The 67,019-nt window shown below is 42.5% G+C and overlaps 3 protein-coding genes across 9 annotated transcripts; 2 read left to right on the forward strand and 1 right to left on the reverse strand.

Moving 5' to 3' along the window:
- Window positions 1-223: 223 nt before the first annotated feature.
- Zbtb25 (zinc finger and BTB domain containing 25) lies at window positions 224-22,779 on the reverse strand. 4 transcript variants are annotated; one of them, XM_048362071.1, is made up of 4 exons: window positions 22,609-22,779; window positions 20,251-20,283; window positions 3,978-4,157; window positions 224-1,915 (listed from the first exon to the last, which is right to left on the reverse strand). In XM_048362071.1, the coding sequence occupies exons 3-4, from the start codon at window positions 4,148-4,150 to the stop codon at window positions 778-780; spliced, it is 1,311 nt and encodes a 436-aa protein (XP_048218028.1). In that variant the 5' UTR covers window positions 4,151-4,157; window positions 20,251-20,283; window positions 22,609-22,779; the 3' UTR covers window positions 224-777. The 4 variants fall into 4 exon arrangements, with proteins under 4 accessions (XP_048218028.1, XP_048218027.1, XP_048218026.1 ...); XM_048362070.1 differs by lacking the exon at window positions 22,609-22,779 and adding an exon at window positions 21,641-22,498; XM_048362069.1 differs by lacking the exon at window positions 20,251-20,283.
- A 75-nt stretch (window positions 22,780-22,854) lies between these two features.
- Zbtb1 (zinc finger and BTB domain containing 1) lies at window positions 22,855-54,272 on the forward strand. Of its 4 annotated transcripts, XM_048362066.1 has the most exons (4): window positions 23,209-23,821; window positions 38,590-38,647; window positions 40,432-42,347; window positions 52,463-54,272. In XM_048362066.1, the coding sequence occupies exons 3-4, from the start codon at window positions 40,450-40,452 to the stop codon at window positions 52,497-52,499; spliced, it is 1,935 nt and encodes a 644-aa protein (XP_048218023.1). In that variant the 5' UTR covers window positions 23,209-23,821; window positions 38,590-38,647; window positions 40,432-40,449; the 3' UTR covers window positions 52,500-54,272. The 4 variants fall into 4 exon arrangements, with proteins under 4 accessions (XP_048218021.1, XP_048218023.1, XP_048218019.1 ...); XM_048362064.1 differs by lacking the exons at window positions 23,209-23,821; window positions 52,463-54,272 and adding an exon at window positions 22,855-23,062 and having other exon boundaries at window positions 40,432-43,578; XM_048362062.1 differs by lacking the exon at window positions 52,463-54,272 and having other exon boundaries at window positions 23,211-23,821; window positions 40,432-43,578.
- A 7,413-nt stretch (window positions 54,273-61,685) lies between these two features.
- On the forward strand, window positions 61,686-64,736 carry Hspa2 (heat shock protein family A (Hsp70) member 2). Its single transcript, XM_048362067.1, has one exon. It carries the CDS (start codon window positions 61,836-61,838, stop codon window positions 63,741-63,743), a length of 1,908 nt encoding a protein of 635 aa, XP_048218024.1. The 5' UTR covers window positions 61,686-61,835; the 3' UTR covers window positions 63,744-64,736.
- Window positions 64,737-67,019: the final 2,283 nt, after the last annotated feature.

Consider the following 67,019-nt stretch of genomic DNA (forward strand, 5'->3'; position numbering starts at 1 on the left):
CTGTCTAAAAGTGTTTTTTTTTTTTGGCCAGTCCTGGGCCTTGGACTCAGGGCCTGAGCACTGTCCCTGGTTTCTTTTTGCTCAAGGCTAGCACTCTGCCACTTGAGCCTCAGCACTACTTCTGGCCATTTTCTGTATATGTGGTGCTGGGGAATCGAACCCAGGGCCTCATGTATATGAGGCAAGCTCTCTTGCCACTAGGCCATATCCCCAGCCCCTGTCTAAAAGTTTTTTCATATATTTCATCAGATTCAAATTTATATGACTGATTCTGCAATGTGGCAAAGTTTAGAGATTCTATAAATTTAATTACTCTCAAGTTTCCATATTTCTATTACTTCTGATTTTTTTTTTTTTTTGGTCATTCCATCAGCCCCTTTTCAAGATAGGATCCCTTTATGCCTGGACTGTGATCTTCTTATTTGTACTTTCTTTTGATGCTGGGATGACAGGTGTGTTCTGTGGTGTCACGGCAGCCAACTATTGATTGAAATGAGAAATATGCCCAGACTGGCAATGAACCACCATCCCCCAATCTCTACCTCCCAAACTGTTAGGATTAAGTAAGGCTTCAGTCATTAGGCCCAGCTAGAACTTCTGATTTCTAACATATGATTTAATTGTAAGAAGTTTGTAAGACTAGACTAACTGAAAGTTAATTTAATATCCATAGACTAATACTTAAAACCATGGATACATTGTTCTTAAAAGTCAACAGAATTTGAAGAAAATAATTTATGAATAAAAAAATGCCTTGGTATAAAAATTATGAAGCTGCTACTCAACTAGGATAGTGTCCACATTTTCTTGTGTGAGTTCTGACTCTAAGGCACAAGGCAAATCTAAATGTTCCTGTGACAAGCGAGCACTTTTCAGGGGGACATCAGACCAGTTGTCCCAATATGGTTGAAATCTCTGAGCCAATGTGTTACCCAACCTTTGGCATCGGTTGTAACGGTAAGATTTACCTTTGTGTATATACATGTGTTCTAGTAACTGACTCTTTCGAAGAAATTTATGACCACAGATGGTACAGCTGATTTTTCTTTTCCTTGAAAAGGAAAAATTACAGTTCAACTCTACTGGCTCTGTGTCCTTGGAGATCAAAGACACCTGACTGATCTGCAAAGGCTCTGCAGTACCTCGATTTGAGTGATCAGGCTGATGTTCATTCTCCTTGACAATGAAGGAGCTGAGCCTGCGGCATTCTAGAGCCTCACTGTTTTCATTAAGTGGATGGACTTCACCAAGGTCATTACTTTCCAAAATGGAAGCAGGAACACCGAATGGGAGTGATCCAGACACGTGGGTATGGAGATGTTGTCTAAGGTTATTACGGGACTCAAAACGCTCCCCACAGTAATGACATACGTGCACTTTGATACCATTTTCTGTAAAAGAAGGGCCTGTTACCTCTGGTGAGGGGGAGGGGCGGCCCTGGGAGATCAGAGACTCTGGGTCACACCTCTCCTGCTTGATTGACACTGGGGGCTTCTGGGGCTCCTCCAAGGCCTGCGTGGAAGGATGGGTCCTCTGCTGGTCTGCAGTACCATCATCCAGCCCAATAGCAAGAGAGAGCTGCAGCTGGGGGTGGTCACCCTGGACAGAACCTCTGTTTCCACTGTTGCTGGCAGGAGGAGTGTCTTTGACCTCCAGCCCTTGTTTGACAGCTGTTTTATGGGTTGTTGAGATCTGAATGCCATACAGATTTGAAGACTGCACAGTCTCTGGTGAGAACACTTGATTCATTTCAGTTGCAATATGAGAAAGGTAGTCTGCGTGAAGAAATCGAATCCCTTCTTCCAAACGACTATGATCCACAATCTGTTTTGGCCCTTTCCCCGTGTACATAATATGTAACAAATAGCTGAATATGTCAGGTTGGATGTCAGTTGGTTGTATTTTTATGCATTCACTGTTAAAAACAAAAACAGACCCACACAATATAAATCACAACCGATTGGCCTTTTAGTTAACAGCAGAATATTAAGTAAAAGCAATTTCTTGGAACACGATAACAAAAGCATACTGTTTCATTTCATTTTGTGGTCTACCAAAAAGCCTTCATGTATTTATTCAATTCACTGCCTACAGAAAGAAACTCAGGTTCCAATAAGGCATATGCTCTATACTAGGTAACTGGTGCTGAAAAATTATGATAAAAATAGATGCCCGGGCTGGGAATATGGCCTAGTGGTAAAGTGCTCACCTCATATACATGAAGTTCTGGGTTCGATTCCTTAGTACCACATATATATAGAAAAAGCCGGAAGTGGCGCTTTGGCTCAAGTGGCACAGTGCCAGCCTTGAGCAAAAAGAAGCCAGGGACAGTGCTCAGGCCCTGAGTTCAAGCCCCAGGACTGGCAAAAAGAAAAAAAAATGGTGCCCTGTTCTTAAAGAATTTAACAATCTATTTTTTTTTTTTTTTGCCAGTCCTGGGCCTTGGACTCAGGGCCTGAGCACTGTCCCTGGCTTCTTTTTGCTCAAGGCTAGCACTCTGCCACTTGAGTCACAGCGCCACTTCTGGCCATTTTCTGTATATGTGGTACTGGGGAATCGAACCCAGGGCTTCAAGTATACGAGGCAAGCGCTCTTGCCACTAGGCCATATCCCCAGCCCCTTAACAATCTATTAAGTACATAATTAAAAGAATTGATCACAGGGACTCCAACAGATGCCAGTGTTCAATGAAGTATTATTACTATAGCCAACAGGTGGAAACAATCTAAATTCCATCAAAAGATGAATGGGTAAACTAAATGTGGCTTATATATACAATAGACTATTATTCAGCCACCAACAAGAATGAAGTTCTGTTGGTGCTGGTGGCGCATGCCTATAATCTTAGCTACTCAGGAGGCTGAGATCTGAGCATCAGGGTTCAGAGCCAGCCTGGGAAGGAAAGTCCATGAGACTCTTATCTTATCTCTAACCAACCACCAGGAAATCAGAAGTGGAGTTGTTTCTCAAAGTGGTAGGGCACTAGCCTTGAGCAAAAAAGCTCAGGGACAGCACCTAGGCCCCAAGTCCAAGCCCCATCATGATCAAGAACAACAACAAAAAAGATTCTACTTATGTGAACTATCTAGAATACAGAAATTCTAAGAGATAGGAATTAGATTATAGGTTACTCAGGGAGAGCCCTGCTTAATGGATACAGAGTTTCTCAAAAGTGTGAATGTAATTACTGCCATTTAATTTTATTGTTAAAAATGGTTGATTCAGGTGGTGGTGGCTCATACTTGCAATCAGGCAGCTGAGATCTGAGGATCATGGTTCAAAGCTAGCCTGGACAGAAAAGACTGTGTAAAAAGCCGGATATGGCTCAACTGGTAGATTGTCAGCCTTGAGCAAGAAATTCCAGGCCTTTGTGTTCAAACTCCAGTACTGGCACCAAAAAGGGGGTGGTGGTGGCTGAAGTGGGGTGTGTATGTGCTGTAATCCTAACTACTTTGGAAATGGAGATGAAAGGATTGTGGTTCCAGGCCAGCCTAGGCATAAATAAAAGATCCTGGATACAGTAGCATGTGCCTGTCATCCTAGCTACATGAGAAGTGTAAATAGATGAATTGTAGTCCAGACTAGCTAGGGCATACATGTGAGACCCTATTCAAAAAATTATGAAGGATCTGCGTGCTGGTAGCTCATACCTGTAATCTTAGCTACTTCGGAGGCTAAGATGTGAGAACTGAGGTTCAAAGCCAGACTGGCCAGGAAAGTCCATGAGACTCATCTCCAATTAATTACCCCAAAAAGCCAGAAATAGATCTGTGACTCAAGTGGTAGACTGCTAGCCTTGAGCACAAGAGCTTAGAGACAGCATGTAGGCCAGAAGTACAAGCCCCAGGAGCAGTGGAAAAAAAGAGGAAAAAGACTGGGAGTGTGATTCAAGAAGTATAAAAATATATGCACATGTGTACACACACACACATATTGCAAAATTAAAAAAAATCTTACCTACAAAAATATATCCTTACCTTGTTTGGTGAATAAATATCATCTTAAAATAGTTAGAAAAAGCAGCGAGCACAGCTCTGTGGGCTTTGAAGTACACATCTCCAATAGCAACTGTGCAATCACATAGAAAACCAAATTCTCGCTGCATGTTCAACTGCTGCAGAAGGACAAGGCTATGGCTTGTAGTATCCATTGTGACTCTGAGAAAAAGAGCAACATAAACATATGTATGTTTGGATATGTATGCATATTTTATATAAAATTCATATAAACCAAGGATACCTAAGCATCATAAATAAGTAGACCCAAACTTAAATGAAATTATTCAATAATTTCAATATGGTTAATTTACCTCAAACCTAGCTAACATTATGTTTTTCCCCTTATGACAACTGATACAAACTGCTAAGCAGTAAATTACGGACTGCTTCAGCATAGTAAGAAGATATTTCTTTTTTTTTTTGGCCAGTCCTGGGCCTTGGACTCAGGGCCTGAGCACTGTCCCTGGCTTCTTTTTGCTCAAGGCTAGCACTCTGCCGCTTGAGCCACAGCGCCACTTCTGGCTGATTTCTGTATATGTGGTGCTGGGGAATTGAACCCAGGGCAAGCACTCTACCACTAGGCTATATCCCCAGCCCCTATTTCTTTTTTTTTAATCTACATAATAATGTTTCTTTTTCTTTTCCTTCCTCCTCCTCTTCTTCCTTCTCCTTCTTTGTTGGGATCAAACCCAGAGCTTTGTACACACCAGGCAAGCATTCTACCACTGAGTTACAGCCCCCAGTCCAGGACCAGGCTTTTAATAATGTTTTGTAGTTTAAAAATGAAAATGAGATGATGATCCCTGCCTGAGAGTCAAATGAGATAACTCTGATGGAAATCATGTTGTAATGGAAACTGTGATTGAAATGTTAGCTACATGTAAGTGTGAGTCCTGCTGGGCTAGAGCTGCCACTGGTCTTAGGGAATCCTGTTGCCTGGAGGACAGACTTCCCAACTATTATCAAGTGTTTGTGGGAACGTATTACAGTAAGTTCGGAACTCTTAATATATAAGGCTTAGGAACCCCATAGGAAGAACCTAAACCCTAATTTCAACTCACCTATAAGCATACAGGTTTCTGAAAGAAAAGAAGAGGAGGCATATAGGGGAGGACAGGGAGGAATCTTGCAGAAGGATTCTGGCCAAGAGGCCTGTTGTGAACAGCAAGGGTATTCAGGCATTCCAGGCAGGTGAGAGGCCGCACTGTACCACCTCTATTACCCTAGTTACAGAGAACCCTGGATGGTTGGGAGAAGAGCCCTTGGAGGGGTGAAGCTTTACAAAGGGAATGAGGTTTCTCAATTAGCCAGACAGATCAAAGTCTAAGCATGGCACAGGGTAGGGTTCGATGTCTGGAGACAGAAGCATGTGCAGCAGACAGATTAGCAATGGTATAATAAAAGTAACTAACATTTAATAAAACTTTTCGCTTAGTTTTTAAACTCAGCTTCCTCCCACCCCCATTTGCTAAGCAAATACTCTACCACTTGGTCCATGCCCCCCCCCCCACCCGCCCCCGGCTCACTCATTTAATTCCACAAACAACAAGAAAGGGAATACTAAATGTCTCTTACAGCTCTCTTACAGGAGCTGAATGGACAGTTATAAGTAATTTGCTTTCTGCTGATTAAGTGGAAGAGGCCAAACTTGCTTCCTCTTTGGTGCTTCCAGTTCGCAATGGCATAGAGAGCATAAGGTTACCTACAAAAACACTCCTTGTGAAGCTCTCAGTTAAACAAATGTGACACAACAAAACCAATATGCATGCTCACTAGCAAAGCCCAGAGTATTACCAGTAAAGACAGTAGTTTTACTGAAAAAGTAGAATATATTTTTATTAAACTACATATTTAAGATATATTATCAAGTAAAAAGCATAGTGTAAAATTATACAGGGAATACTCTATATAAAAGGAATATTTAGTGTTGGTACTGGGGCTTGAACTCAGGGCCTGAGTGCTGTTCTTTAGCTATTTTGCTCAAGGCTGGCACTCTGCCACCTGAACTACACCTCCACTTTGGGGTTTTTGGTGGTTAATTGGAGTTAAGAGTCTCATGTGCTTTTATGCCTGGGCTGGCTTTGAACTGAGAACTTCAGATCTCAGTTTCGCGAGTAGTTAGGATTACAGGATTACAGGTTGCTGATAAGCAACAGGCTGGTTATTTTATTTACATTTATCTATTCTTATTAAATAGTTGTACAAAGGAGTTTCAATTTCAGGAGCCAAGATATGACCATAATGCATCTTGATCAATGTTACTCCCTTCCTCATTCTCTCCCATCTCTCCTTATCCCATCCACACCTTCACCATGGTTCAATTTTTACATGATAATGACTGCATTTGTTCACCCTTTCTCCCTCCATTCATATTCTTCCTCTTAGCTCCCAGAACATGTTTCAACTTCTGGTATTGTGTTACACAGTTCATTAGTTTAACTGAGCAGTTACATCATTGGATTCCTACCTTAAGTAGAACATGTTTCAGTCAATTTGTGTATATATGCCTATGATGACATATATGTTATCATGCGTGTTTGTATTCCACACATGAGAGAAAATGTGCTGTTTTGTTTCTCAGAACCTGACTTATTTCATTTAATTTTTTCTAGGTCCATCCATTTCCCTGCAAATGACATGTTATTTTTTTTCTGATAGATGAGTAAAATTCTATGTGTTCCACATTTTGATGACCTTGCTTTTATAGTTGTTGTTTGTTTTTTTTTTCCCCCCCAGAGCTGAGGACTGAGCTTGGGGCCTTGTGCTCCCCCAGGCAGGCACTCTTCCGCTGAGCCAAATCCCCAGCATGACCTTGCTTTAAAAGTGGGAGAATTTATAAATAAATATATTCCTATTTAAGTATATATCTCTAGAAGGTTCATAGAAACCAGTAAAATGTTCACTTCTGGGAAGGAAGCTAAGGAATAGGTCACAGGTAGGTAGGGAATAACACTGTTAGAACTTGAAATAAAACAGGCTTGATATTTGTGGCTCACATTTATAGTCTTAACTAATCAGAAGGCTGAGATCTAAGGATTGCAGATCAAAGCTAGACTGACCAGGAAAGTCAGTGAGACTCTTTAACTCCAATTAGCTACCAGAAAGAAGTAGTAGAGCTGTGGGCTCAAGTAGTAGAGTACTAGACTTGAACAGGAAAAACTAAAGGTAAAGCCAAGTCACTCTGAGTTCAAGTCCTATAAATACTGGCACAAAAAAATTAGAAATACTGAGAACAATGAAAAATCCCCAAATACCACTACTTGAGCAGAACACAAACATTACGAACTTGGTGGTTACTCCTTAGCATTTTTCCTTTATTTTATTCCCTGATCTGCAGTACCTTCAAAGGTAGCCACCATGCTGAATTTGGTGTTTGATTCTCACACATTATACCATAGCATTCTTACTGTTTACTTGTATATATCTCTCAACAAGGTACAATAGTTCTTGTTTTTTATTTGCTGGTCTGGGGCTTGAAATCTGGGCTCTGTCCCTGAGTGTCTCTGTGCTCAAGGCTACTGCTCTACCACTTTAAGCCACAGTGCCATTTCCAGATTTTTCGGAGTAGTTTATTGGAGATAAGAGTCTCATGGACTTTCCTGTCCAGGCTGGCTTTGAACAGTGATCCTCCAGTCTCCCCTCCTGAGTAGCTACGATTACAAGCGTCAGCGACTGGTGCCCGGCAATATTTTAACTTTTATTAAAATATTGCATTTTATTCAAACAAAATGTTGTCCCCATTCCTCCTGAAACTCTCTCTCTCTCTCTCTCTCTCTCTCACACACACACACACACACACACACACACACACACACACACACACACACGCGTCTCTCAAGTTGGTGCTCTTCCTCTTCAGCTACACCTCCATTTTGGCTCTTTGCAGTTAGTGGTAGAATCTCCCAAATTTGTCGATTTGTCTGCCTGGGCTGGCTTTGAACTATAATCCTCAGAAACCAGATTCTTTTTTTTTTGTTGTTGTTGTTGATCATGAGGCTTGAACTCAGGGCCTGGGTGCTGTCTTTGAGCTTTTTTGCTAACACTACCACTTTGAGTCACAGTGCCACTTCCAGTTTTCTGGAGATAAGAGTCTCACAGATGGGCTGGGAATATGGCCTAGTGGCTAGAGTGCTTGCCTCATATACATGAAGCCCTGGGTTCAATTCCCCAGCACCACATATACAGAAAATGGCCAGAAGTGGCACTGTGGCTCAAGTGGCAGAGTGCTAGCCTTGAGCAAAAAGAAGCCAGGGACAGTGCTCAGGCCCTGAGTCCAAGGCCCAGGACTGGCAAAAAAAAAAAAAAAAAAAAAAAAGACTCACAGAAGTTCCTGCCCAGGCTGGCTTTGAACTGCAATCCTGAGATCTTGGCCTCCTGAATAGCCAGGATTACAGACATGAGCCATTGGCACCAGACAAGCATTTCTTTAGTGACATGGCTCAAAATGAAGTATGTTTATATGGTACTGAGAACTGAACCTAAGGCCTCAAAGCATACTAAACAGTCTACCATTGAGTTATAGCCTTAACTCTCAAATTGAAGTATTTTAACTCAGCTTTACAAATGCTTAAAAACAAACAACAATATATCATAAACACATTCACCAGTTCTTCTGTACAAATTGTGAGTTGGTATAATGAAGCATAGAATAATATGGGGAAAAGTGCCACCAAACAAAAATCTTGTAGTTAATGGTGTGAGGATAAATTACTTTCTTGTTTTTTGGTCAGTCCTGGGGCTTGAACTCTGTACTAGGTACTGTCTCTGAACTTTTGTGCTCAAGGCTATTGCTCTACCACTTGAGTCACAGCTCCACTTTTTGTGGGTAATTGGAGATAAGCACTTCATGAGTGACACTCTGACTTTTTGTGGTTAATTGAAGATAAGTATCTCATGGATTTTCCTGCCTGGGATGGCTTTGAACCTTGATCCTCAGATTTCAGCCACCTGAGTAGTAAGGATTATAGGCGTGAGCCACCGGTGCCTGACACAGTTACTTTTTGTGTGTGTGCTGGTACTGAGGACTGAACTTGAATGCTGGCTTGGCTTTGTCACTAAAGGCTGGCACTCTACCACTTGAGTCACATCTTTACTTCCAGCTTTTTGGTAGTTAATTGAAGATAAGATAAATGTCATGGATTTTTCTGCCCAGACTGATTTGGAACCGAGCTCCTCAGATCTGAGCCTAGCAGTTACTTGTCTTTTCTTTTCTTTTTAAATTTACTCAACAAACACTCCTGAAAAACAAATGTAACAAAAATATTTGAATACATAACACTGTATAAGACTTGTAGAAAGGAAAAAAATGACACCGATGCTAAAGTCAAGAAGATTACAGGTAACAAGGGAGATAAAACTTATTAAGGAAAATGAAACAATAATCAGTTTAAAATACAAGTGTTCTCTGCCACCCTTCAGAGCAGTTCATATAACATGTGAAGAAGGGGAGATAAGATAACCCAGTAGGAGAATAAGACATTCAAACTAGTCTTACTTGAACAGACAAAAATAAATAAAATGAATGGGAGGGGTTTGATTATTTAGGTAACAGAAGAATTCAGTGTGGCATAGAAAAAACAGTAAACAAAAGATAGCTTCAGCTCAAGGGGATACTTAATGAAGACTGAAATGTAGTTATGTTTGTAATGAGAACAGCAGATGTTTGCATAAAAACAGCATCAGTTACTTATTCTGTACAAAGGTGAAAAGCATAGTAGTGAAACCTCGGACCTTGAAATCTGAGCTTAAAATTTCCAGCTATGCAGCTAACTCACTGGCTCTGTGATCCAAGCAGGACACTCACTATACCGTCTGAACCAGTTTCACTTACAAAACATGGGTAGTGCCAGTATCTACCCTAAGGTATTTTAAGTTTAATCAGATGATGCATATAATAACTTAGAAACAGTGGAGCCCATATTAGTTGTAGTCAGTGTGTTACCATCCAAAAGCCTATGAATTGATATTGCTCTAGTGGCAACACATAAAAAAAGACTGGTGAAGTATGTAAAAAGAATGGTTAGAACATGTCAGAGAAGGTTAGGCACTGGTGGCTCTTGCCTATAATTCTAGCTACTAGGGAGGCTGGGACCTAGAGAGTCAAAGTTCAAAGTCAGCTAGGGGGAGAAAAATCTGCATGACTCTATCTCCAATTAACCAGGCAAAGAATCAGACTAAGGGTATAGTTCTAGTGTACAGCACAAGCTAAAAGCAAAGAAAGGTCCACTGAGGACCTTGAAGCCAAAAAAGGAATGGTTAGGAGCCTACTGCAATAGCCAAGTGATAGCATTTAGGGATGAAGGAATACACGATACAGGAGGTACACCAGACATGGGCTAATACTTGACAACAGACTAGATGTGGTCAGCCAGAGACTGCGTTGAAGGCAGGTATCAACTGGTAAATGGGAGAATTCATTCATTTCTTCAGAACATATTTGCAGAGTAGCTGCCACTTTAGAGGTGTTGATAAGGCAAGGTCCTACCAGAGCTGAAACATAGAAACTGACTTTAATAAAGGTTTCATTTTGGATAGAGTGAGTTCAAAGTGTCTACTCCAGGACATGGAAGTAGAAATATCTGGTGCTGAGTAGAGACAAAGCTCATGTGAGAAAAACTAGAGAGAAGGCCTCTGAAATGACAAGCCTGGTGTCTTCAAATGCAGACAGGACTATAACACACAATGAAATTAAAAGAGAGAGAAAAAAAAACCCTGAAGCTAAGGGCTCATGGCTCATGCCTCTAATCCTAGCTACTGAGGAGGCTGAGATCTGAAGATTGCAGTTCAAAGCTAGCCATGGCAGAAAGTCTGTGAGACTTTCTACTTAACCACCAAAAAGCTAGAAGTGGCACTGTGGCTCAATTGGTAGAGCACTACTAGCCGTGAGCATAAAGAGGCTCAGGGACAGCACCCAGACCCCGAGTTTAAGCTCCAGGACTGGAAAAAAAAAAAAGAGAGAATTGAAATATAAACCTTTGGAAAACATAGAAAAGATACAGTAAAACAGAAGGAGAAATAAGAAACCACTGTGACTAAGGGAAGGCAAAGGAAGTGAAGAAAAGGCAAGAATTTCAGAGGTGGCAAAGATACAAAAATCTAAAGAAAAATGTGGGTGAGGCCCACTAGAAACACCTTTAAGTGTGAGGACAGGGATAACTTGTAGCCTCTGACACTTTCAGGAAAGCAGCAAAGACAAACTATTTGACTTAAGAGGACTTTAGAAAACAGATAGGCTTAGATAGGACAGGATGTTGAAGAAGTTGCAGGTCTAAGGAAGACTTGTAGGTTAGTGGAAGCAGTCTAAGAGCCACAGTGAGGAGGTGCAGTGCAATAGTTATCTGTGGAAAAAAGAAGGATCTGTTCCTGACAAAAGAAAAGGACTAGGGTGAGAAGAGCATGTAACAGGAAGTCTAGGACTTGAAGGAAACCTGGAATAACAACCTTGATACCCACATAGAGCATTGATATTTCATAAAAATTTCAGATTAATTTCTATTGACCTAGCCTCAAATTCATAGACTCTTTGTCATTTATAACTGACCATAACCAATAACTAACTACAGTGATACTTTATGCTTTTTGATATTCTAATTTCAGGTCTAAAATTTTCATTTCCTTTCTGAGATTTTACTTCTCTGTTACAATTTCCTATTCATATTTCTTTGCTTTTTCTTCTTGTTCATTGCCATAATACCTGTTTTAAATCTTGTGTTAATCTTTTGGTTACCCTGGCAATATTCTCTTTTGATTAGGTGATTTTTTTTTTAGTCATGTCTAGTCATTTTTGATTAAATCCTAAAAACTGTGATTATGGACTGTGGATTCTGTAAGATTCCTCCAAAGAGTGATATTTTCATCGTTGTTAACTAACTCAGGCTGGATTTACACCTCATTATGTGCCCTCCATGTGGGGCAGCAGCTGGCATCTCTGTTCAGCTTTCTTAGCCTTAGAAGTGCTGTTTAGACACGGCTCTACAGTATACATATAGGATGTCCCATTCACTTCTTACCTGATATTCTGAATTCTGGCCCCTTTTCAAGCAAAAGGCTGTTAGCTCTATTTTAGCCATTCCATGTTACCAACTGGGACTTTCCCTCAGACTAAACACCATAGAAATGGAATATCTATGGCTAGCCAGTCCTGGAGCTTGAAGTCAGGGACTGAGCTTTTTTGCTCATAGTTAATCTACCACTTAAGGCACTGCTTCACTTCTGGCTTTTTGGTGGTTAACTGGAGAGACTCACAGACGTTCCTGCAAGGACTAGCTTTGAACCAAGATCCTCAAATCTCAGTTTCCTGAGTAGGTAGGATTACAGGCATGAGCCACCAGCACCTAGCTCATGTACTCATTTTTTACATCTTTTCTTCAAGTTTATCATTTTAGTCTATGGAACTACTTCAATAAGAATTAATCAGGGCTGGGTATATGGCCTAGTGGCAAGAGTGCTTGCCTCGTATACATGAAGCCCTGGGTTCAATTCCCCAGCACCACATATACAGAAAACAGCCAGAAGTGGCGCTGTGGCTCAAGTGGCAGAGTGCTAGCCTTGAGCAAAAAGAAGCCAGGGACAGTGCTCAGGCCCTGAGTCCAAGCCCCAGGACTGGCCAAAAAAAAAAAAAAAAAAAAAAAAAGAATTCATCAGCTATCATTCTTTATGAGATGTCCTAAAAATTTTTAGTCTCAAGATCCATTCACATTGTAGTAAAAGGTATTGCCTGGTAGATGGGAGGTAACTCAGTAGTAGAGTACTTGCCTAGCATGAGCAAGGTCCTGGGTTTGATACTAAGCATTATTAAAAAAACAAAGATTATGAAGAGCTGAGTAGCTGGGATTATAGGCTAAGTATACTGAGAAGTTGGATTTACAAAAGGGCCTAGTTAGGCACCAGCTGCTCACACCTGTAATTCTAGCTATTCAAGACTCTGGTATCTGGATTATGAACAGCCAGCCTGGGCAGGAAAGTCCATGAGACTCTTATTTCTTGCTTTTTTTTTTTCTTTTTTTTGCCAGTCCTAGGGCTTGAACTCAGGGCCTAAGTACTGTCCTTGGCTTCTCTTTGCTCAAGGCTAGCACTTGAGCCACGGCACCACTTCCAGCTTTTTCTGTTTATGTGGTGCTGAGGAATCGAACCCAGGGCTTCATGTATATGAGGAGAGCACTTTACCACTAGGCCATATTCCCAGCCTGAGACTCTTGTCTCTAATTAACCAACAAGCCAGAAATGGTAGTGTGGCTCAAGTGGTAGCACACCAGTCCTAGAGAAAAAATTAAGAAATAACTCCCAGGCCAAGTTCAACTTCCAGTAATGGCTCAACAAAAACAAAAAAAGACCTTTTGCCATTTTAAGACAATGTAACCATATTTTAATCTCAGCCAACAGTTTCAATCTACTACAAAGTGATTATAGACTTTTCTTTTTTTGTACCAGGACTTGATTTCAAAGTCTCATATTCTCACTTGGCTTGCTTGCTTGCTCAAATGGCACTCTATTACTTGAGCCATGTTTCAAACATGGCTTTTTGTTGGTTAATTAGAAATGGAATCTCTTGAACTTCTCTGCTGTAGTTGAAAACCAAGAGGCTTTGAATCTGGACACTCTAGGTCTCAGTCTGCTGAGTAGTTAGGATTATAGGCATGTGCCACTAATGCCTAGCTTAGGATATTTTCTACTAAACCTATTTTGCAAATGATTACTAAGCTTTTTCTTCCTCTCCTTTTCCTTCCTCTTCTTTCTTTCTGCTGGGGATTAATTCAAACTCTGTGCATGTACTCTATTACTGAAAACTCTAGCCCTAGCTAGGTTGCTTTTTTTTTTTTTTTTATAACCTTTGCTATCATTTGACCATTCATTTTACTTTTTGTGCTATGTGGAATACCCAAAGTTTCCCATACATATAGAAAGATCTTAAAAATTCCATTTAAGATTTTTTTGGTGGAAATTTTAAGATATGAGAAAGACTACAGGGGGCTAAGAATATGGCCTAGTAGCAAGAGCGCTTGCCTCATATACATGAAGCCCTGGGTTTGATTCCCCAGCACCACATATATAGAAAACGGCCAGAAGTGGCGCTGTGACTCAAGTGGCAGAGTGCTAGCCTTAAGCAAAAAGAAGCCAGGGACAGTGCTCAGGCCCTGAGTTCAAAGCCCAAGACTGGCAAAAAAAAAAAAAAAAAAAGGAAAAAGACTGCAGGAAAACTTACAAGAAACAAAGCTTATTCTAAAAAACTTACCTGTCATCAAAGTGACATTAATAACTACAGGCTTAGTACTAGTATTTAAAAGACAACAAAAAACTTACTTCAAAAGTTTCAAACCTTATTTCAAAAGTTTAGTTAGTAACTTGATTAGTTCAAACTAAGTAAGATGACAAAAGGTTATACTTATAGTCTTTATGTTTAATTAGTTGTTTGCTTGATAATAGCATTGGTTTTGTATAGAAAAATCCATTGCATTGGACTGTACTCTGAGATCTAAGTAGCCAGAATAATGCTCTGGATCACACTGCTCTTCATTCTTTCAGGATATTAACAATCCTTAAAAAAATTTAAAAAAGCAAAAATACAGGGATTAATATATCTCCTTTCTAGGAAAAGCACTCTTATTTCTTTGTAAGCATCACTGAGATTTGATGATTAAGAAAGTTGTCAGAGAAATATTACAGGATTTCTGACTTACTATAGCTATAAAATAAAAACTATTCAAAGTGCTACATTATGAAAGACACAACTTTTCTTTTGTTGGTTGTGGGGCTTGAACTTGGGGCCTGGGCACTGAGTTTTTGCTCAACGCTAGTACTCTACCGCCTTGGGCCGCAGGGCACTTCTGGTTTTCTGGTGGTTAATTGGAGATTTTCATGGACTTTCCTGCCTGGGCTGGCTTTGAACTGTGATCCTCAGCCTCAGGAATAGCTAGGATTACAGATGTGAGCCACTAGCACCCAACCAATTTTAACATTTTACTTTCAGATGTATAAGTGTGATAGTTATTTAGAAAATGGAAGAATGTTTACAGAAATCATTTCATCCTGAAATAGTGGTTTATATCAGGGACTACATTGTAGATCTGCACTGGTGAGTACTACCCCAGATTAACCCAAACACATTGCTCATTGCTGGGGGTCAGGCTCAGGTCTTTTTAAAAAAGCTCCCCAGGGCTGGGTAGCAGTAGCTTACATCTGATTACTCAGGAGGCTGAGATCTGATGACTGCAGTTGGAAGTCAGCCCACAATAAAAACCCTGTGAAATTCTTCTCTGATTAACTACCAAAAAAGCTGGGGGCTAAGAATATGGCCTAGTGGTAAAGTGCTCGCCTCATATACATGAAGCCCTGGGTTCGATTCTTCAGCACCACATGTATAGAAAAAGCTGGAACTAGAAGTGGCGCTGTGGCTCAAGAGCTGGAGTGCTAGCCTTGAGCAAAAGAAGCCAGGGACAGTGTGTTCAGGCCCTGAATTCAAGCCCTGGGACTGGCAAAAAAAAAAAAAAAAGCTGAAAATGGAGCTGTGGCTCAAGTGGTAGGATGTTAGCCTTAAGAAAAAAAAAAAAAAAAGCAGCTCAGGGGCAGTGCCTGGGTCCTGAGTTCAAACCCCAGGACCAGTACAAAAACGAACAAAAGCTCCTCAGGAAATTCTAAAATGTCTTAGTTAAGAAACACTACCTTCAAGGAACAGAGAACCGGGCTAGGGATATGGCCTAGTGGCAAGAGTGCTTGCCTCATATACATGAGGCCCTGGGTTCTATTCCCCAGCACCACATATACAGAAAATGGCCAGAAGTGGCGCTGTGGCTCAAGTGGCAGAGTGCTAGCCTTGAGCAAAAAGAAGCCAGGGACAGTGCTCAGGCCCTGAGTCCAAGCCCCAGGACTGGCCAAAAAAAAAAAAAAAAAAAAAAAAAAGGAACAGAGAACCAAGGAAACCCAAGAGACTATTTCACACTCTAAAATTACACTGATATTTAAGAGACTACAAAACTTATTTACTTTCTAGGTTGCAGCAGTACTGAAGTAGTGCAACAGTCTTGGGGGGGGGTGTTCTAGATTGCAGCAGTACTGAAGTAGTGCAACAGTCTTGCAGGGGGGGCTTGGCGGGGGGGGGGGAGAGGAGATGGGTCAAGTATTGCCTAGCATCCAAGAGTTCCCAGGCTAAATCCCCACTACAGGGTATGTATGGTGGTGGTGTTTGGACAGAATAATTTATTCCTGTATTTACAAAGAAATAATTTTATCACAAAAAGTGTTCAAAGTATTAGCAACTATAACTTATTAAGAAACTAAAGTAGCACTTGGGGGCCAGCTCCAATGCCTCATTATTGCAATCCTAGCTACTAAAGAGGCTCAGATCCAAAGGATTGTGGTTTAAAGCCAGTCTCAAGTCCTTGGACTCCATCTCTAAAATAACTAGCAAAAAGTAGGACTGGAGGTATGGCTCAAGTGTCTTACAAGTCTGAGGCCCCAGTTCATTCCTCAGTTCTGCCAAAATTAAAAAAAAAGGGGGGAGGCTGGGAATATGGCTTAGTGGCAAGAGTGCTTGTCTCATATACATGAAGCCCTGGGTTCAATTCCCCAGCACCACATATATAGAAAACAGCCAGAAGTGGCGCTGTGGCTCAAGTGGCAGAGTGCTAGCCTTGAGCAAAGAGAAGCCAGGGACAATGCTCAGGCCCTGAGTTTGGACAAAAAAAAAAAAGAAGAAGAAGAGGAAGAAGAAGAGAGAAGAAGAAGAAGAAGGAAGAAGAAGAAGAAGAAGAAGAAGAAGAAGAAGAAGAAGAAGAAGAAGAAGAAGAAGAAGAAGAAGAAAAAGAAGAAGAGGAGGAGGAGGAGGAGAAGGAGGAGTTGGGTGTTGGTGGCTGATGCCTATAATCCTAGCTACTCAAAAGGCTGAGATCTGAGGATCGCAGTTCAAACCCAGTCTGGGCAGGAAAGTCCATGAGACTCTTAGCTCCAATTTACCACCAGAAAACCAGAAGTGGTGCTGTGGCTCAAGTGGTAGAGTGCTAGCCTTGAGCTAAAGAGCTCAGGAACATCGTCTAGGCCCATAGTCAAGCCCCATGACTGGCCAAAAAAAACAACAACCCAAAACAGAAAAGTGCTCTTAAATTGGGTAGATAGGGATGGAGAAGAGAACACAGTCTTATCAGACTTTTTTCCCCCTCAAAGTTAGAGAAAACGAAAGGAAAAAAACCAACACAAAGGAGCTTCTAGGAGGTAAGAGTGCTTACCAAATAAGTAGTTAAAGTGTATTCAATTCCTAGTACTGCAAACGAAACAAACAACAAATACACACACACACACACACACACACATATACATATATATACTTTTTTTGGGTGCTAGTTCTAGGGCTTGAACTCAGGGACTGAGTATTGTTCCTGAGCTTGCTTGCTTTTTTTTTTTTTTTTTTTCAAGACTAGCTCTCTTAGCCTTGAGCAAAAAGAAGCCAGGGACAGTGCTCAGGCCCTGAGTCCAAGCCCCAGGACTGGCAAAAAAAAAGACTAGCTCTCTGCCACTGCAGCCACAGCTCCACTTCCAACTCTTTTGAAGTTCATTGGAATAGGAATCTCATGGATGTTCCTGCCTGGGCTGGCTTTGAACCTTGTATTTGATCTCAGCTTCCTGAATAGCTAAGATTATAGGCATGAGCAACCAGCATCTGGCTAAAAAAAAATTTAAGAAAAAGGGCTGGGACTACGGCCTAGTGGTAGAGTGCTCATCTCACATACATGAAGCCCTGGGTTCGATTCCTCAGCACCACATATATAGAAAAAGCCAGAAGTAGTGCTGTGGTTCAAGTGGTAGAATGGTAGCCTTGACCAAAAAAAAAAAACAGAGCCAGGGGCAGTGCCCAGGGCCTGAGTTCAAGCCCTAGGACTGGCAAAAAAAAATAAAAAAAAAAAAAGGAAAAGAAAAATGTCTCATACTCCTTTATACTTATTTTCATAATATTTAAAAATGATACTGTTAGGTTTTTTAAGTAGGTAGCTGGTAAAGGAGAACGCCACACGGTATCCAGGCAGGAGAGAAAAGTTTATTACCGAACCGCTGGCCTGTGGCCAAGATGATGCATGGTTAGAGAGAAGGGAGAGAAGGGGTGAACCCCATCCAGCCCTGCCTTATCTAGGGCAGGGGCATGGGGGGTGTGGCCAGGTGGATTAGGATGTGACCTCAGGGAAGGGGGAGATAACTGCCTTCAGGTCTGGGGGTTGGTTACTGGGTAACTGGGTGGAGACTCAATGAGGTGGGAGTGCATCTGCATGGAGCGCGGTCCAGGCGCACCTCACAGATAAAGCAACCCCAAATCAATATGATCTGAGGTGGAATCCGTCCTAAATCCTAGACATATACTTATGAAAATATGGAGATGTTAGAGAAGTAGAAGTAGAGGATACAAGAAGCGCAGTTATGCTCTAGCAATTTGTAACATAACAAGGAAATGTTAGTTTGGGCCTCCTGTCTGTTGGCAGACACCAACCAACAACCTTCTCCATCTCTAACCCTGCTGTGGAAAGCCATAGCCAGGCCAACAAAAATGGTAACAGAGTGCAAAGTACAAACAGAACCCAAAAAACAAACAACAACAAAAAAGCCACAACAGAATCTTGTGAAGAAGATTCTTCTTAGCTAATATTTTTTTAAAAAAGTATTTCTGACAGAAAAAATCAGGTATTCAATGCTAGTAGACCTAAACCACAGTGAGCAAGAGCAATTATTTCTGGGAGTAAGTCAACCAATACTTCCTTTGGCAGAGAATCACAGTTCCATGAATATATTACCCACGTGGACTAATGAAATCCTTTGTTTAAAGTGCCTACATTTTTCAGAAGAACTAAAACATCTGTGTATAAATGGTTTATAACCAGGGAAGAAATGACTTAGAATAATTTCAAAAACTTGACACCATGAATACTTTTCTTCTGAATTAGAAAAAATATTTTTCAAAAGGTGGGGGGGAGGCGGAGAGGAGCCAGTGGCTCACACCTATAATCTTGGCTACTCAGGAGGCTCAGATCTGAGGACTGGAATTTAAAGCCAGCCCTGGCAGGAGAGTCCTTAAGACTTTTTTTTTTTTTTTTGGGGGGGGGGTCGGAGGCTGGTTCTGGGGTTTGAACTCAAGGCCTGGGCACCATCCCTCAACTATTTTGCTTCAGGCTAGCACTCTACCACTTGAGCCACAGTCCTACTTATGGCTTTTTGGTAGTTAATTAGAGATAAGAGTATCATGGACTTTCCTGCCTGGACTGTCTTGGAACCATGACCCTTAGATTTCAGAGTAGCTAGCATTACAGGCTTCTGTGAGACTTTTATCTCCAATTAATCACCAGGAAAGGCTGGGAATGTAGCTTAGTGGTAGCATGCTTGCCTAACACGCATGAAGTCCTGGATTCGATTCCTCAGTACCATATAAAACAGAAAAGGCCAGGAGTGGCGCTGTGGCTCAAGTGGTAGAGTGCTAGCCTTGAGCAAAAGAAGGTCAGGGACAGTGCTCAAGCTCTGAGTTCAAGCCTCAGGACTGGCAAAAACAACAGCAACAACAACAAATCACCAGAAAAGGTGGAAGAAGAGCTATGTATGGCTCAAGTGGTAGTGCACCAGCCTTGAGCAAAAAGCTCATAGACAGTACCTTGACCTTGAGTTTATGTCCCAGGGCAGGCATTCAAAAAAAAAAAAAAAGTATAGGCTGGGCATTGGTGGCTCATGCCTGTAATCCTACCTCAGAAGGCTGAGATCTGAGGTTTGCCGTTCAAAACCAGCCTGGGCAGGAAAGTCTGTGAGAATCTTATCTCCAATTAACCACCAGAAAACTGGAAGTGGTGCTGAAAGTGGTAGAGCACTAACCTTGAGCAAAAAAGCTCAGGGACAGGGCCCAGGCCTGAGTTCAAGCCCCATGACTAGTGTATGTTGGAGAAACAGAAGTGTAAATAAAATCAAGTCATATTCCTCAAACTTTTGATTTCTTCACTTCTTCCTCCAATCTTTTTCAAAAGTTCAAATAGCAGTATCTTTCCTATTGTAGGGAGAATAGTACTATTTTTAATATCAAATATTGCAAAGAGTAATACTATATCTGAAGCCTTGTGCTAAATATCTTATATACAATCTTTCAATGCTCATGGTAGTAATGTATTATTTTCACCATTTGTATATTGCAGATAAGGAAAAAATTTATATTTAGGACACACAACTAGAAAATGCCATGAAACAGAGATCAGAAGGCCCAATCTAACACCATTGCTTGTGCTGGTAACTAGCAACTTGCTTTTTCCTCTCACAGGGCTAGAGTTTGCATGTTCTGTGGAAAAAATAAGTAGAAGTGGTGTAAAAGCATTTTACATTTGCAAGATCAGAGCATCTGCACTTTTTTTTTTAAAAACAGGAAAATATACAATATGAAATCTCCAACTCTTTTCTGTCCATTATTACTGAAATGGACAAGTTGGTGAAACACTACCTACAGATTATATGGAATAAATCACTTTGGTTCAGTAGTAGGGAGGGCATTATGCAATACTTCCCAGCACTGCCCTGGCTAGGATATTTTATGGCCAAGGCCTTTGGGCCCCTCCTCCCCAGCTAGACAGCCTGGCTCCTTAGCATTCCCCTCAGGAGATAGGGTGGAAGCACATAGCTCCACTTTCTAAACGTAGAGGGCAGCTGAAAGTCCTAGTTGGCCTCTCTGGGCAACCACAGGCGCCAATAAATCAGCCACAGGCGATTCTCTCCTTCCCTTCCCGGCTTGAAGTGGGAGCTCAATATACGCAAAAGCACACTGACTAGACTTGAAAGATAAGTGATCTAGGCTTAAATTCCTCTGCAAATGATTACATCAGCACAGTCAGGTAAATCTCTCTGACCTCATTTCCTCAGGCTCGTAACTTTATTTGTAACAGAGACAAGATCTCTTTCTCTCCCTTTTTCTTGCTAGTGCTGGAGCTTGTATTCAGGGCCCGGGCACTGCCCCTGAGCTTTTGTTCAAGGCTAGCACTCTACCACTTGAGCCACAGTGCCAATTCTGGCTTTTTCAGTTTATGTGGTGTTGAGGAATCGAACCCAGGGCTTCATGCATGCTAGGCAAGCACTCTACCACTAAGCCACATTCCCAGCCCACCTTCTCTTTTTAGTAAGATTTTAAAATTCACCTATGAAAGCAGCTGGAATGGAAGTTGGCCCACTGAAGGTACTTTGTAAGTGTCAACCAAAGAGAAGAATTCATCTTTAGTATATCCCAAAAGACATTTAGGGTAGGTCTGGGCTAAAAGGTAGGGTGGGTCTTGTGGATTCCCTTCCTGTTTTCTTGCTCTCTATCCCCTGATGTTTAAGACTTCCAGATGGCATTTCTAGCCATCAGAACTGAGTTCAAGTCTACCACATCAGCAGCACTCCATAATGGATAAAGGAGTCTTCCTTTACCTTTAACTCAAACACATCCAGACTGCTAAAGAGAATCTGATGCCTTAACCTAAAGAAACAACCAGCTGTCTATGATTCTTACAGACACCAGGACTGAAGAGATGTGTGGGAAGGGAACTGGATGGGAGAATGGGTTCCAAAATCATTACACACAGCCTATCCAAGAAACCAGGCCACCTCAACTGGCCAAACTCGATTTCTCAGTGAACTTGCGAAATTTTCAAGACAAGTGTAATCACCTCTTGTGGATACATTGCCCAGAGCAGGTTAAACTGGCATTTCATTCTTGGTACTGTGGGGAATGCCATGACAAAAGTGACTGCAGACCTCAAATTCAGCTGTTGAGTGGGAAGACCTTGACTAAGCAACAAAGCGCTCATCAGGTCTGTAAATGAAAAGGATGAACTGGATTTTACCAAAGCTCTAAAATTTGGTGAGATTCTAAAGTTGACAAACTACTATGAGAGGATCAACAGACCTGCCAATAGGGCTTGAGCTTCAAAGGAAAGAACGCCAAGTTGGATCCCTTTGCTAAGGAGGAATATAAGTGTCAATTTATAAAACGCGGCTGTTAGCTGCGGTCAGTTTCCAGATACTCTGCTTGGCGTTGCCAAAGCAACTGATAACAGCTTGATTTCTTCAAATAATGAGTGCTAGGAAGGCGATGATAAGATGGCTCAAGCTTTAAAATGAAACACTGGATTTGCATGGGAGCTAAACATTATAAAACAAAAAACTGCTGGGGTGGGTGGGCAGGCCTCCTCTCCTGGAAACTGGGAGCTCACACCCTGGAGGAGGGAGGTGGGACAGGGGTCGCTACGTCCCCGCGGGTCCCAGCCCGTTCGCGCGGGCCCGGGTGCCCCGGGGAGGCCTCTCCCGTGCTAGGTCGCACCGGGCCCGCAGCCAAGAGGGCTCCGTGCCTCCGCGGAGGCCCCGCGCGCCATCCCCGCCAGCGTCAGGCCCGGCGGCCCGCAGTGAAGGACAGCTCTGGGCGACCATTCCGCCCCGCGCTCTGTCGCGGTTGCCATTTTCCTCCTGTGCCCTGACTGACATCTCAATCGGACCAGAAACACCCTTCTCCCGGCTACTTGCATCGGTCCCGCGACCCGAGCAGCTGCCGCGGCCGCTGCTGCCGCCGCCCCGGGTAGTTCGCGGCGGGAGGGACTGAGCCCAGAGCAGCCCACAGGGGCTGGGCCGGGACGCTTACCCAGACTCCGCCGCGGCGGCGGGCCGGCTCCTCCGTGCGGGAGGGGCGGGCTCCCGCGCCGCGCACGGCACGCAAAGGCGCCGCTCACGCACCCCGGGGCCCGCTCTCGCGCGGCTTCCCGCGCCGGCCGCCGTGCGGTGGAACCACGTGACCGTGCGCCTGCTGGCCGAGGAACCCGCGGCGCTGGAGCTGGTGTGCGTGCGTACGTGCGTGCGTACGTGCGCGCCAGCCCTCCGGAGTGGCCGGGCGGGGGTCGGCTCGCGCTCTGGGTACCGCCGCCACAAGTCCCCTGTCGTGACTTTAGGCGGAAGCGTGGGGACCAGTCTGAGCGTCACGGGCTCCCCACACACTGCCGCGTGACCCGGGGACTTTCCCCGGGGTGTGAAAAAGCACGGGCGCCCCTTCAGTCCGGGCGGGGGCGGGAGGATGCGCCCGCGTGTTCGGCGGGACCGGGGTGAGGGCGCGGGGCCAGCGAGGCCGAGCTGCGGGTTGGGGAGGCGGGCTGGGCGGGGTGGGGCATGGTGGGGGAAGTGACTCAGGCCCCGAGGCGGACGGGTCCACGGAAGGCGGGTGGGGGAGGACGTGGGGCATGGGCGCCTCCAGAACACCCGGGGGCGTAGGGCGGGGGAGGGCCCGGCTGCGGAGCCCTGCGGGGCCGGGGTCCGACATCTGGGCGGGGTGGGGCAGTGGCCTCGCGCCCTTGGGGAGTCGGGTGGAGCCCCGTGCCTTCCAGCTGTGCAATCAGGAGTACGTCCCCAGCTTAGCCAAGGGAGAGGAGAGAGGGGTGGTCAGGCCGCCCCGCGCCGGCCCCCGCCGTGCGGGCTGTGCCAGCCTCCCCCGCGCCCGACGCAGAAACTTGTTGCAACAAACAGGCGACTGCGGGTGCCCCTAGCCGCCAGCGGCGGAGTAGGTGGGCGGGCGAGAGGGAGGGGAAGGCTGGCGGACGCCGCGGCGAGCTGGTGGGCAGACCCGGAGTCGCCGCGTAAGCGGGGCCGGCTCAGTGCGGTGCGGCAGGCGCGGCTGTGCGGCAGCGGAAGTCCTTTGTTGCAGCGCAGTCCCTGGCAGAGCCGGAGCGTCTCCGCGCCGCCCAGCCCGAGCGCCGCGCGCCGCCGCCTCGGCCGCTCGCCGTCCCCGCGCCGCCGCCCGCCTCGCCCGCGGCCGAGTTGCCTTAAACTCCCTAAAATCTCCGCAGCCCTGGTTCCTGCTGCGGCCGGTGAGTATTTGCCAGTTGTGGGGTTAATTTGCGCAACTTTAGCCCGGTCGGGAGGGCGACGGGCCGCGGGCCTGACAGGAGTGCAGAGCCGGAGCGGCGCCGGCCCCGTGCGGGGAGTCGGAGCGCGGCAGCGGACGCCTGGTGAGGACTCGGCGACGGGCGGCTGCGGGCCGCCTGCTCCACGCCGGCGTCCAGGTCCTGAGCGCGCGGCCTTCCCGAGTCGGAGGCGAAGCCCGGCTACCGACGACTTCACGAATTAGTTACCGTCCTCCCCCACCCCAACTCCCACCGTCTTTATTTTATTTTATTTTTGAAGGGGGGAGGGGAGGGGGAGGCGGAGGACTCGGTTGATTGACGGGCCGGGAGCCCGCTTCTCTCAACTTACAGCTGCGGCTGGGCGGCGGGTGGGAGGGGAAGTGTCCCGGAGCCGAGGCCGCAGACTTGGGCGAGCTCCGAGGGTGGAGGCGTCCGAGCCGCCGCGCAAATTCTTGCGACGCGCTTTCCCACCCTCCTCCCCTCCCTTCCCCCTCCGGCCGGCACACTCGGGTTTTGTTCAGTTAAAAAGTAGTAGTTCTGGGGTTCGGGTGCATCTTCTGTGGGAGGAAAGTGTGCGTTCTGCCTCCAGCGGTGGCACTCGCTGAAGTTTTGTTCGTGTGTCGGGGAGCGCGGTGGCTGTGGATCCGGAGCCGGTGGCGCTCAAGTGTGCCGGCTGGAGCCACTGAATCGAGTGTGCACGCGGCCTGAGGGCTTGACAACACACTTTTTACATGCTAGGAAGAGGTTAATGAGAGGCCTGGATTTCTGGGGGTAGGGCGTGTGTACGTGTGTGAGGGTGTTTTCTAAGTGCGGAAGGTGCGCGCAGGTCTCTACTGGTTTCCGTCCCTACGTACAGTGAGCATCAAGACAGGAACGAGTTTCCCTCCGACTTTCGAACCCACACAAGATTCAGAGTCCCTCCCTCCTCCACCTCCCCTCCCCCCTCCCCAAGGGTCTGGCCGTGTAGGCCAGGCTTCGAACTCTTGATCCTCTTTCTTGCCTCAGCGCCCCCATTAGGAATTACAGGCACACACCATTACACCCCGACTTGTGTTCTGATGACACATAATACAATTTAGAATTAATTTTTTGGGACCTGGAGGCACTTTGAAGCAGATTTGGGAAGAGAGTGCAAATCTGATGATAGCTTTAACTACAGTCTTCTTTGGAATGGAGAAATTTAGATTCTTCGGTAAAATTTCGTCAGTGCAAAACGATGTGATCAGGAGAAATGTTGAGGATGGAATTACAAGAGGGTGAAGCCTGAATGATGGCTGGTCATCATTCACTCAAAACTTCCTTTTTGAATCAGTTTCTGATACCTAAAGTCTCAGTAATAACTGAATGGCTTTGGGAATTACATGACATCCTCTTTAAAGAAACAGGAAATTGAAGCATAGTTTGAGGAGAAAGGCTATTCCGAAGCCTTTTAATAATCAGTGCCCTAAAGCCTTTGGTTAACAGCATTTGACAGCAAATTTCCAGCAAGTATAATCCCAGTACTTGGGAGGCTAAGGTAAGAGGATTCAAGTTCCTAGTCATCCTGGGCTACAGAACTGGAGACCATGTCTCAGAAAGAGAGAGAGAGAGACACCAAAATTTCATAATATTAACTCAGGTTAAACAGTCATTGCCAAAGATTGTTCTTTCCATCTCTGACTGTAGTCTACTTGCTGCGTTTTGGGGTGGAGGTAGTGGGAAGTGAAGAGAGATGGTGCATTCTTGTCAGAGAAAAAAGAAACCATGTTTTAATAAGACCTAATGTGGACATCCACCTGCTCTTGACCTTGTATTTTCTGTTGCTGCTGATTTATTTGGAGACAGAACTTGACTAGGTAGCTCAGTTGGCCTTGAACTTCCCATTCTGCCTGTCTCCCTGGTGCTAGGATTCCAAATCTGCTGCCACTACACCCAGCTTCTGACCTTGTATTTCGATTTCATTGTAACTTCTAAATTTTTACTGCTTCCTTCCCCCCCCCCCCCCAACTCTCTGTTCTTTGCAGTCCCATTTCTGTCTAAAGTGCCTACTTTAAGTCTTGTCCTCTGGTAGGGAGAAATGGGAAGCCTTTCTGCCTAGAAGGAAGGATACTGTTTGAGATAGAAATTCACAGAAAAGTCCATAGATTCTTAAGCTATAGTCCGTTGGTTTTATGCATTTAGTCAATGTATATTTTTGAAATGAGTTCACTTTGGTCTCTATAGAAGGTTCTTGCTAACATTTCTTATGCTAGAATCTCTGGTGATAAAGTAGTGAGATTGCTTTCTTCTTTGTTCTTAAAGTCTATGTGAACCAAGTTAAGTTACTCATGCCTATTATTTCTCAAAGTAGAAACACTTTTTAAAAGTTATAAAGTCTGTGGTCATTGTAAAAATTCAACCTAAACTAATATATGAACTACAAAATAATGAAGCCTGATGCCCCTGGCTCACACCAGTAATCCTAGTTACTCAGGAAGTTGAGGTCTGAGGATTGTGGTTCAAAGCCAGCCTGGGCCAGAAAGTTTGTGAGAGTTGTATCTCCAATTAACCCTCCCAAAAGCCAGAAGAGGAGGTAAGGCTCAGATGGTAGAGTACTAGCTTTGAGCAAAAAAGTTGAGAGACTAGCCAGGTGTCAGTGGCTCATGCTAGTTAATGGTAGCAACTCAGGAGGCTGCGAACTGAGGATAGCAATTGTTCAAAGGCAGCCTGGGCAGGAGACTGAAACTCCTGTCTCCATTTTGTGTTTTTTTTTTTTTTAAAGCTGAAAGTAGAGCTGTGGCTCAAGTGGTAGAACAATACCTTGAGCCAATAAGCTTGTGAGTTCAAGCCCCAGGATGTGTATACACACAAATGAAAGTCATTTGAACTCCCACTCCCCAGAGCTAATCACTCAACAGTCAGTTCCTTTTTTTAAGAGAGAGGCACCACTTGAGCATAGTTATGCTACTTTGTGCCTGCTCCTACGCCGTCATGTTCCTGGGCTTATGTTCTGTATTACTACTTAGGTCGGTGACAATGGCCAGGTAGATTGTTCTTCATTGGGCTGATTTAAACCTCTATAGTTAGCTAACAGACATGAGAGTTTATGTGTAATAGAGCTACTATTTTAGGTTTCTTCTCATGCAGTATCTCTTGGTGGCTGGTCCTCGTTAATGTTAATGTCTGGCCTCTAGTGGATTGATTTGTTCCTTACATTAGCCAGACTGGCTAATAAAAGCCCCTCACAGGTGAAAGTGCCCTAACTTATAATTAGGAATAAGTATGAATGCATGTTTTGAAGACCTTTCACATGATATCCCTGTGCTGATAGTGGATGGTGGGTCTCCTCCTGATGAGTGTCCAGAGGTAGCAAGCTGAATATTGTGACAAGGAAATTAGAGGAAAAAGGGAATAAGTGACTGTTGTTTCCAGATGTTGGATGGGAAGGTCTAGGATTGAGGGGGAGTGCAGGGACTCTGGAATGAATGCCAGTTATAGTAGGCATATATTTAAGATATCTAAATTTACTTTTGTTGGGTATACTTGTATATTAATGACAAGAGACTGAAGTACAGAATTATTCCTGGGGCTGAGAATATGGCCTAATGGTAAAGTGCTCATCTCGTATACATGAGGCCCTGGGTTCGATTCCTCAGCACCACATATATAGAAAAAGCCGGAAGTGGCACTGTGGCTCAAGTGGTAGAGTGCTAGCCTTGAGTAAAAAGAAGCCAGGGACCGTGCTCAGGCCCTGAGTTCAAGCCCCAGGACTGGCAAAAAAAAAAAAAAGAAAAAAGAAAAACAATTAATTATTCCTTAGGCTCGCATTCATGAAGAATGAACAGTGAACTTTACATTATAAAAACAAATCCCCCAAATAGTTATAACATTTAACCACAACATTATTTGAGGTGATGATATGGGTGTTGTCTACTCTGTCTTTAAATTTTAAGTAGTTTTCAAAGTAAAATTTGAAGCTTGATGCCAGTGCTCACACCTGTAAACTTAGATGTTCACTAGGGTGAGCTATGAGAATCTTGGTTCCAAGCCAAGCCCGGGCAGCAAAGTCTATGAGACTCTTAATCTCCAAGTAAGCACCCAAAAACCATGAAGTGGAGCCATGGATCAAGTGGTAGAACACTAACCTTGAGTTTTAGAAAAGCTCAAGGACTGCACTCAGAACCTGAGTCAAGTCCCAGGACTGGCATAAGTTAAAATAAAATTTGAAGACTGAAGCATAGTTCTGTAGCAGAGCACTTGGCTACCTTGTGGGAGGTCCTAGGTTCCATTCTCAATACTTTAAGAAAAAAGCAAGTGTGTATGTACATGTGTACATACACACACACACACCAAAGAAAATCAAGTGAAAATTATTTGTTTATTTTTATTTATTTATTTATTTGCCAGTCCTGGGCTTGGACTCAGGGCCTGAGCATTGTCTGTGGCTTCTTTTTGCTCCAGGTTAGTACTCTGCCACTTGAGCCACAGTGCCACTTCTGGCCATTTTCTATATATATATGGTGCTGGGGAATTGAACCCAGGGCTTCGTGTATATGAGGCAAGCATTCTTGCCAGTAGGCCATATTCCCAGCCCCTCAAGTGAAAATTTAAAGAATGAAATCAGCTAGATTTTTTTATGGGAGCTGTCTATGTGAGATGTATATAATCATTTTTGGAGATAACTGACAAGCTTCAGCCCCCCTTTAAACCTAGTATTAAAGGCAGGCTTGCTCTGGTGGCCTTTAGAGTCAGCTGATGGAAGAGGAGATGAGAAAAGGACAGAACACTTCCTGCAAGATGGGACATTAAGAATGAGGATCGGGGCTGGGAATATGGCTTAGTGGCAAGCGTGCTTGCCTCATATACATGAAGCTAGGTTCGATTTCCCCAGCACCACATATATAGAAAATGGCCATAAGTGGTGCTGTGGTTCAAGTGGCAGAGTGCTAGCCTTGAGCAAAAAGAAGCCAGGGACAGTGCTCAGGCCCTGAGTCCAAGGCCCAAGACTGGCAAAAAAAATTAAAATAAATACACAGTTGGAAAAAAAAAAAGATGTACCACCAAAAAATTACTTAAAAAAAAAAAAGATTGAGGAGTGTTAGATTCATGAGAAAAGGTGACTGTAAAAGGCTAAAGGACAGCTCAGTTAAAGCATGACCAAAAAGAGGGTTGTATGCTTTACAAAAGCTAAATCCTAGGACTTTGAGTCAAGAATCAGGGTTTGAGTCCTATCCTCTACTTGGACTCAATGGAGCAGTTAATTTTCATTTCACAAAATGAAAATAATTTTAAAAATGCCTATTAGTGAGATTGTGAGTCAGTTGAATATGAAAAATGCTCTAAGTTTCAACTATAGGAAAGTTGTTGGGCTGGAAATGTGGTTTAGTGGTAGACTGCTTGCCTAGCATGCATGAAGCCCTGGGTTTGATTCCTCAGTACCACATAAACTGAAAAGGCTGGAAGTGGCTCAAGTAGTAAGAGTGCTGGCTTTGAGCAAAAGAAGCTCAGGGACAGTGCCCAGGCCCTGAGTTAAAGCCCCTGGACTGGCAACAACAAAAAGTTATGAAAAATTGCCAAAAAATTGATTAGTAAAATAAAACTTCAACCTTGATTCATTCAAAAACTATCAACTAAGGGTCAAGCAACTATTAGAGGTTCAGGGTGACCACGCCTTGGTCTCAAGACCTTACTTGGAATAAAGCAGAAGAGCCAAGTAATTACAATGTCTATCTCTAGCATTCCTGCTTGGATGTCACCCTATAGTTGCATGTGTAATAGCACAGAACAAAGGCCTCTGCCGGGCTGGAAATATGGTCTTAGTGGCAAGAGTGCTTGCCTCATATACATGAAGCCCTAGGTCCGATTCCTCAGCACCACATACATAGAAAAGGCCAGAAGTGGCGCTGTGGCTCAAATGGTAGAGTTCTAGCCTTGAGCAAAAAGAAGCCAGGGACTGACTGCTCAGGCCCTGAGTCCAAGGCCCCAAGACTGGCAAAAAAAAAAAAAAAAAAAAAAAAATCACTAGAAAGGACTCCACCTCCTCTGGGAGATCAGAAAGAATTTCCCAAAGAGAATGGGTTAGACATGGAAAACAGAAGCAAAGGAAATAGCTAGAAAAAGGAAGTTTTCGTTGCGTTAGGTAATATGGGATGAAGGGAAATCTTAAGAGATTTAAAGCTTAAAAATGAAGCTAGGTTTCTTAAGATGAACACTTTTTATGATCTTGTTTATTGGCTTCATTTGATTGAACTTTACTCATCTAAGTGAAGTTTTCAAGGTTTTGGTTAAGATTAAACAAGAAAAACCTGGGAGCCAGCCACAAGGTTGGCCATAATACTTTCTTTTGTCAGTTCTAGGGCTTGAACTCAGGGCCTGGGTGCTGTCTTTGAACTTTTTTCCTCAAGGCTAGTACTCTACCACATGAGCCACAGCTCCACTTCTGGCTTTTTGGTGGTTAATTGGGGATAAGAGTCTCATGACTTTCCTGCCTGAACTGGCTTTGGACCACCACCTCAAATCCCAGCATCCAAAGTTGCTAGGATTACAGGCATGAGCCACTGGTGCCTGGCAGCAATACAATTTCTTTTTTATTTTTAAGTTTTGCTATAAAGATGATACATTGCTGGCTTACTGTTTCATAAGTCAGGTAATGAGTGGATTTCTTTTTAGGCAGTGTTACCCCTTGCAATAGTTTTCTAAAAGATGTAGGATCTTCTGAAAGAAGGATAATGGATAATCTTCATTATTGTTGAGAGCTGCCTCACCAGTTACTCATTGAGATCACCACTGAACACTTAATGTTACAAAGTAACAAAGTAAAGAATAAGTAATTCTTCCCCACATGTTGCTCACAGTCTAAGGGAGACCTACAAATAGATCATTATAGCCATATAGCCAATTCCTACATAGTAGTTTATGACTTACAACACTGCTTCACAAACTCAAAACACTAAGAAAAACTACTACCCTCTCTCAGGTAGGGATTGAAGCACAATTGGTTGAGCAACCTACTCAAGGTCACATAAGTGGCAGAGCCAGAATTTGAACCCTGGTGCTTAGTCTGATTAGTCTGCTTTAGTGCTTACTTTATATTGCTCTTTTGGTTATTAACATACAGTGCAGTGGGCTGGGAATATGGCCTAGTGGCAAGAGTGCTTGCATATTATACATGAAGCCCTGGGTTCGATTCCTCAGCACCACCTATACAGAAAACGGCCAGAAGTGGCACTGTGGCTCAAGTGGCAGAGTGCTAGCCTTGAGCAAAAAGAAGCCAGGGACAGTGCTCAGGCCCTGAGTTCAAGGCCCACGACTGGCAAAAACAAACAAAAACATAGTGCAGTAAGTGAAAAAATGAGATGCTACATGTTAATTCTGAAACAGCATGAGAGGAAATTGCTACAGAGGCTTTTAGGAGGAGGTAGTATGCTGGTTCTTAGATGATTTGTGGGATATTCACACAGAAGAACCAGTCAGCATGGGTAACATTTGAGGTTAAGGAAGTTTGATGCAGGAGTAGAAGTAGCCACTATAAGAATAGATGGGTGGGCACTGCATATCTGTGCCTAGCTAAGGAGTTTATGCTTGAGGACATACAAGAGAGGAATTGTAGCGGGGGACTGACTTGGCCTGGTTTGTGTGTGTGTCTGCCGCGCGCTCATGTGCATGTGCGCTTGCTTTCATGTGCCAGTCTTGGGGCTGGAACTCTAAGGGCCTGGGGGCTGGGCTCTCTGAGCTTTTTGCTCAAGACTAGCACTCTACCACTTGAGCCATACAGTTCCACTTTCAGCTTTGTGTGTGTGTGTGTGTGTGTGTGTGTGTGTGTGTTGGTGATGGTAGTTAATTGGAGATAAGAGTTTCGTGGACTTTACTGCCCAGGCTTGCTTTAAACCATAATCCTCAGATCTCAGCCTACTGAGTTAGCTAGGATTACAGATGTGAACCACTGGTGCCAGGCCTAATTTTTTGTTCCTTATCTGTCACCAGACAGTGAGTGGTGGATTGGTCAGTCCTGAGTTACAGGACTATTTTAAGGCTTCATGGGAGTTGGAGAGTTAGGAGAAGAGAGAACAGAATAAAGAGCAAATTTGAGAGAAATATTGAGTGGGAAAATTGTCAGGACTTGATAGTTATGAGGTGAATCCCAATTAGCCTGGGTATTTGCTGAGACAGAATGTAGAGGGAGACTAGCCTGGGTATTTGCTGAGACAGAATGTAGAGGGAGACTAGCTTGGGTATTTGCTGAGACAGAATGTAGAGGGAGAAGCAGTTTTTGGTGGGCCCCAAACAGTCTGAGTGCACAGAATAAGAAAGAGGTACTTTGGAATAGGTGCTTTGGAACAGATAGTACTATAGAATGAACCCTAAAAATACAAATGCCACGTGCAAAAAGTCACTTCCTGGTGAACTTGCTTTTAGCTGAGAGGCCTGAGCTGTTTACATAATGCCCTCTGGTGGTGGAAGACACTATTCTACCTCTCTTTATGGTTGAAAATACTAATGCTGAGGGAAAGATTATTCCAAGATTCTTCCCTCTGCTTTCTGTGTGGATGAATTCACTTCCTATATTTATAATTCAGGCTAACTAAAGAACCATCTTATTCATAAGTTATCTGTTAGGCAACTTTAGCTATTCATTGCCCTGATGTGAATGGGCAATTTGATTGCCTACTAGTGAAGTACAGGAATTAAAATCTTAATTCTTCCTCATAGAGCTCTTCCCTAGGTCCTCAAAGAAAATTAAATTATGTAGATTTATCTTCAGTGAGTTTTGTCTGGTTCCACAGCCCATAACATATTGAAATGGTGAGCAGAGAACACCTTTTAGAAGTAATTTGTCAGCTTGACAAGGAGACAAAAATACCAACAAAAACTAGTCTCTAAAAGCATGACATGTCTGAAGACATTTCATGTGGGTGGCAAACAACTCTTGCAAATTAGAGCAGCTTCTGCATGTCCAGCAAAAGAACCTGATACAGAAACAGGTTACACTATACAAAGGAGCTGTATTTACACATGAGCTGGAGAGCCGTAGGCCAGCATCAGGGAGACAAGGTCTTACCCAACAGCCACTAAAATTAGATGTGACTTTGAACATATCACTGAACCTTCAAGAGCCTCAGTTTTCTGTCTGGTTGACAAAACAGACCAGAACTAGTATTGTGGCTCAAATGGTAGCAAAACTGCTAAAGGACAGCACTTGGGTCCTTAATTCAAGCGCCCCCCCCCCCAAAAAAAAAGACCAACAACTGGATTGAACCTGATCATACAGTTACATAAATTGTCACAATGACAATATTTTTAAAAATTTGTTTGAAAAAGCAAAAAAAAAACCCATTTATGTATAGTTTATGAAAGAATCCTCTGTGTAGTATAATTAGTTGGATATCAAAAAACTAGTGAGAAAAGTTTCCTGATAGTTACGTTAAATGTAGAGCTGGTATTTATATCTAGCAGTGCCTGTTTCCTGGAATAGTTTTTTGTTTTTTTGCCAGTTCTGGGGCTTGAACTCAGGGCCTGAGCACTGTCCCTGGCCTTCTTTTGCTCAAGGCTAGCACTCTATCACATGAGCCATAGCACCACTTCTGGCTTTTTCTGTTTATGTGGTGCTGAGGAATTGAACCCAGAGTTTCATGAATGCTAGGCACGCACGTTACCACTAAGCCACATTCCCAGCCCCTAGAATGGCTGTTAATTCTTTCACTTAACAACCATGTACTAAGTGCCAACTGTGTGGGAAGATTGTACTAGGCACAAGGAACACTAAGGCTATTAAGCCCCATCCCTGTCTCCTTGTCCTTGAGGGCTCAGTATAGTAGGCAATACTGTACACTACTGCTCCTTGAAATCTGTCAGTGCTAATGACACAAGTCATAATATGGCATTGTCAGGATAAATACATAGCTACAGTGTGCTTTAACAGATTTAGGGTAGATCATGAAACTGAGCCACCATTTACAGGATTGTTTCTATGGGAATATGTGTTTCAGGTTCCAAATAACTTAAAAATAAGCTTTGGAACATAACTCAATTATAATTCAGAACTTCCTGTACAAGTACTGAATCTGAAATCTAACAACTAGCCAGCATGCTGGGTTGAAATAGTGGATAAAGTTTTCTATGCTTTATTGAATGTCACTTAAGTAGCTTACAATAAAACCTTTTATATTTAGGAGTTTATACAACTGGTTATTCTCAGAAATTTCAAGGAGAAAACCTCTGAAGAATTTAATTCATTTAGCTACTGGTTTGTATACTCCGACAAATGGCATTCAAGGAAAAAGTTCTTGCTGATGTGATATTTTTATAGGTGGTAAAACTGTCAGGACCATAATTTTGAGCTTGAGTCATATTGCTTGTATTCTGATCCCAGGAAATCCTCTTTTGGGCATACATATCATTTGTGTAATAAGATACCTAAGGCAGAGTAACTTATAAAGAAAAGTAGTGTATTTAGCTCATGATTTTGGTGGCTCCAAGTCCAAACAGCATGGTACTGGCCTTACTGAGGGCTTCCCTGGTTGTTACCTCATGGCAGATAGATTCTAGCACCTCTTAAGTTGCCATGCTATGGATGAAGTTTCTGACATATAAAACTTTGAGGGTACACTTTAACCATATCCAAACCATGGTATTCTCTGCTTTTCAGTCTGAAAAATGGGTCTTACAGCCAAGTGCTGATGGTGCACATCTAGATCTGGAGTGTTGTGGTTCAAATCTAGCTAGGGAGAAAAATCCACAAGACTTCTATTTCTAAAAGTAACCAGCAAAAAGCCAGGCTGGAGATGTGGTTCAGGTAGTAGAGTGATAGCCAGGCAAGTCGGCTGAGAAAGTATGAAGCCCTGGGTACGAGTTCTGCTACTGGCAAAAATTGGTGGGGAGGTCTTAGCACAGTATATATTTTGTACAGTTTGTTATAAAGATTAGTACTAAAATGATAGGTAGAGGTACATGTATACTTAATATGTATGTGTATGTGTATTTTATATATATTGTCCCTAGAATAATGCATGACATACAAATGCTAGCTAGTGTATTATAGTTGTCATTCTACTTTGTATAACTTTTAGTCTAGTAAAGCAAAATACCTTTTACTACTAAAATTATTTTAAAGTGGTTTGTACCCTCAAAGGTGTTTCAGTTTAATGTCAGCCTATGAGTACAGTGCATCTTGATCAATGTTGCCCCTTTTCATTATTTTCTAGCCAACCTGTTGCATAGTTCTCCCAATTACCTACATATCTGTACAAATACGTGAAATGTCTTACACATTGCTTTCTGTTCTCTAACCCTATCCATTCACCAGCATCTCACTACAAACTTGTTTGGTTCTGGTATAATTCATGGTTTTCTTCCAAACTCTTACTGAACTTCATCCAACATAAGTTAGCATTCAGTTCTCAAATTGTTCCATGGTTTTAAATTTAACCCCTCATGTTTCTGTAGCTCTACTGTACTCCATTCTCTGCCCTTCACCTCACTGGTTTGTCTAGCCTTATGTTGTTCAATACATTCTTTGCTCTCATTTAAAACACAAGGGAAAGCTTTCATTCCAGTTTAGCCTTTTCAAGGAGGGTGTGTGTGTGCGCGTGTCTGTGTTGTGTGAGTGTGTCTGTCTGTCTTCATACTAAATCCATACGCATACATTCAGTCTGCTAAGACATTGAAGTACTTAAAAGAAATTAGTGTATGTACAGGTCAAATATCCTTTATATGAAATGCTTGAGACTGGAAATATTTGGAGTTTTCTTAGATTTCTGGATGTTTACATAGTCCTTATTGGGTGAGTGTTCCTAATCTGAAAAAAAACAACATTCAAAATGCTCCAAAATTCTAAACTTTTTCAGGGGGAGGGGTTGGTGGTGCTAGTACTGGGGCTTGAACTCAAGGCCTGGGCATTGTCCCTGCGTTCTTTTGCTCAAGGCTAATGCACCACCACTTGAGACACACCTCTGTTTTCAGCTTTCTGTGGTTAATTGGAGATTAAGAATCTCTTGATTTTGCCCAGACTGGCTTTGAACTACAATTCTCAGATCTTAGCGTCCTGAGTAGCTAAGATTACAGGTGTGAGCCACTGGCACCCAGCTCAAAGTTCTAAACTTTTAAAATGACGTGCTGGCATTAAAAATGTTTAGGATTTTTTTTTTTAATTGAAGATAGTTGTACAGACTTTCCTGCTGGGACTGGCTTCAAACTGTGATCCTCAGATATCAGCCTCATAAGTAATTAGGATTACAGATGTGAGCCACTGGTGCCTGGCTAGGATCTCCCTTTTCTAAGTTCAAATTCTCAGTATACTCAGCTTGTAATCCACACTACTCAGCTCTTTGTAATCTTTTATATAGTGCTTTAGGAGTATTTGGAGTTCTGATTTTCCTATTAGCAGTGCTCACCCTACACACTTAAGTCCTCTTTGAGGTCCTGATGTAGTTACAAGTGGAACAGAAGGGAGGTACTAAATTGGGTGTCCTGTGCTAGCTCTCCTCCAGACTACACAAATTAACTTGAGGCCTGAAATGTAATGCAAGTCACATACAATTTGTTATGATTATTTCTCTGGAGTCTCTTGCAAATTACTTTTAAATTACTTATTCATTCACTTCAGCCTTATGGCCCCTGGTCATTTGCTCGGGTAGTGTTATTTCCAATTTAAGAGATTTCGCCATAGAGGAAATTATTTCTGAAAACTTACTATAGGGAGAAATTTTCTGAAATGGCTTCCCCAGTAGGTTTTAGGAACATGACTGTTCAATAAGTATATAAATGGACATGTATAGATGAAACCACATCTGTAGTATTCACTTGGGATGGATAACAGCAACTGGCCAGTGAACACTGAATTAAGAACCCACACCTAGTACTTAAGCTTTCTTTGAGAACGAACATCCCATAATACGAAGGAAGTGGTTGTTGGTACTGTGTAGGTGGACATGAGTCTCTTCTGTAGTCCTAGTACCTACTTTACCACACTTAACCATCCTGATACATTGTTTGTTCTGTCCTAGGTCTTTGTCTCTATGAAATTAAGAATGTTTGATTAATATTGAAGCTCTAAAAGTCTATTATTAATAAATTGCTTCATATGCTAAATGTGTTTGATGGCTTTCATTTTTGAGATAAGCAGATATTTTTTTTTTTTTTTTTGCCAGTCCTGGGCCTTGGACTCAGGGCCTGAGCACTGTTCCTGGCTTTTTTTTTTTTTTTGGCCAGTCCTGGGCCTTGGACTCAGGGCCTGAGCACTGTCCCTGGCTTCTTCCAGCTCAAGGGCTCAAGGCTAGCACTCTGCCACTTGAGCCACAGCGCCGCTTCTGGCCGTTTTCTGTATATGTGGTGCTGGGGAATCGAACCTAGGGCCTCGTGTATATGAGGCAGGCACTCTTGCCACTAGGCTATATCCCCAGCCCTGTTCCTGGCTTTTTTGCTCAAGGCTAGCACTCTGCCACTTGAGCCACAGCACCACTTCTGGCCGTTTTCTGTATATGTGGTGCTGGGGAATCCAACCTAGGGCTTCATGTATATGAGGCAAGCACTCTTGCTACTAGGCCATATTCCTAGCCCCCAGATAAACTTTTTCAAACTAACTTTTGCCAGTTGTGGGGCTTGAACTCAGGGCTGGGGCACTGTCCCTGAGTCTCTTTGTGTTCAAGGCTAGCACTCTACCACTTGAGCCATAGTGCCACATCAGATTTTTGAGTGGTTAATTGTAGATGAGTCTCAGGCGGGCTTTTCTGCCAGAGCTAGTTTCTGTGATTCTCAGAACTCAACCTCTTGAGTGGCTAGGATTATAAGCATGAGCCACCAGTACCTGTTTAATAAATTTTTGGAGGTTTTGTTTTTGTAGTTTTATTAGGGATGTCAAGAAAGTGAAAAAGCAAATTTGGAGTTTGAAATTGCCTGTAAAAATAAATGAATTGTAAATATTCTCAAGGGATCAGCTTTTAAAATCTTTCAAGAATTTAGATCCTTATTCTTCCATGTCCCCTGGGTGAAACTACAGTTGCATAATGACATTGCCCAGAAGTTGTAGGTTTAACATTTAAAATTGTTTAGTTTAGCTCTTGTTTAGCTTCCTATGCTACAATGGGAAGACAGAAATACTGGTAGACATATGAAGGATTTATATCTAGCTCTATGGGACACAGACCCTGTGTTCTTTTCTTTACAGCATGATACCTTCTGCAGTGTGTGTACTTTTACTATGTGCACATTGAATGAAATCAGTAGCCTGGATAAAATATTCCTGGTATCCTAGAGATTATGCCCATGCTACTGCTGATTCTCAGTACTTTATACAGTGTTTAGCACTTAATATTCATTGTGGCTGGATGCTGTGGCTCATGCTGTAATCCCAGCTACTAAGGAGGAAAGCAGGAGGATGGATCATGGTTCAAGACCAACACCCAGGCAAAATGTGAGATTCCCAAACCAATAAGGCCAAACATGCACAGAGAATCATGGGAAGATGGCCACCAAAGGCTGATCCTAGGCATAAACAAGAAACCCTGTAATTTGAATAGTGACTAGCTTCAGATGTGCCTATACAGTTGGCATTCTATGTATTTTTGTTTAACTATTATGTGACATTTTATTCATCTGTGAAATATCATGTTTGGTGTTATTTGAGGTAGTATTCTCACCTTGAAACTTGGAGTCAACAAGGATACTTCAGTTGCAAAATTAGATTTGAACCCAGATGTGTTGGGTGTAAGTGAAGCCTGTGCTCTTTGCACTGTGCCGTATACTATACCATCCTCAATAACATTTCCTTTTGGCTTTAGTGTGATCATTCAGAATCCTCCAAGTTTGTTTCAGCTTTGAACAACTCATAACTAGAAAGTAAGTCTTTTCCTTTCCTTCTTCATTTTTTTATTTTTTGGTGTGGAGTGGGGTTTGAATTCAGGACTTTAAGCTCAAGGCTTGGTGCTTTACCACTTAAGCCATACCTTTACTTCTGACTTTTTCTTGGTCAATTGGAGATAAAAGTCTCAAATTTGTCTGCCTGATCTGGCTTCAAACCTGGATCCTCAGATCTCGGCCTCCAGAGTGGCTGGGATTAAAGGAGTGAGCCACCAGCGCTCTGTTAGGCTTTATATAATTTTAATTGTAACCTTAGTTTGTATTTCTGCTTGAGCCTCCATCCTGAATCATCTTTCTTCTGTTGTCTTCACTTATAAACATATTCAAAGGTTACTCAATGTTAAAAGACTAGATTCTGGGGCTGGGCATGTGGCTTAGCGGTAGAGTACTTGCCTAGCATGCACAAAGCCCTGGGTTTGAGTCCTCAGGACCACATAAACAGAAAAAGCCGGAAGTGATGCTGTGGCTCAAGAGGTAAAGTGATAGCCTTGAGCAAAAGAAGCCAGGGACAGTGCTCAGACCCTGAGTACAAGCCCCAGGACGGCCAAAAAAAAAAAAAAAAAAGACTAGATTATAAGGAATATTTACCTGACTTTCATTGTTAGCAGGCACTCAGATTATAATACTTTGATGAGTATCTGTGAATACATTGTTCTGAAGTTATGTGCATGGCAAACAGACTTCTTCATAGTTTGGGTATAGATACCCAAGATAAAGAGGTTTGAAAAAGTTTACCATCTTTGTTGTTATTGTTGAGGTCCTGGGGCTTAACTCAGGGTCTGGGCGCTGTTCCTGAACTTTTTTGCTCAAGACTAGTGCTCTTCCAGTTGAGCCACAGTTCCACTTCCAACTTTTTTATGGTTAATTGGTGCTAAGTCTCCTGGACTTTCCTCAGATCTCAGCCTCCTGAGTAGCTAGGAATACAGATGTGAGTGAGCCAGGGGCACCCAGCCAGAATCTAGAGCTGTTTTTTTATTCTGGATATTTTGCTTGAAGTTTTTGTCATATGTATGTGTTCTTTTGTACTTTCTTTTGTGAACTAGTAGTAGGGCTTGAACTTGAGGCCTCATGTTTTCACTTGGCTTATTCACTCAAGGCTGGCATTCTACCACTTGACCCAGACCTCTACTTCTGTCTTTTTGCTAGTTAATTGTAGAAAGGAGTCTTCAGGATTTTACTGCTCAGGCTGACGTTGAGTGACAATTCTCAGATCTCAGCCTCCTGAGTAGGACTACAGACCTGAGCCACTAGCACTCATCTTATTTTTTTTTTAACAAGTAAAAAATAAAAGAAAGCCAGGTGCTGGTGGCTCCTGCCTGTAATCCTAGCTACTCAGGAGGTTTAGACCTGAGGATTGAGTTTCAGTGCCAGCTTGGGTAAGAAAGTCCATGAGACTTAACCTCCAGTTAACCACCAGAAAATCAGAACTGGTGCTGTGGCTCAAACTGGTAGAGCACTAGTTTTGTGCAAAAGAGATCAGGGACAGCTCCCAGACCCTGAGTTCAAGCTCCACAACCAACTGTGTGTATATGTATATGTATATGTATATGTATATTACAAAAATATATAATCTAAGAATGAATATCTTCTTTGCAATAAATTTGCTCCTTTATGTCTCAAATTAAATTCTAATCAATATAGTGTGTTCTAATTACAGGATTATTGCTTCATTGTAAAGTTATACAAGTTACAATTGGTGACAATTATTTTCTTTTAAGTGTTCTTGATATCTTGTCTGACTTCATTATTTTTGTTTTCTATAGGTCTCTAATTAACAGAAGATGGCAAAGCCGACTCACAGCAGCTACGTCCTTCAGCAGCTTAACAACCAAAGAGAATGGGGTTTTCTCTGTGACTGTTGCATTGCAATTGATGATATTTACTTTCAAGCACACAAAGCAGTTCTGGCTGCTTGTAGCTCCTATTTTAGAATGTTTTTCATGAACCATCAGCATAGTACTGCACAATTGAATCTCAGCAACATGAAAATTAGTGCTGAGTGTTTTGATCTCATTTTGCAGTTTATGTATCTAGGAAAGATTATGACAGCACCGTCTAGTTTTGAGCAGTTCAAAGTAGCAATGAACTACCTACAGCTGTACAATGTTCCTGACTGTTTAGAAGACATACAGGATGCAGATTGTTCTAGTTCAAAATGTTCATCTTCTGCTTCCAGCAAGCAGAACAACAAAATGATTTTTGGGGTAAGAATGTATGAAGACACTGTGGCTAGAAATGGCAGTGAAGCCAACCGGTGGTATACAGAACCAAGTTCAACAGTAAATACGCCACATATTAGAGAACCAGAGGAAGAATCTATACAGCTAGGTAATTTTCCTGAACCACTATTTGATGTATGTAAAAAGAGTTCGGTGTCCAAATTATCTACTCCAAAAGAACGTGTGTCACGACGCTTTGGGAGGAGTTTTACCTGTGATAGTTGTGGCTTTGGCTTCAGCTGTGAAAAACTACTAGATGAACACGTGCTGACCTGTACTAACAGACATTCATACCAAAATTCAAGATCCTACCACCGAATAGTAGACATTAGAGAGGGGAAAGACAGTAACATCAAAGCTGAATTTGGTGATAAGGATTCTTCTAAGCCATTTTCTGCACAAACAGACAAGTATAGAGGAGATACAAGCCAGGCTCCTGATGACTTGGCTTCAACCACTGGCTCCAGAAAAAGTAGCACAGTGGAGTCTGAAGTAGTCAGTGAAGAAAAAAGCAGAGCGGCTGAAAGGAAAAGAATCATTATCAAGATGGAACCTGAAGATATTCCTACTGATGAGCTGAAAGACTATAACATTATTAAGGTTAATGATAAAGACTGTAATGAATCCACTGACAATGATGAATTAGAAGACGAACCTGAGGAGCCGTTTTATAGATACTATGTTGAAGAAGATGTCAGCATTAAAAAAAGTGGTAGGAAAGCCCTAAAACCTCGGATGTCTATAAATGTTGATGAAAGAGGTGGTTTAGAAAATATGAGGCCTCCTGCCAACAGCAGTCCAGCACAGGAGGATACTGAAAACGCATCTTGTGAGCTGTGTGGACTCACGATAACGGAGGAGGACTTGTCCTCTCACTACTTAGCCAAACACATTGAAAATATCTGTGCATGTGGTAAATGTGGACAAATCCTTGTCAAGGGCAGACAGCTTCAGGAACATGCTCAAAGATGTGGAGAGCCTCAAGATCTGACAATGAATGGGTTAGGAAATACTGAGGAGAAAATGGACATGGAAGAAAATCCTGATGAGCAATCTGAAATAAGAGATATGTTTGTTGAAATGTTGGATGACTTTAGGGACAATCATTACCAGATAAGCAGTATCCAAAAAAAGCAGTTGTTTAAACATTCTGCCTGTCCTTTTCGATGTCCTAATTGTGGCCAGCGTTTTGAAACTGAAAATCTCGTGGTTGAACATATGTCTAGTTGCCTAGACCAAGATATGTTTAAGAGTGCCATCATGGAAGAAAATGAAAGAGATCACAGGCGAAAGCATTTTTGTAATCTGTGTGGAAAAGGATTTTACCAGCGGTGTCATTTAAGAGAACACTATACTGTTCATACTAAGGAAAAACAGTTTGTTTGTCAGACTTGTGGAAAGCAGTTTTTAAGAGAACGTCAGTTGCGTCTGCACAATGATATGCACAAAGGCATGGCCAGGTATGTCTGTTCCATTTGTGATCAAGGAAACTTCCGAAAACATGACCATGTACGGCATATGATTTCTCATTTATCTGCGGGTGAGACTATATGCCAGGTCTGCTTTCAGATATTCCCAAATAATGAACAGTTGGAGCAGCACATGGATGTTCATCTGTATACATGTGGAATATGTGGAGCAAAATTTAATTTGAGGAAAGATATGAGATCACATTATAATGCCAAGCATTTGAAAAGAACCTAAGTGGTTTTCTACTGTACTAATGTCTAGTTGATAGCAGATGAAAACACCAAAGCCAACAGGATATGAGCTATTAGAAATTGATTTTATAAGATGAATTGTTGCAAAAAAAATATTTCAAGGCCCTTTTACCTTCAATATTTTTATTTAGGACCTTAGGTATCCATATTTTAGGTGTTAAATGTCTTATCACTTTTATTGTTTCTTAATAGCATTGTTTCTAGTTTTCTTAGCTGTGATTAAATTTAAATGTAGACTATAAGTGGCTGTTACCCCTTCAGTGACTATTAAACTTTAGTTTTTATTTTATTTTTTATCAGTAAGGTCATAACTTCACTATTTCCTACTTTTTTTTTAAGGTTATCCTATGAAATTTTAAGCCCAACATCACTGGCCATTGTTGTTTTAAGTTTTAGCTCCTTTTTTGGTCAGTTTTGGACAGTGGGTTAATAACTACATCATTCTCCCTTATTAATGAAATTCACAGTCTTAAATTGACACACTTACTAGGCAAGTTAGGTGTACTAAATCTAACCTTTAAGGTTGACATGGGCTCACACTTGGCCCAAGATGATTGATGGACCTGAGGAAATTCCTATAGATGAATGCTTCCTATAATTGATAAAATATTTATCATTTAATAATCACATTTAAAACTTATATTAAGTGTAAATCCCAATGACTTTCCCTCACTTGAAAACTTAGTGGGGATAAGCCATTTTGCTTTGTGATATTAAATTTAACTATGATAGTTAATTTTAATTAAAAAGACAACTTGTATTCATTAAAAGTATTTTAATTTAAAATATTCTGATTTCTAAAGTGTGTTAGTCTGTCAATTATTTTGTTTATAAATAGATTTTAATAACCTAGGAATATGACATCTAAAGAAAAATGATTTTTCACCTTTTAAATTACATACTTTTGGAACTTTGAGATTTGAGAAAGCTGCCATGTATATTGATAAATCTAATAAAATAATGAAATCAATTATTAATCTGGTTGTTCTATAAAAAGTAGAGTGCACAAAAATTGTGTTGTCTTTTATACTATCTATGATTTGAAGATGTGTTGTCACAAATGCAGTTTATCACCATGCTTCATTATTTTTTTCTGTAAAGGCTACGAAAATTGAGAACTATAAAATAATCAGCATATAAATGGAACCAGCTTATATTTTTCAGATAAAGTAGTAGTATTGTTAGTTTTTGACTTAGGGTCTACAGTGAATACATGTGATTTAAAACACTAGCAAAACTGACCCACCAATAAACACATCTACTGAATGCCTTTTAATGTGAATTACTTGCAATGTATTACCCTTCTCACAATGAAAGGGATTTTAATTAGCTCATTTTTTAAGATACAATTTTGTGAATATGAACAGACATTTAATAAGACTGTTCTTTTCATTTTAAAGATACACAAATCATTTTCTAAATAATTTGCATAAAACAAGTTGCCAAGAGAGTTGAGAAACATTGGGTATTATAGATTAGTTGAGAATATTGCAGCACAGTGAGCACAGTGTTGGGGATGCATTAAAATGTTCAGTGAGGACAGAAATAGCCCAGGAACCAGTGTAAAATTAAAATAATGGGAGCAAAGAGACCCACAGTTGAAAGTCACGCACTTAACAAGAAAAGTCATTCATCTTTGTTTAGATGTAGTAGTCTATCAGACATAGTTAAGTCTGAAGTGTAACTTAAAATGAAATCTAGGATTCTTACGTGTATACTGCTATGAACCTGATAAAAGTTCTCTTAACAAATCCAGAGACCATCAGAGTGCAGTATGAGAAAAGAAACTGACCAGATTTCCAAAACATACAGTATCTCCATGGACATAATTATCTTTGGGATCACTTTTTACCACCTCACCAGAAAAATTTCTATTGCAGTTGGCTTTCCCACCATTAAAGAAAAGGGTTTGGTTTTTTTGCCTTTAAAAAAAAAAATTACCACTCTGAAGAAAGGGTTATTCCAACAGGAAGAGGGTTTAATTTATATGACCTCTAAATTTACCTGACAGATGATAAAGTTTCACAAAACCACACCTCATAATGTTTTCTCTGATTTTGTATTACACACAGAGACACACTACAGGGTTAATGGAAGGTACAAGTATTATGATAGAGGCAGGTTCATTTAAAGGCTACCTGGCTTTTAATATTAGAGGGAATGAAAAAACAAAAACCTAACCACTTCCTAGCCAGTTTCTTTTCTCTCCTGAGATGGAGTTAGCTCTGTTTTGCTATTGCTTCTTACCCTGTTGGCCTGGGAAGAGAATGAATGAAGACTAGAAGTTGCTTGCTACTTCCACTTTTTTAAATTAAAAAACAATGTATATATATATGCATATATATATATATATATTTTTTTTTTATTTTCCAGTCCTGGAGCTTGGACTCAGGGCCTGAGCACTGACCCTGGCTTCTTTTTGCTCAAGGCTAGTACTCTGCCACTTGAGCCACAGTGCCACTCCTGGCCTTTTCTATGTATATGGTGCTGGGGAATCACACCCAGGGCTTCATGTATACGAGGCCTCTTGCCACTAGACCATATTCCCAGCCCTTTAAATCAATTTTAAAATATTTATTGTTAAGTAGTTGTACAAAGAAGTTACAATTCTGGAAGTCAGGTTATAAGTACAATGCATTTTGATGACCATTTCCACTGTCCTCCACACTTTTTTTTTTGTTTTTTTTTTTGCCATTTCCAGGGCTTGAACTCAGGTCAGGGGCCTAGGTGCTGTCCTTGAGCTTTTTCTTTCAAGGCTAGTACTCTCACTTGAGCTTCAACTCCACTACCATGTTTTTGTTTTTGGTGTGTGTGTGCATGTATAGTTAATTGAAGATACTAGTCTCACAAAACTTTCCTGCCCTGCTGGCTTCAAATCTTTCTCTCTCTCTCTCTCTTTTTTTTTTTTTTTTTTTTTTTTTTGCGAGTCCTGGAGCTTGAACTCAGGGCCTGAGCACTGTCCCTGACTTCTTTTTGCTCAAGGCTAGCACTCTACCACTTGAGCCACAGAGCCACTTCTGGCCTTTTCTATGTATATGGTGCTGAGGAATCGAAGGCAAGCACTCTTGCCACTAGGCCATATTTCCAGCCCATAGCTTCAAATCTTGTTCCTCAGATATCTGCCTCCTAAGTAGCTAGGATTACAGGAGTGAACCTCCCCCAGTTAGTTTCTTTCCTTCTTTGTTTCCCTCCTTCCGTCTCTCCCTCTCTCCCTTCATTTCCTTCCTTCCTATGCTAAGGTTTGATTCAGAGCCTCCTGCTTGCTCAGCTTGTTTGCTCATCACTAGTGCTCTACCACTTGGATCACGCTTCCAGCCCATCTTTTTACTCATTATTTTGGAGATGGAGTCTTGATTTTTCTCTCTAATCTGGCTTTGAACCTTGGGGATTACAGGCATGAGTTACCAGCATCAGGTCTGTAGTGTATAGCCTCCAAATCTTTAGATTTGAAAATGATCTTTTTGTTGTAGAGCTGGAAATCAAACCAGAGGACCTTGACATGACAGGCAAGTGATCCATCCCCAGCCCTCCTATTGTTTTGAACAGAAACCCTAAAGGATACTACTGTTGAGTCCTTACAAAGCTGCCACCAATTAGAGTGCAACTTCCACGTTCTTTTAAGTTTTAGTAAATAGAATTAAGCACTTCAGAAAGTACTACCAAGATAGACTTGGACTTAAAAGCCCAGGTATTTGTTTTGTTTTTGAAACAGAGTCTTAACTATGCAATTAAGGCTAGCCTCAAACTCACCATACAGCACACCTGAGTGCTGAGATCACAGACAGGCATTATGCCATCGTGCCTGGACTCCTATATTCTTAAAGGGATTCAAATGACCCATATGAGTAGCATAGTATGTGGCAAATCTTTAGTAACTGTAATTAACAATCTGTGGAGATAAATTAGAAGAAAGTATACTAGAGGGACTAGTTATAAAACATTTTTTAATAAGGATAGTTTGCTAGGGCAGACAGAACATTAATTAAAAGGAAGAACAGATGTGAAGGACCATGTTTGACTTTAGTTAAAAATATCACTAAAGCTAGCCCAGGCAGGAAAGTCTATGAGACTCTTCTCCAATTAACCACTAGAAAACCAAAAGTGGCTCAGAATGGTAGAGTGCTACTCAAGAGAAAATCTCAGCGCCCAAACTCTGAGTTCAAGCCCCATGACAAAAAACAAAAAAAAACCACCAAAAAACGTTCTTGCCTGGGTTGGCTTCAAACCACAGTCCTCAGATCTCAGCCTCCTGAGCAGCTAGAATTACAGGCATGAGCTACTGGCACCTGGTGCAAGTCTTATACTTAATATCACAATTGCTCTTTAGGAGCAATTTTATAGATCTATTAAATGTGAAAGCTACTTTAGTGATATAGTGGAATGAGTGTTATTCAAGCAGTGAGAAAGTTGGAATTAACTACCAGAAAACTGTAATTGGAGCTGTGGCTCAAAGTGGTAGAGCACTAGCCTTGGCCAAAAAGTGCTCAGGGACAGTGCCCAGGCCCTCCCCATGACCAATTGCCCACCCTCCCAAATACATATATGACTGAAGCGAGGTGCTGGTGGCTCATGCCTCTGATCCTAGCTACTCAGAAGGCTGAGTAAGAGTTTGAGGTTGAAGACAGCAAGAAAGTCTGTGATATTCTTATCTCTAATACTCAGAAAAAGCCAGAAGTAGCTCAATAGTAGAGCACTAGCCTTGAGCAAAAAGGAGCTCAGGGACAGCACCCAGGCCCTAAGTTCAAGCCCCAGGACCAGAAAAAAAAAGAGACTGGGGGGATGGGAATATGGCCTACTGGCAAGAGTGCTCACCTCGTATAAATGAAGCCCTGGGTTCAATTCCTCAGCACCACATATATAGAAAATGGCCAGAAGTGGCACTGTGGCTCAAGTGGTAGAGTGCTAACCTTTGGCAAAAAGAAGCCAGGAACAGTGCTTGGGCCCTGAGACCAAGCCCCAGGACTGGCACCAAAAAAAAAAAAAAAAAAAAAAAAAAAGACTGGGTGCTGGTGGCTCACACCTATTATCCTAGCTACTGAAGAGTCTGAGATCTGAGGACGGAAGTTTGAAGCAAGACTAAGCAGACAACGCAAGAGACTTACCTCTAATTAACCAGACAAAAAGCCTGAGGTATAGGCTCAAGTGGTAGAGCACCAACCATGAATGAAAAAGCTGAGCAAGAGTGCAAATCTCGTCTGGGAATGTGCCTTAGCAGTGAAGTACTTGTGTAGCATGCATGAAGCCTTGGGTTGGGTTCCTCAGCACCACATAAAAAGAAAAATCCAGAAGTGGTGCTGTGGCTCAAGAGGTAGAGTGCTAGAGCCTTGAGCAAAAAGAAGCCAGGGACAGTGCTCAGGCCCTGAGTCCAAGCCCCAGGACTGGCAAAACAAAAAAGTGCAACTCTCTTAGCCCAAGTCCTAGTACTGCTCCTTGCAAATATATATGCACTGAACTAAAACATTTGAAAGTTACAGGTGAGATTAACAGGAACTAAAATAATAATTCAAATAGAGTGCCTAATGAAACAATGGTTATGAACATGCCAAGGATATACCTAAAGAGTGAGGAAAATTATTTGAAGCCAACCTGGGTATGAAAGTCCTTGAGACCTCTCTCCAGTTTACCACCAGAAAACAAGAAGTGGCTCAGAGTGGTAGAGTACTAGATGAGAGGAAAAAGCTCAATGCCCATGCCCTGAGTTCAAGTCCCCGACTGACCAAAAAAAAAAGTTTGAATCGCTATTGTTAATGAGAAGCTAAATAAGTACCAAAAATTAAAAAAAAAAAAAAACATTGGCACTGGTGGCTCATGTTTTTAATCCTAGCTACTCAGAAGTCTGAGATCTGAGGATCAACCACCTAAAAGCAAGAAATAGGGTTGTGGGCTGGGAATATGGCCTAGTGGCAAGAGTGCTTGCCTCGTATACATGAGGCCCTGGGTTCCATTCCTCAGCACCACATATACAGAAAATGGCCAGAAGTGGCGCTGTGGCTCAAGTGGCAGAGTGCTAGCCTTAAGCAAAAAAGAAGCCAGGGACAGTGCTCAGGCCCTGAGTTGACAGCCCAGGACTGGCCAAAAAAAAAAAAAAAAGAAGTAGGGTTGTAGCTTAAGCAATAGAACTCCAGCCTTGAGTGAAAAAGACAAGAAACAGTACACATCCTTGAGTTTAAGCCTTAGTACTGACACACGCACACACACACACTTGAATACCATTAGATGTACATACAGTTGAGAATAAAGAAACTGGCATATCTAGTTTCAATAGGTTTTATCATGAATTAAATTTTTTGACTATTAATCTATTTTCCCCATCCTTATCTGTAGAGTACCAAAAAGCTCTAGGAAATGTATTTGTAGAATCCTTCTTATAACTGGACACTTGAGGTTAATAATGGAGTACTGTATCATAGAATACTTTTCAGAAAACTAAAGTAAGTAGAGTATTAAGTACTTGAAGGTTTGTTTGTTGTTGTTGTTTGTGTCAGTCCTGAGGCTTGAACTCAGGGTCTGGGCACTGTCCCAAATCTGCTTTTGCTTAAGGCTAGCATACTACCACTTGAGCCACAGCTCCACTGGCTTCAAACTGCAATCCTCAGATCTCTGCCTCCTGAGTAGCTAGGATTACAGCTGTGAACCACTGGTGCCCAGCAGTATTGAAGTTTATATTCCAGACTTAGAGACTTGTAGCTAGCCATAGTAGAATTCTCACTTAGTAAGCCCTGCACCCATTTTTTAGTACTCTATACTCAGTACTTCACAGGCATAATTTTAATTATTCCTCATAGGCTGAGGTAAGTATCATACTTTCTAGATGATGAACTGATGTTTAAAGGGACTATTTTCCTTAAAATCACTCAGAAACTATATATTAGGCCTGGGTTTTTAACCTAGAACTCTACTTAGCCTACATTTCTGTGCCATTAAGCTACATGCCCCACCTACCAGGTACAAATAATGGCCTTTTCAGAATAGGAACACATAATAAAGGTCCTGTGAGCCTGTGCTCCTTCTAAGGCCTGCTTGGTCATGTGGATGGTAATTGTGGGTACCGAATGAAGATTCTAAGCAATGTGACAAGTCATGAGTGGAAAATGAAACTTATTCTGACCATTAATAAGAATGATGTGCTAGAAATAAACATTTTGGTATTTTGATTGTGCCATTGTCATCCATTTTTTGGGCCCATAGTAAGTTCTCAGTTAAAAGTTACTTAGAAGCTGGGTGTTAGTGGCTCACTCCTGAAATCCTATATACTCAGGAGGCCAAGATCTGAGTATCATGGTTCAAAGCCAGCCTGGGCAGGAAAGTTCATGAGACTCTATCTCATATTAACCACTGAGAAAGCAGGAAGTAGGGCTGTGGCTGAAGAGGTAAGAGTGCTATCCTTGAGCAAAAAAGCTAAGGGATAACACCCAGCCCCAAGTTCAAGGAGCAGCACCCTAAAAAAAAAAAAATTGAAATTTCCTTTCCATATTTCTATGTGGCTTTCCCCTTTTGTTTACCATATAATATTACCTTTGTGTTTTTTCAATTATTTATTTTTGTGTGTGTGCCAGTACTGGGGTTTGGGTTCAGGGTCTGGACACTGTCACTCAGCTTTCTTGCTCAAAACTAGCACTCTTCCACTTCAGCCACAGCTTCACTTCCAGCTTTTGGTGGTTACTTGGAGCTAAGAGTCTTACAGACTTTTCTGCCTAGGTTATATGCTTCTGTGCTAAACCTACTACGTTAATGATTTTGGTACCATCTGTCAGATGTTATTTTTCAAGATGGATGAGATGGAGGAGTCTGTGCACAATGTCTAAGGATCATTGCATGGCTGCCTTTCCACTGCTTTCTGTCAACTGTAGTGATACTTTACTTGGCAACATGGACATAATTTCACAAAAAGCAGATGAAATCTAGCTCCTTACAGTTACTCTCTAGCAAGAGGCAAAAAAGGCGAGAGTTTGGAGTGCTTGCATCTGTAAATGACAATTGGTGAATATAAAGTAAGCAAATGACAAAAACAGCCTTAAAATCATGCTAGTTTTGAATATATGCAACTTTATATGCATACAGGTAGTTGAATTTATCAGTAACTTTAACTCTTCTTTATATTCAGGAGACCAAATCACTGGAGTTAACAGTGAAAATTGTTCTCCATTCTCTCATGTTTCTGCTGAATTTGCTGGCAAAAAGGAATATTACAATTTAATACTAAGCATGAATCAAATATATCAATGTATCAGCCATCACTATACTAAGAAGTCACAAGAAAGGCTAATTTGAAAGACAACAAAAATGTTAGACAATTTCAATCTAGAGCTAGAAATATTCATGTTTTGTGAGAAAATTTGCCTGTTTGAGAAAAAGAATCTAATTAGTGTACAAAGCTTGCTTTTAGGCTTTATTTAAAAATACATATTTAAGGAAAAGTATTTGAGCTGGGTGCAGGTGGCTCAGGCCTGTAATCCTAGCTACTCAGAAGGCTGAGATCTAAGGATTGTGATTCAAAGCCAGCAGAAAAGTTACAATGAGACTCTTATCTCCAATTAACTACCCAAAAAGCCCAGAAATACAGCTATGGCTCAAGTGGTAGAGAGTCAGCCATGAATTAAAAAAAAAAAAAAAAAGCTCAGGGACAGTACCCAAGCACTGAGTTCAAGCCTTAGGACAAGCAAAGTACTTAAACCAATAGTATATACCAATTGAAACAGCAGAGCTGAGGACTCAGGGTATTTTTGTTGGTGGTTGTTTATGTGTTCTTTTTGTCAATACTGTGGTTTGAACTCAGGACCTTGTGCTTACCAAGGCAGTCTCTATACCATGCCCCAGCCCCAGAGCTCAGTTTTTGATGAAAGAAATAATTCCAAGCGGGCTGGGAATATGGCCTAGTGGCAAGAGTGCTTGTCTCCTATACATGAAGCCCTGGGTTCAATTCCCCAACACTACATATACAGAAAATGGCCAGAAGTGGCGCTGTGGCCCAAGTGGCAGAGTGCTAGCCTTGAGAAAAAAAGAAGCTAGGGACAGTGCTCAGGCCCTGAGTCCAAGGCCCAGGACTGGCAAAAAAAAAAAAAAGAAAAAAAAAAAAGAAAAAAAGAAAGAAAGAATTCCAAGCACCTAGGTTACAAAAAGTCACTTTTTCTTCCAAATGTTTGTTCCCTGATGTGAGGAAAACATTCTAAGAGATAGGTCACTTTTTTAAAAAATTGAGGATAATTGTTATTAGCACAAAACATCGCTGTAAAAATATAATTCCCCCAGGAATCAATGGGACAGTTTAGGAGAGATATACACCTACAAATTTGAAGGAAAATCTGTCCTCCTTTCTTCCCCCCTCCACTTCTCACTGTGCACTTGACTTTCATTTGCAGAGTATACAATACTGCACTTTAGGAGAAAGCAGTGTTAGTGTGATGGCTTGAGACTTTAAAAAGAGTATGAGCTTTACATTTTATTATATGTCAAGCAGAATTTTGCCACTATTAAGTACATTGTAGAGCTTTTCTTTGAAGGAAAACACTTAGGTTTTCACCTATCCTTTATTTGTCTGACCTCCAATCTTTTTTTGCTACATATTTATGTGCCTATCCATTCTCACTTAGACTATGCAAAAATAAGAGGTTGCCTTATGGTTGAAGAATTATATTACTAATAAGAATATATTTGAAAGGTACAATGAGTTACAGTTAAGAAGTAATTAAGTAAATTAAAATTGTAGGACCTGTTCTTTGTTCCTATTCTCTTGACAATGTGCTAGCCTGGTGCCAAAAACTAAGAAATTCTTACCTAAGAATATGTTGTTATTTTGTAGAGCAGTCAATTTATAATATTATTTTTCTTGAGTTTTGTCTTTTTCTGTGTGGCAGTGGTGAAATAGGGCCTTCTAAACCCCTGGAGAAGTGACAGATCTGAATTTGGAGAGGACATGGGGAAGACTCAATCTTCATATCAGGTCTGAAGTGCCACCATCTTTTCTGTCTTCCTGACAAACTTCATCAACTCTAAAGTTCCAGTTTGCAGAAATCCAAGAAAATTCAATAAAAATTACTTTGGGATCACTTGGCTGTAACATAACTGATTCACAGTGACTCTCCTAGTACTTGTGGAAAATCTGCTAAAGAAAAGTTAACTGTAAAATTCATATGACATCAGTGGTTAAAGCTACACTAAAATGAACTTTATATGTTAATTATATTCAAGGGTCCCTTGGGAAATAAGAGGCCTTGCTAGGCTACTGTAAATATGTTATAAAAAGAGATAATCACATATCTCTGTAAACACACATATAATTCCAAACTTAAAATAACCAGGATTATAGCTTATGTATTATGCAATATTTTTAGGCAACTTAAAAAATTATACTCAAAATGTGTAGCTTAGAATATAAGTAAAAAGTTTGTACAGTGAAACAGATTTTAAGACCAATATTTTAATAAAATAATCCATCTATAATACTTTCCTCTCTTCCTTTTGTGCTGTATATTCCAGTCATGCTTGATTATTGGAAAAAATGAAGCTCTTTTTTAAGGCTGTTAACTTAAAGGAAGCGCATTGTTTCAACAGTGCTAGATTTTCACAAACCATAGACACATTTTTTTTCTGAACTTAGCAATATAGCCTAATAAGGTAGATTAATTTATTAAACATTTACTATTGACAGTAATATATAATGCCATGCTTCTCAGCTTTGAATTTCAAGAGAAAGTTCAACTAAGTACTGCATGAGACAATGATTAACATGTTCTTAAAAACCTTTCAGAGAAAAAATATTAGTAATATTTTAACTTGCTGCAAATGCTTTGCTATGAACACACAAATACTTCTTAACCATATGCATCTTGTGGCCACATTATTTCCTTATTGTGAATATACTTGTATATTTTTACTTTTGGTTAACTGTATTCAATTCCTTTAGTATTATTTTGTGTAATATCGAGAAGTTTTTAGAAATGCCTATTTTATTTTTATACCTACATCAAATGTTTTAGAGAGTTGCACTGGGATCTTAAGGTTAACTATTAACAGTATATGCAGAAGTTGAGTCACTTCAAATTCTAAATGTAAGTTAGGATAGCAACTAGAATATTCATTCTAACAACTAGACTGGCTGAAAATCAAAGGAAGCTAGTTACAATGAGATAGTAGGTACAGGAAGGAGAGGGGAGACTTCAAATGCCATGTGAAATGCTTTTAAAAGTCTTAGGTGTTAGAGTCTAACTAGAGTTAATCTCTTTGGGGGACATAGAATTTCAGGCTTCTTAAATAGGAAATCTAAAAGATATTATTATTAAAGGTACCAATCAATATAGAAATGACTCAATATTTTGATTGACTAAACTATTGAATTAGATTTACTAAAGAAAAGTGGCTTTAAGTTGTGACTGTACTAACCATAAGTGTAATGAATTACATTATTAATGGTATAAATGCACGTATAATGTGGTTTTCTAAAATGGACTTTTTGAATTATGAGTACCTTTGTTACATTTTAAATCTATTGCTTTTACCTAATAAAATTTCCTCCTCTATGTTCATAAGTTAAACTGTCTGTATGTTACTTTTACTTATCTTTTTTTTCAACTTGGCTCTTTTAAAATGTAATTGGGGCTGGGAGCCAGTAGCTCATGCCTGTAATTCTAGCTACTCAGGAGGCTGAGATCTGAGGATCATGGTTGGAAGCCAGCCAGGGCAGAAATGTCCCTGTGAGAGTCTTATTTCCAATAAGCTACTCAAAAAGCTAGAAGTGGCACTGTGGCTCAAGCAGTAAAGCGTTGGCCTTGAGCACAAATCAGCTCACCACCAGTGTACAGGCCCTGAGTTAAAGACCCAGGACCAGGAAAAATAAAAAAGGAATTGGGTTGCTGGGCGCTGGTGGCTCACACCAGTAATCCTAGTGACTTTAGAGGCTGAGATCCGAGGATAGCAGTTCAAAGCTAGCCCGCACAGGAAAGTCCACGAGTTTTATCTCCAATTAACCATCAGAAAACTGGAAGTGGTGTTGTGATTTAAAGTGGTAGAATACTAGCCTTGAATGAAAAAGCTCAGAGACAATGCCTAGGCCCTGAATTTAGGCCTTACAACTGACACACACACAAAAAAATTGGTCTGAAGAGTTATCAACTTTTCTACCCTCTAATCCTATAATAGGATAAATGATATAATAACTATGTTGTTCTTTTTTTTTCTTTTTGGCTAGTCCTGGGGCTTGGACTCAGGGCCTGAGCACTGTCCCTGGCTTCTTTTTGCTCAAGGCTAGCACTCTGCCACTTGAGCCACAGCGCCACTTCTGGCCATTTTCTATATATGTGGTGCTGGGGAATTGAACCCAGGGCCTCATGTATATGAGGCAAGCACTCTTGCCACTAGGCCATATTCCCAGCCCACTATGTTTTCTTGCAGAGTCTAAGTGTACAAAGAGCTAGTTTAAAATTCTTTTTTTTTTTTTGCCAGTCCTGGGCCTTGGACTCAGGGCCTGAGCACCTTCCCTGGCTTCTTCCTGCTCAAGGCTAGCACTCTGCCACCTGAGCCACAGCGCCCCTTCTGGCCGTTTTCCATATATGTGGTGCTAGGGAATCGAACCGAGAGCTTCATGTGTAGGAGGCAAGCACTCTTGCCACTAGGCCATATTCCCAGCCCCAGCTTAAAATTCTTGTTGCTGAATCCTAATTTCTTTCACTATAACAGAATGATTAGAAAAATAACTCATGGCAAATACAGATAGTAACAGACTGGGTTTCCTTCCTTCTTTTTTTCTTGTACCGCTCTTGGGGCTTGAACTCAGGACCTGTGTGCTGTCCCTGAGCTTTTTTGCTTGACTAGCATTCTGCCACTTGTAGTAAATGTGTGAAAATTGTACTTGTCCAGTTATTCTCCTCCAGGCGGGTCTAATACTCACATATATGTTATCAGAACTCATCTCATATTTTCAGATGTGAATTTGCCTCAACTTTTGGTATTTGCAATGTGTTTTAGTATAGAAACATAATAGGTAGGCAGCATATCTTCTTACACAGGAGAAGAGTGCGCCTCAGGGTAACTTGTAATAAACACTGAGATATAGCCCAGCAGTAAGAGCTCATGTTTACATGTACGAGCTCTGGGTTCAATTATTGTGTTATTACTGTGTTACAGATTGGTGAGTGCTTGATGTCCGTTAAAGCTCTTATATTTTACACTGTGGAATCTGTGTGAAACTTCAATTTGGGGATTTCAAAAATATTTTTGAAATACTCTGGTGTTAAACAAGTGGTTTCACTTGCTGAAAATTAGTATTAGCTTATGCCTAAGTAATCAGACCAGTTAATACTGTTTCAATTGAATGTTAGTTACCATTTAAAAACCAATTATAGGGCTGGGAATATGGCCTGGTGGCAAGAGTGCTTGCCTCGTATACATGAGGCCCTGGGTTCGATTCCCCAGCACCACATATACAGAAAACAGCCAGAAGTGGCACTGTGGCTCAAGTGGCAGAGTGCTAGCCTTGAGCAAGAAGAGGCCAGGGACAGTGCTCAGGCCCTGAGTCCAAGGCCCAGGACTGGCCAAAAAAAAAAAAAAAAAAAAACAATCATAGCCAAGCACTGGTGGCTCATGCCTATAATCCTAACTACTCAGGAGGCTGAGATCTGAGGAGTGTGGTTTAAAGCCAGTCTGGATAGAAAAGACCCTGTGAGACTTGTATCCCCAAGGAACCAGTCAAAAACAAAACCAAAGTGGTGCTGTGGCTCAAAGTGGTAGAGCACTAGCCTTGAGCAAAAGAGCTCAGGGACATCACCCAGACCTTGAGTTCAAGCCCCATAACCAACCAAAAAAAAAAAATGACAAGAGTAGAAAATCATGGTTCAGTGGTACCATGCATATCTTACCAGGCATGAGGTTCTGACTTCAAGCCCTAATACTACTACTAGGTGTTAGAAAAAAAATAAACCAGTTGTAAAAGTATAAGAAAAATTGCTGGTAATCTTGTCATCTAGATGACATATAAGGTTATGTGTAGGATAAGAAACATGTGCAATTTTACCTTTTCACATATCATTTTCTATGCCATTAAATATCTTGTAAACAGCCGCAGTGGCTCACGCCTGTAATCCTAGCTACTCAGGAGGCTGAAATCTGAGGATTATGGTTCAAAGCCAGCCAGAGCAGGAAAGTCCATGAGACTCTTATCTCCAATTAACCACCAGAAAACGGGAAGTGGCTTTGTGGTTCAAAGTGGTACAACACTAGCCTTGAGCACAAAAGCTCAGGGACCAGCCAGGAATTTTACACAGCCATTAGAAAGAATAATGTCATCTGCAATGAAATGGATGGAGAGACAAATGGAACATGTCTCTTATATGCAAAGTTAGATCTAAAATACACTGGGATATGATAAATTATATAGGATTCTAGATACACATAGTGAGACCAAAAGAGAATATTCTCAGAGAGAAACACAAAGGTACAATGCCTAAATACCTCTTCATATCAACATAAAATTATGTATTGAAATGAACTCCAAGATATGGAAACAGGAGACTGCTTTATTTATTTATTTATTTATTTATTTATTTATTTTTGCTAGCCCTGGGACTTGAATTCAGGGCCTGAGCACTGTCCCTGGCTTCTTCTTCTTTTTTTTTTTTTTTTGCCAGTCCTGGGCCTTGGACTCAGGGCCTGAGCACTGTCCCTGGCTTCTTCCCGCTCAAGGCTAGCACTCTGCCACTTGAGCCACAGCGCCGCTTCTGGCCGTTTTCTGTATATGTGGTGCTGGGGAATCGAACCTAGGGCCTCGTGTATCCGAGGCAGGCACTCTTGCCACTAGGCTATATCCCCAGCCCACCTGGCTTCTTTTTGCTCAAGGCCAGCACTCTGCCACTTGAGCCACAGCGCCACTTCTGGCTGTTTTCTGTATATGTGGTGCTGGGGAATCAAACTCAGGGCTTCTTGTATGTGAGGCAAGCACTCTACCACTCGGCCATATTCCCAGCCCCTCTTACTTTTTAATATTTTTATTTTTTGGATGATTCTGTCTTGTTTTCCTTGTATATGATGTATTCGAGTGTATGCCTTCAGGAAGTTTTGTGGGAAGTGTAAAGAACTAGAGGGGAAAAGGGTGAAAAAGTGCAGCAGGGCAGCTCACTGGACGCTGGTGAAAGTGAACTAGAGATGGGAGGGAGGGACTGGGATAGTGAGGGGACAGAAGACGCTGACTCATGTAATCCCTCTGTATATCACTCCATAATAATAAAGTAAAAAACAATTTAAAGCCATAAGTAGAGCTGTGGCTCAAGTGTTAGGAGTAGTAGCCTTGAGCAAAAAAGCTCAGGGACAGTGCCCAGACACTGAGTTCAAGCCCTAGCTAGGACTTGAACGCAAAATAAAATAAAAACAAAGATATTGCATCTTTTTTGGGGGGGAGGGAAGCTTATGATGCCATGTAAACTATGAAACATATGAAACTAGATGACAAATACATAAGTAGAAATATATGAAATGAAAATGCAGAAACAGTTGCTGTGATTTCAGAAAGCTGTGTTAGTTGACTGGCAGTTAAGATTACAAGATTTGTAATAACTGTGTAAAGGTAGGACATAGTTAAGACACAAAAGAACCTCTCCTTTTGAAGCTCTAAGTTTAGCATTTGTGGGGGAGAGGTTTGGGCCTGCCTGGTGTTTTTTGCCATGTTGCTTTGCTTGAAGTGTGAGAGGATTGAATGAATATAAGAGACTTGGAGTCTGTACTTTTCAATTCTGTTCATTGTAGTTGTATTCCTAAATCATATTAATATTGCTTTCCAACCCACTATTTTCTTCGTTCCTTCTTTTCTTCTTTCCTTCCTTCCTTCCATCCTTCTTTTCTCCCTCCTCTTCTCCTCCCCCTCTCCCACTCTTGTGGAACAGTCTCATTGTGCAGTCCAGGTTGGCTTTTATCCCTGATCCTCCTGGAGCCTCAGCTTCCAGAGTACTGGGATCACAAGCATGGGACATCATGCCTGGCTAAGTCCTTCCTTTCTTAAAGTAAAACAAAATAAGACAAGAATTTCCAAGAATAAAATTGAGAGATCGATATGATTAGATATGTAAATATATGCATACATGCGAGCTTCAGTTAGAAATGTTTTGGGGGCTGGGAATATGGCCTAGTGGCAAGAGTGCTTGCCTCATATACCTGAAGCCCTGGGTTCGATTCCCCAGCACCACATGTATAGAAAATGGCCAGAGGTGGCACTGTGGCTCAAGTGGCAGAGTGCTAACCTTGAGCCAAAAGAAGCCAGGGACAGTGCTCAGGCCCTGAGTCCAAGGCCCAGGACTGAAAAAAAAAAAAAGAGAAAAAAGAAATGTTTTGGTATTGTCCTAGTCTTAACATTTTCTCTAAGCATTTCCTATATATTTTTTTCTCCTTTCAGTTTCTTTCATGGAAAAGACAGTGGGCATTGTGGCTGAAATTAGTACTATTTGCAGGGTGCTGGTTGCTCATGCCTATACTACTAGCTACTCAGAAGGCTGAGATCTGAGGATCTCAGTTCAAAGCCAGCCTGGGCAGGAAAGTCCGTGAGACTCTTATCTCCAGTCACCAACCAGAGGAAACAAGGAGTGGAAATGTGGCTCAAAGTAGTAGAATGCTGGCCTTGAGCAAACAAAACACAATAAAAACAAGCAAACACAAAACCCCTCAGGGACAGTGCCCAGGCCTTGAGTTCAAGCCCCACAACCAACACCCCATCCCCCTCCCCCTCCAAATCTTCCCCAGTACAATCTCACACAAGTATTGTAAGGACAACACATTACCAGCCTGCCTGAAGCATTGCCCTCCTCTCCTTTAGCTTCAAAGAAAAACCACTGCAAAAAAAGGTCACATGTAACCCTAGGTACTCAGGAAGCCAAGATCTGAAGATCTGGTTCAAGTTGGAAGCCAGTCTGGACAGGAAAGTCTTTGAGACTCTTGTCTCCAGTGAACCAGCAAAAAGCTGAAAGAGGGGCTGGGAATATGGTTTAGAGTAGTGGAGTGCTTGCCTGCTATACATGAAGCCCTGGGCTCAATTCCTCAGCACCACATATATAGAAAAGGCCAGAAGGGGTGCTGTGGCTCAAGTGGCAGAGTGCTAGCCTTGAGCAAAATAAAAACTCTCGGATAGCACCCAGATCCAGAGTCCAAGCTCAGGACGCCACCAAAATAAATCTTTAAAAAAAAAAATTAACTTCCTAAATGTATCCTGTTCACATGTGGAGAATTTTGTCAGGCTCTGTCACCTTCCACTCATCTTCAATTTAGAACTCCACTTCAACAGTGTTTCTCAACAGGACACGGGGGGCTTACACTTGTAATCCCATCTACTCAGGAGGTTAAGATCTGAGGGTCACAGTTCAAAACCAGCTCAGCCAAGAATGGGGCTGGAGATATGGCCTAGTGGCAAGAGTGCTTGCCTGGTATACCTGAGGGCCTGGGTTCAATTCCCCAGCACCACATATACAGAAAGCGGCCAGAAGTGGCGCTGTGGCTCAAGTGGCAGAGTGCTAGCCTTGAGCAAAAAGAAGCCAGGGACAGTGCTCAGGCCCTCAGTCCAAGCCCCAGGACTGGCCAAAAAAACAAAAAAAAAACAAAAACAAAAACAGCTCAGGCGTGGAAGTCTTACCTCCAATTAACCATGAAGAAGCCAGAAATGGAGCTATGAATCAAGTGGTAGAGTGCCAGACTTAAGTGGAAAAAGCAAAGAAACCAACGTATTTTCTACCAACCTGCTGGCAAACTTCAGCACCTGGCTTAGTCCCCAAGGCTTTTTCCAAGAAGCCCTCAGGAACACATTTCCCACAGACTCGTGCTTCTGTGTTATTCTGGAACCTTTTCCCCACCCCCAGAACCTCTCTAAAATATCCGACTATCAACCTCTCAGGGGTAGATTCCTCCCCCCCCCCAAGTAAACTACTTGTTAGAGGTGCTAGAGAGGAGCAGCCCGCCGCGACCCCCCGCCCCCAGGGGGTGACAGCTATCTCCATTACGGTGCCTTTGAAGCCAGCATCACTCTCATCACCTGGTGCCAGGTATCTTCCTCGTCCTCTAGACCAAGAGTGAAAGCATTGCTCTTTTCGCCTACCTTCCTATCAAGCACGCCCCTACTGCAATTTCATCCTAGGGAAGAAAATCACATCCAGGGCGCGGTTATAAACACGACCGGGTCATAAAGGCGATCGCGTGTGCACATGCCGCGGATGAAAGGCAGCACCGGGCGGGGAGCGAGGCGACGGCGCGGGGTTTCGGATAGGTTTCCGCGAGAACTCAAAAACGGCGGGGAAAGCACTTAAATGCAAAAATAGGGAAGGCTAAAGCGGCGGGACCGGTAGGGCTAGGGCGTGCGTGCGGGGGAGCTTCGTCCCAGTCCCCGGTCCCGGGCCAGCTCCCTCCCTCCCCCACGCTTCCGAACACCGGACGCCCCGGGCCCACCGTGCGCTCTCAACTTCATTTTCACATTCTGTTCCCGCCTAAGGGAGCCGGGCCGTGTCCCCTGTTTGAAAGGCACCGGTTCCAGCCGAATTTATTCAGTATAACCAACCCCGGACGAGTTCCCCCTCTCCTGCGAGCTAGGTTAATCCATACACCCAGTAATGATCCCCACTTAAAGCCTTAGCGACTGAGCCAACGGTCCAAGACAAGCTCGCCACTTCCAGCTCCCTGGGGTTCACGCTCTCTCTGCGCGCTGCGCCCCAACCCACCCCTGCTTAGGAGTCTGCGCGGTTCATTGGCCACCTACCTTGTCAATCCATTTGACGTTGACGAATCCCGCTTTAGAAAACTCAACGATAGTGTAGGGGCGGGGCAAAGAGCGAGTGCGACCGGCCTTGGGGGCACGCGCCTAACGCCCCCAAGCGGCCGGCGGCCCCGGGGGACGAGCCTTATTTGCATAACGGCCGCCCCTGGATTTCCTGCCTCGGGCTGGGGTCCCGCCCCTCACTCCACTAGAAGTCTGTTGAGCCCGGGGCGGATCCCTGGGAGCCAGGCAAGCCGGAGGCGGGGCCGGCTGGGCTGGTGGGGGCGGGCCCGGCCTCAGATTGGCTCCGGGAGTTCGCCGGAGGCGGCGGCGGGGAGGCGGCGGCCGGGAGGAGGCTTATAAGAGCGGGCACCCCAGCCCCGGGAGCGGGGAGCGACTGAGGTGGAGCAGCTCGCGGAGCACGGTGTGGGCGGCCGTTAGGTGAACACCACGGGGGGCTTCTTCCCGACTACGCGGTCTTCACGTCGCTTGCTTGTTGGTTCGCCTTTTTAGTCAAGATGTCAGCCCGCGGCCCGGCTATCGGCATCGACCTGGGCACCACCTACTCGTGCGTGGGGGTCTTCCAACATGGCAAGGTGGAGATCATCGCCAACGATCAGGGCAACCGCACCACCCCCAGCTACGTGGCCTTCACCGACACCGAGCGGCTCATCGGCGACGCTGCCAAGAACCAGGTGGCCATGAACCCCACCAACACCATCTTCGACGCCAAGCGGCTGATCGGGCGCAAGTTCGAGGACGCGACGGTGCAGTCGGACATGAAGCACTGGCCGTTCCGGGTGGTGAGCGAGGGGGGCAAGCCCAAAGTGCAGGTGGAGTACAAGGGGGAGATGAAGACCTTCTTCCCGGAGGAGATTTCCTCCATGGTCCTCACCAAGATGAAGGAGATCGCCGAGGCCTACCTGGGGGGCAAGGTGCAGAGCGCCGTCATCACGGTGCCGGCCTACTTCAACGACTCGCAGCGCCAGGCCACCAAGGACGCGGGCACCATCACGGGCCTCAACGTACTGCGCATCATCAACGAGCCCACGGCGGCAGCCATCGCCTACGGCCTGGACAAGAAGGGCTGCGCGGGCGGCGAGAAGAACGTGCTCATCTTTGACCTGGGCGGTGGCACTTTCGACGTGTCCATCCTGACCATCGAGGACGGCATCTTCGAGGTCAAGTCCACGGCCGGCGACACCCACCTGGGGGGCGAAGACTTCGACAACCGCATGGTCAGCCACCTGGCGGAGGAGTTCAAGCGCAAGCACAAGAAGGACATCGGGCCCAACAAGCGCGCGGTGCGGCGGCTGCGCACGGCCTGTGAGCGCGCCAAGCGCACCCTGAGCTCGTCCACGCAGGCGAGCATCGAGATCGACTCGCTCTACGAGGGCGTGGATTTCTACACGTCCATCACCCGCGCCCGCTTCGAGGAGCTCAACGCCGACCTCTTCCGCGGCACCCTAGAGCCCGTGGAGAAGGCGCTGCGCGACGCCAAGCTGGACAAAGGTCAGATCCAGGAGATCGTGCTGGTGGGCGGCTCGACCCGCATCCCCAAGATCCAGAAGCTGCTGCAGGATTTCTTCAACGGCAAGGAGCTGAACAAGAGCATCAACCCCGACGAGGCGGTGGCCTACGGCGCGGCGGTGCAGGCGGCCATCCTCATCGGGGACAAGTCTGAGAACGTGCAGGACCTGCTGCTGCTCGACGTGACTCCGCTGTCGCTGGGCATCGAGACGGCCGGCGGCGTCATGACTCCGCTCATCAAGCGGAACACCACGATCCCCACCAAGCAGACGCAGACCTTCACCACCTACTCGGACAACCAGAGCAGTGTGCTGGTGCAGGTGTACGAGGGCGAGCGCGCCATGACCAAGGACAATAACCTGCTGGGCAAGTTCGACCTGACCGGGATCCCCCCGGCGCCCCGCGGGGTCCCCCAGATCGAGGTCACCTTCGACATCGATGCCAATGGCATCCTCAACGTCACCGCCGCCGACAAGAGCACCGGGAAGGAGAACAAAATCACCATCACCAACGACAAAGGCCGTCTGAGCAAGGACGACATTGACCGGATGGTGCAGGAGGCGGAGCGGTACAAGTCGGAGGATGAAGCCAATCGCGACCGGGTCGCAGCCAAAAACGCGGTGGAGTCCTATACCTACAACATCAAGCAGACGGTGGAAGACGAGAAACTGAGGGGCAAGATTAGCGAGCAGGACAAAAACAAGATCCTCGACAAGTGTCAGGAGGTGATCAACTGGCTCGATCGAAACCAGATGGCAGAGAAAGACGAGTATGAACACAAGCAGAAGGAGCTTGAAAGAGTGTGCAACCCCATCATCAGCAAACTTTACCAAGGAGGTCCTGGAGGCGGCGGTTCCGGAGCCTCCGGGGGACCCACCATCGAGGAAGTGGACTAAGCTTAGACGCAGTCAGCAGCGTAAAGCTCTTTTCCTTTCTCTACCCCCTCTTCCCCTGCTACTCCCCCCCCCCCCCCCCGCTTTCCTTTTGTTTTGGTTTCTTTGAAATATCCTTGTGCCAAGTATGAGACCTACTGTTGGAAGTGTATGCATATGAAAGGAAAGGTGCAACAACTTAGTTTATAAAGTTTTATCCTTCTAAAAGGTTAGTTCCAAAGTTTGATTTTGAAAAAGAAAAGGTTTCTCTTTAATACATTTTGAATGCTAACGAGTATTTCTTGGTTAGTGCATGGAGATTTGTTTGGGATGAGAAACCGATGTTTGCCACACCTGTCCTGTGGAAGCTTGGTAACAAGATACAGAGAAGCTTGAATTGTTTATTTTATGTACGACTTTAAGACTAAAGCAAACCTGCAGTAATCTTAAGGACAGGTATCTTTCTGCAAACATGCATAAATGTAAATTCAAAGTAAAGTTAAACTTGATTTCAAAATTACTGTCTTGGAGTTTTCAATTTTCCCTTTCCAGTGTTTTACTTATGATCTTTAAGATAGTAAAATAACAAGAAATTCCTCTAATCCAATCTTCTCTAATTCTCAGATGAAGTTCCTGCCTTGAATTCCCAGCAACTTAAGGGGAGAAGAATCTGGGTAAACTTTTCTCCTCCTCTGATACAGAAACCTGAGTGAGATTTTATAGTGTACCCCAACTCCTGAGACCTGTTTAGGTGAAAATCTACCTGAATAACCGAGGAAAATTAATCTATATTTTGAGGTTCGGTATAAGATGATTTTTCTCTACTGTAGTAAGAAAAATGGGGTCAGGAGTTACCTTTTAGTAACAGCCAAAAGAATTGGGGAAACAGGTTGTTTTTGTGTGACATCAAAGTGCCCGAGACAAGAGCCAGCAGACAAACTTTAAAATGTCTTAAGATTCTAAATCTAGTGAAACTTGTTTTAACTTTAATTTTCTAATAAAACAGTCCTGAACTTATGGCAAATTCTATAAGAACATGTTGTAATTATATAAAAACAGTTGCACTTTTATTGTCTTGGAGTTTTCAATTCAGAGGTTTACATATTTTTTTCTCATCCTTTTCCTTTCTTTTCTTTCCTTTTCTCTCTCCTTTCTTTTTGGCAGTAATGGGGATTGAAAGCTGAACATGCTGGGCGAGCACTTTACCATGGGAGCCCTTCTTTTCCTGTGAAGAGCATAATGACTTTGCAATACTTGCCTTAAATTGCCAGAATCGGATTTTTTTTTACCTTTAAGTAGTAGATTTATTTTTTAAGGTGAACTACAGAGTGCTAATACTATGTTCATAAGTTCGTATCCAACTTGATAATTTTCCTGTATATCTAATTTGAGATTGTTTCAGATAGCAATATCTCAAACATTTGAGATTCTAGGTTTAAGCTTTAAAGTTAGTCACATCCTCTGGAGAAGGAAATTAGGTTTGATTCGTTAGTGAAATGGCACATAGATATTTTGGTAATTTCTTTCCAAATGATAATGGCTTGCCTCATTTTGTTCATAATAGTGAATTATAGAAGTTATATTTTCAATTTGGTAGTGGATCCTTCTATCTCATACAGAAGATTAAATTTGGGGATAGTTTGTTTATTTTGGCACTAGTCCTGGGGCCTGACTCAGGGTCTGAGTGCTGCTGTCTCTGAGCTTTACGCGCAAGGTAATGGTTCTACCACTTGAGCCACAGCTCTGCTTATGGCTTTTTTTTTTTTTTTTGGTGGTTAATTGAAGAGTCTTATGGCCATTCCTGTCCAGGCTGGCTTTGAACCATGATTCTCAGATCTCAGCCTCCTAAGCAGTGAGGATTATAGGCATTAGCCACCAACACCCAGCCTTGGAGTGACTTTTAACATGTATTAATATAATATTAATTACTTTTTTCTAGTCTTTTATTTTTCAAAGTATTTAATCCCTGCTCTGTTTTCAAAATATAATGGATTATTTCTATAAATGCAATTTTGTATTAGTATGACTCATTTTAGGACTCAATTTAGAAGAAATTAGCCTCTGAAGTTTCAATGACTCCTAATAAGTAATCTTTGCTCCTATGACCTGGCTTCCTGTAATTTAGTATTATACTAACCTCAATGATGTTTTATTTCCTGTTACTTTCAAAAGTAATTTGTAAAACTAGGCTTAAGTTTCATCTTATATATGGGGAAGATTGAAGTTTTTTTGAAAATTTAAATCTATCTCCTCAGTTTAGATGTAAACTTTACTAAGATAAACCCACCAAAGTAGTCATTCAGTGTTCCAGGCAGGAGTCAGCTGAAACTGGTAACTTAAGAACTCCTGGGAACTCCTTAGCAGATGCTAGACCAGCCATAGTCAGATAACAATGGAAAAAGTACTTGATGTTCTGATCAGGGTAAATTTCAGCTCACTGATTAGCATCACTTCAACTTAAAAGTAATGAGTCACACTACTTACTAGTCATCATGACTAAAGCGAATGTTTTATATATCCATGTATGTGAAAAGGCCATATAACACACATTACACACACACACACACACACACACACACACGCGAACACAAACCAGTATATTTGCTAGGTGCTGGTGGCTCATGTCTGTAATCCTAGCTATTAAGGAGGTTGAGATCTGAGGATTGCGGTTCAAAGCCAGGAGGGCCAGCAAAATCAGTGAGACACTTATCTCCAGCTAGAGGTGGAGCTGTGGCTTAAGTGATAGAGCACTAGCTTTGAGCAAAAATGCTCACTGACAGTGCCCAGGCACCGGAGTTCAAGCCTCAGGACTAGCACCCAAAAAAAGAAGAAACGATATCCAGTTGTTTCTGTGTGTTTATAAATAGGTACAAGTAAAAATTTGAATTAATTACAGAATTAACTACAGAATTAGTGGTACTGGGGTTTGAACTCGGCTTATGCTCTTGCTTGGCTTTTTGTTCAAGGCAGGTGCTAGTTAGTTGGAGATAAGAGTCTTCTAAGATTTGTTGGTTCAGGATGGCTTTGAACTGAGATCCTCAGATCTCAACCTCCTGATTATAGGCATGAGCCACCAGCACCACACTGACACAGAATTTTTAAAAATCTACTTTTTATTATTATGAAGGTGTTGTACAGGGGTTACCATTTCATAAGTTAGGTAATGAGTACATTTCTTTTTTTGTGAGCAATGTCACCCCTTCCTTGGCTTTCCCCATTTCCCCCTCCCATCCCTGCTCACAAGCCAAACAGTAAATATGTGAAGCTTCAGAAAGAATCCCATTTTATTATTGGTATTAC

This window comes from Perognathus longimembris, chromosome 14 (assembly GCF_023159225.1).
Source record: "Perognathus longimembris pacificus isolate PPM17 chromosome 14, ASM2315922v1, whole genome shotgun sequence".
Taxonomy (NCBI): domain Eukaryota; kingdom Metazoa; phylum Chordata; class Mammalia; order Rodentia; family Heteromyidae; genus Perognathus; species Perognathus longimembris.

Bases quoted from the DNA above. Each gene is read 5' to 3' on its own strand.
- Hspa2 (XM_048362067.1), top strand. From the start codon at position 61,836: ATGTCAGCCCGCGGCCCGGCTATCGGCATCGACCTGGGCACCACCTAC.
- Zbtb25 (XM_048362069.1), bottom strand. From the start codon at position 4,150: ATGGATACTACAAGCCATAGCCTTGTCCTTCTGCAGCAGTTGAACATG. The intron at 1,916-3,977 runs GTAAGGATATAT...TGTTTTTAACAG, and splicing joins ATATTTATTCACCAAACAAG to TGAATGCATAAAAATACAAC.
- Zbtb1 (XM_048362064.1), top strand. From the start codon at position 40,450: ATGGCAAAGCCGACTCACAGCAGCTACGTCCTTCAGCAGCTTAACAAC.